At 37.3% G+C, this 72,089-nt stretch overlaps 2 protein-coding genes across 2 annotated transcripts in view; one reads left to right on the top strand and one right to left on the bottom strand.

The window, feature by feature from the left end:
• The window catches only part of LOC116213622 (ABC transporter B family member 19), a 7,640-nt gene extending 2,885 nt beyond the window's left edge, over positions 1-4,755 (bottom strand). The window contains exons 1-9 of the mRNA XM_031548639.1: positions 4,238-4,755; positions 4,074-4,128; positions 3,604-3,779; positions 2,653-2,853; positions 2,173-2,432; positions 1,691-2,007; positions 1,354-1,577; positions 438-1,257; positions 92-333 (exon numbers count right to left, since the gene is read on the bottom strand). Coding sequence (XP_031404499.1) covers positions 92-333; positions 438-1,257; positions 1,354-1,577; positions 1,691-2,007; positions 2,173-2,432; positions 2,653-2,853; positions 3,604-3,779; positions 4,074-4,128; positions 4,238-4,507 — 2,565 coding nt within the window. The 5' untranslated portion in view covers positions 4,508-4,755. The remainder of the gene's footprint in view (positions 1-91; positions 334-437; positions 1,258-1,353; positions 1,578-1,690; positions 2,008-2,172; positions 2,433-2,652; positions 2,854-3,603; positions 3,780-4,073; positions 4,129-4,237) is intronic.
• Positions 4,756-26,215: 21,460 nt separating this feature from the next.
• LOC116213436 (thyroid adenoma-associated protein homolog) lies at positions 26,216-33,870 on the top strand. Its single transcript, XM_031548374.1, has 4 exons — positions 26,216-29,619; positions 30,068-30,306; positions 30,412-30,972; positions 31,378-33,870. The coding sequence occupies exons 1-4, from the start codon at positions 26,386-26,388 to the stop codon at positions 33,674-33,676; spliced, it is 6,333 nt and encodes a 2,110-aa protein (XP_031404234.1). The 5' UTR covers positions 26,216-26,385; the 3' UTR covers positions 33,677-33,870.
• The last annotated feature ends 38,219 nt before the right edge of the window (positions 33,871-72,089 follow it).

The raw sequence follows: 72,089 nt of genomic DNA, 5'->3' as shown, positions 1-72,089 counted from the left end.
TCCAATAAAAGAAGCCTATGTTAAAGGGTCATCAAATGAAAGATCTTGAATGCATGGTAGAGTAATTTATTGAAGTGGGGGAGTAGCATACCTGGGCAAAGTTGGCAAGAACAAGGAGAGGGAAGGTGCCAAGGATGAGAAGGGAGACCCTCCACTCAATGACAAAGGCAACAATGAAGGAAGTGAGAAGAGAGGTCATGTTCTGCAGTATCACCGAGATTCGGTCGGCAATGGCCGACTTCACATCCGCCGCGTCCGTGGCTAGACGAGCTGCCACCAGGCTCGAGTTGTGCTCCTCCTCGTCAAACCATCCCACTTCATTACTCAGTATGGCTGCAAAAGACGATATCGGGAAAAATAAACTGATAGTCTTGAAAGAGCCAAGTACCACAACGTAAAACTCGAATTAGACACGTGAAAAGAGAATGTTATCGTACCTGCTAGCATCATCCTCCTCACTCTAGTGGTGAGATTCTCCCCCATGATGCTGAAGAAGTAATGTTGAATCAAGTAGGCAACAACAGCATAGAGCCCTGCCCCGATGTAGATGAAAACGTACTCCTTTGTTTTTCTCTCCATGGAAGCGTAGTTTCGGTAGTAGAACACCTCAATCATATTGCTCATCACGATAGCAAAGGTGGGACCAATGAATCCTGAGAGCACAGAACCCACAGCTCCCATGATAGAGTAGGGCCATTCAGGGGCGTTTAGCTTGATAAGCCTGAAAAAGTAACCATCGGGTGCTGGATTCTTCCGATCGGTCTCAGCATTAGAGATCATCTCAAGTCGCCCATCAGCCCCAGTGCTGTATGAGTAGCTCAAGTTCCTCAGGCTACCAGACCTCAGGCTCAGGGATTTTGTGGATAAAGAATGGCTCAATCTTGATGATCGTGACCTTCGGGTTGAGGGGTTCGAGAAATCTCTGTTACCAATCATTTCTTGGAATCTAATTAGAGAAGCATAAGCCCCAGCCTTGGCAATTAGTTCATCGTGAGTTCCTGTCTCCACAACTTGGCCCTGCTGTATGACTGCAATTGAATCAACATTCCGAATGGTGGAGAGGCGGTGCGCTACCACCACAGTTGTCCTTCCGACCATCAAACGGTCAAGAGCCTCTTGAACTATGCTCTCAGACCCTGCATCTAGAGCGCTCGTTGCCTCATCAAGGAGGAGGATCTTCGGGTTCTTCAGCATCGCCCTTGCAATGGCAATCCTCTGTTTCTGACCTCCTGAGAGCTGGACTCCTCGTTCTCCGACCTAAAAATTCAATTCACAGAATCACCCAACATGAGAATACACTTTACTCCAGAAATTTCACTCTTCAACAACCAATTATGATTTCGTGTAACTGACCTGAGTGTTGTAGCCATTTGGGAGCAAGGTAATGAAACTATGGGCATTGGCTGCAGAGGCAGCTGCTTCTACTTCAGCTAACGTTGCATCGGGCTTCCCATAGAGTATGTTCTCGAGAATTGTTGTTGCAAAGAGTGCTGGCTCTTGATTCACGAGCCCGATCTGATCTCTTAGCCATCTGAGCTGAAGAGTCTTAATGTCCACATCATCCAGCAAAATTTGCCCTGTTCACCGGATCAAATATTTTACAATTAGGGCACTGTTTTTGGGGCTTGAAAAGAAGATAGATGGGAACTGAAAAAACTTTTGAAGCCAAAGAATGATCTTCGTGGATTACCTTGACTAGGATCGTAGAATCTCTCGATCAGAGACACAACCGTGCTTTTTCCTGAACCGCTTCCACCAACGACAGCAACAGTCTTTCCAGCAGGGAAGAAGATTGAGAAATTCCGGAAAATAATTACATCGGGTCTTGATGGGTAGCTAAATGTTACATCCTTAAACTCTATGTTCCCATTGACCTCGGAGAGGCATTTCCCATCCAAGGAATCCTGAGTTATTGTGGGCTTCTGTTTTATAATCTCCATCAGTTTATACCCAGCAGCTTTACCTTTGCTAAATGCCCCAAGATTAGAAAACGATTGACCCAAACTCCTGCAACAACCGTCCAAGTTACGAACACGAACAGGAGTCAAACATGGGTTAAGATAATCAAGAATCCGCTCCAAGTGGATTTTCCAAGAGAATGGGAAAATGGAGAATTCTCCTGGAGGAATGAACCTTAGATGAATAAACTTCAGATTTAGTTCAAGATCTTACATGCCGCCAACAATGGCGGAGAAAATAGCAGTGAATGCTTTGCCTCCATCAGTCTGTCCGTTCCTTATGAAAACACCAGCATACCAGAAAACAAGAGCCCATGACATGCATGCAATCCCATATGTACATCCCAGCCCCAGGCCCTTGGCCATGCCAGCCTTGTACCCAAGCTTAAGCGTGTTCTGGATTGCATCAGAATAGGAATTCAGAGCCTTGCTCTCTCCGACATATGAGTAAACTGTCCGAACTTGTGCAATTGCCTGTGGAATCACCAAATTAGCAGCAGCAAGTTATTGTCAAGCTTATTAGTCATTTTATCAGACTTTCAAAACACAGTAGTCTACTGAAACATTATTCGAATCTCAAAGCTCGATCTAAAATTAAACTAAGCATTGCCCTGGAGGTAATCTAACAGAAGCTGTACTCTTAGCAAAAGATTCTTCTGCCGCTATGTTATAGATAAGGAAGCTTCATTTTCACCTGTTCCGCAATTATTCCTGCGTTGGCATAAGATTCCCGGCTTTTTGACGTTAGGCCAGTGAGTGTATAAGCATAAAGGCCGCCAGCAAAAGCAATGCCCGGAATCACAGCCACACTGAGCAATGCCAACCTCCATGCTGCTACAAATCCAACAACTAGTCCCGCGAGAAAGGTTGAGAGATAGTGAATGAAATTTCCAACCTGTTGAAATGAACATAAAAGAAACAGCTAAGTTGTATGTTTAAGCATTGTCAGGTAAGGTGCGTAGTCAAAAAGTCCAAGATCCAGAAATAACGGGACCCAGCCAAAACAGAAAGTTTTAATTACAATTTGCCCCAAAAGTTTTCTCTCTGTCCCATTCTGGTCCCGGCAGTTTCAAACTAGTCTTGCCACAGCTTAGCTCGCCATGATCACAAGAAAGTCGGCCTGGTGGCAGAGATGTCAAAACTATTACACATCCACAAGATACAACTCGTTGGATGAAAACCTCGGAAAGATATCACCGGATCTGTCGATCCCAACAGGTTAAGCTACCCTTGATGTCAACGAATCTACTTATGCTTCGGCCCAAAGCTTTACTCTACAGGCAGGGCAGAAGTAGCTAAATTTACGGACTTGCGATTGATTCTTGTTCAAAATTTGGACCTCTTACCAGGCTAGAGTGGTGGCAAGACGGAGACAAAGAGAATGGGAAATGTAGCCAGGGGCCAAAATGAAGCAGAGAGCGAAGTTGAAGGGGCAAACCGAAATCAATCCGGACAGGCAGTCAGTCTATCACGACATACGTGGTCTCATTAAAGAAATGCCAACGACCACCAGAATAGGATTTCGCCCGCATGTCATCCCACTCTGAGATTCCACATTTTGCCCCGCACAGTAAATTGAACAAAGAACAGAACCTAGAAGAAGACGAGGAACAAGAAATGAAACAGAGAGACAGAGAGACTGGACCTTCTCGCTGATGGCGTCCTGTACGAGGAGGGTGTCCGTGGAGACGCTGAAGACGACATCACCCGTCCGGGCGTCGGTGTCGAAGAACCCGACGTCCTGCTTCAGCACCGCCTCCAAGTACTTCTTCCTCAGGGTGCTCGCCTGCCTCTCCCCGGTGTACATCCAACAAGCAATCTCTGCGTGTGTCCCCAACAAAAAACAATCAGTCCAAATCCTTAAACTTTAGCCCAAGAACACGACCGGGTCCATACAAAAGCACGAATTCAATGTACTTCTCGACCGGGGACCATCGAAAAATGCCACAACCACAAAAAAGATAATATTTTAAGTGGCCATGGATCCATCTGATAAAGCTCGGAGCTTTCGTTGTCCCATCATGAGTACGTGCAACAGAACGGACCGTTGTGCGAATAAATGAAGAGCATTAATTGATGGAATGAATGAATGAACGAGTGAATGTATAAGCTCACCCGCATAGGAAGATAAGCACACGATGAGCCCGAGATACACGAAGTACAGAGCATACTGCAAACCATTAGCAGACATAAAGCAAAGAGCAGTGTTAGTGAAAGATCTGAGATCTGATGTGGGTCGGGGGGAGGGAATACATCGATGGATGGATCAGTGAGTGGACCTTGGAGACTTCATCGGTCATCTTCTTCAAATCAGACTGGTTCTTGCCGAACCCATTGACCATCTCACCGAACAGGAGGAAGAAGACGGGCATGGAGGAGCCGTGGATGATGGCTCCAATGCTGCCGGAGATCATTAGCAGCCAGTCGAACTTGTCCGCGAAGGAGAAGAGCTGGTAGAAGGGCAGGCTCTGCTCCTTCTTCTTCTCTGCCTCAGGCAAGGGCGCCGCCTTGTTACTGCTGCCGCCGTTGGGCTCTGTAGGCTCTGCCATTTCTGTCAGCTCTTGAGCTCTGCTTTTGCAGCTGGGGATCGAGAGGGAGGGGGGAGGAGTGAGGGGAAGAGGCTATGGTGATTCAAGAATGGGGATCGTTAGTCGGTGTTCTGCCCATTGTTATGGAAAGATCTGAGCTTGAGAATTACTATCAGTATCAGCTCTGAGAGAGAAGAGAAGAAGAACCCCAAAAAAAAAAAAAGGCTGAGCAAGTGAGCGTTAGCACGGAGAAAGAGAGAGAGAGAGAGAGAGAGAGGGGGGGGGGGGGGGGGGGGGGGGGGGGGGAAGGAAGAAGGAGAAGAAAGACCAGGCGGTCAAGAAAGTGGAGGAAGGAAATGAGTTTGAAGGGAGAATGGTGTGAGCCACTTTAATAGAGACAGAGAGACAGTGTGTGTGAGTGAGAGAGAAGAGAGGGAGGGCTTAAAAAGTTAACCAGGGAAGTTATTTTTTATTGCTTATTACAATTAGAAAGCATTTGGCATGACATAATCCACGAAGATTACCAGGAATATGATTCTTAAGTCTTCTGGATTCATTAAATTACCATATTTGTTTGAAGCGGATCAGTGATAATTTGAATGTCCAAAGTAATTCATTTTTTCACTCAACTAGTAATATACGTATTTTTTCAACTGGAGGTGACTATATAAATTATCAGTAATATAACATTATTGGTCCATATCAAATATGATAATGTAACATTACTAGTAATTTTAAAAGTGAAAATCTATCTAACTGGGAATATAATATATCAGAAATTTTAAATGGTAATACACCAAATACCTCCTTAGATTAAGATCGATTTTCATTTGGGTGTTAGTTTAGTCATGGTCATGGGTTATTGTAATTATCAACCTGTGCATTTTTTTTTTATAAGTCTGAGTCCGCCCGCATTTTTCTTTATAAGTCTGAGTCCGCCCACATTGGGTGTAATTGTTCAAGTGCAATCTTACTTCGTAATTCTTTTTAATTATGATAATAAAAATGCTAAATTCTTTTAAAAACTGCCCCTAATAATCCTCTTTAACACTCACATCAGATATATTAAATAATCGTTCTGTGTTTATTCACAAAAAAAAAAACCATTTGATGTATAGATGACAACGACCCCCCCCCCCCCCCCCCCCCCCTCTCTTTTGCTTGAAATGTATAAATGACAACCCGTACTATTGTGGGAGAGATATTTAAATAAAGAGGGAAAATAGTAATACTCTTATGGTAAATGAGAGGATGTCAAAATTGGGGAAATGGATATATCCAGGTTGAGGGGAATCTAGTAACTGGGCTCTGAGTGTCCTAGTTGGGGCTTTTATTGAGTTCTGAGCCATTGGAATTTTCTATTAATTTTTATCATGTTGTTTTTTTTCTGCTTATTTATTAAATTATTCATTATTTTCTGCAGGTATACTTAATTTCTTTTTATTTACTATTTGTTTTGCATGTTGGGATTTCGAAAATAAATGTTTAAAAAGCGAGAGAGAGAGAGAGAATGGGGGCAGGCTAGGTTGACACTGCCTGTGTTCTTTCGTTTTCAAGTGAATGACTAATGGGATATCAACAAATAGGTCACTTTTTGGGAAAATTATCTCATTCGAGCAAGAAATTTTTTAGACGTAAATAAATGCTTTTAGATATGTGTATAATTCTTTTTAAATAAGTGATTTTTCTGTAATTTACATGGTAAATTTGTATGGAGAAGAACTTTGCAAAGAACTAATAGGCATGCCGGAGTTCATCTAATGACATCGGCACTAGTCATTTTGAGAGATCAACATGATTGAAACAAGATCCGAGTAGGTCCTGTGTTGAGCCAATAGGATTGTTTGAAACAACACTAGGCCCGGCTTGGAGTTGCATTAGCAGATAGTGTTAGTCAATTTCAAGCTTTGATCGTATACGGTGCGAGCTGCGAGGATTCAAATACTACTTCCCAATGAAATTCTAACGAAGGCAACGATTTAATAACCATATTGGTGGATATGAGAGATGAAAAAATACGTTCTATTCGTCTGTCCACATTCCACAATATTCCAAACTTCTTTGTTTATTTATGAGAATCCCGTTGAAGGAATGGAAATGATATAAGGACTACGGATGAAGTAGCAGTTCCCTAGCTAGTAATAGGAAAGAGTAAAAGTTTGCTAAAATGAGGGAAAAAAATGGATGACTTGAAAGAGGTTGTATGATTGCTTGGATTGTCATGCCAAGCCATATTCATGAACAGTTTATCTCTTTTGGATTGATATCAAGAAAAAGGGTTTTGCTTGAAGAGACGTATCTTTCTCTATGATTTCTTCTTCAAGAATTGATTGCTTTTTTTTTTTTTGCATGATTCTGTACCCCACTCTTATACTTCCTTTTATAGGTTTTCATTTTAATTTCTTTTATTATCATCTGCCAATTCAATATCAAGTAATTGATCAAGCGCTTCTTGTCTATAAGAATGACATGAGGATGATATAAATAAATGAATACGAGTCTACTATGAATGATCCGGTCAAATCACTTAAAAGTCATACATTACAGAGAAAATAGATATATTTCTACCTGATTCTATCCGATATAAGTCATATTTGTTATTAGCAAAATTTACCAACTTCTTTTATGTGATTGAGTCCTGGGGTTATTCGAACCACTTTGTTACTTGAAATGACATATATGCTTTGGGGGACATGTTAAAAGGCCCTTTAGGTTCAAGAATGATAACAGTGATTATTATCTATGATGGAAGCTACATAGTGTTAAGCAATTATTTGCATCTGACTCCACACCTCACTATGGTGATGATACTAAACACTAATTCTTACTGTGTATAGGAAAACATATGCGCCTCTTATATGTTCAATTTTTCAAATGCAACCTTTTCCTTTAATTTCCCAGTTCTATTTAAAAGATTTTAAGCACCCTTAGACAATCATTGCCCAGATTTAACGTTATAGTCTACGTTTTTCTTGCTTTACTCTCGATCTTTGCAGTAATAATAGATAAACATAAGAAAGTAATAATGTTAAATTTGATAAAATTACAATTCATGTCACTTTGATAGTTAGGAGGATTTTAACAAAGCATTCATCTGGCTAATTGCATGAGTGACTAGAATGTGATGTAGATGTGATGTGATTGTGGTTATGGCTAACAGTAAAAGTAAAGAAATCTTTGGGGGTGCTGTGGAAAGTTCCAAATTTTTTCCACTTTTTTCAAGCAGAAGCAACATCTGATTAATTGAGTTTTTTCTTTTGTGAGCAATTCAAATGGTTGTTATAGAAATTTCCTTTTATTTTCTTCTTTTTAAGGATTAATTTACTCTGTTAGTTTAACTCCAACTTCTTTTAATTAGTTTCGTTTAAAATCAATACTCACTTTTTTCAATAATTTTGTTTCCGTATTTTTTTCATCAGCAACAATTCTCATTTTTTTTTTGCTGAATAGCAACAATTCTCCTTGACCAAGGATGAAAATGACTTTTTTTTAGAGTTATTTTTGTCAAATCTACCGTAATTCAAAATGTTGATCATTTTGTTTCTTAATAATCCGCCATTCCTGCTGCCAATTTTCTTAAATTCCTCAACCGTATACTCTTTAAAAATGTACTATATTTATCCCATCGGAAGAAACTTATTATTTTTATTTTCCGGAAACAAAATTTTCCTGGCATTTAGCTTTGCTAAATGCCTCTTGAGAATTAATTGCCCGTAGTAGGTCTTCTTTTATTGGAGTTCCCTTTTTTCTTCTGAAAAGGAAAACGCAAATAAGCTTTTTCTACGTAGCTATTGCATTTTTTTTTAAAAAAAAATCCGTCTTACATTTTTTTTATATTTCCAGGAAAGAGAAAACGGGGGACAAATCTTCTGCAACAAAAATAGATTGGAATCTAATCCAACGTGAAAAATGTATTGTCCGGAAAAAGAAATGTCTCGCACTGTCTTAACTCCTCTTCTAACGGTCCAAAGTGGGGATCCCCTTCCGCCCCGTTCCGTACAGTAAACGCAATAACTTATTAATTATTCACTTCACGTCATAAGTTCCTCATTTATCCTTCATAGCAACCAGGAAAAAAAAATTATAAATTCCTCTGTGTCACCATTGCTTCCCAATACGTGATCCCTGCATTCTATGTGTAAGTGTTTTTCCTATCACATATGGAGTATTTGTGATCAGAAATGCACCATGAACAAATCGAATGAAAACCTCTGCCCGTGTCCGACTCTACAAGCGCTATCTGAGTTTGGTTTGGGCCGAGTTCCCAAAAAAGAACCGTAATGTACGTACGTGCCTCAGGACTAATGGCTTTTTTTTATGTATAAAATGGTTTTGGATATGATAGATAAAACAATTTCTGATTCAAAAATTATGTATGCTATACATGTAACTTTTATTGCTTACAACGACGAGTATAGGCCCAAACGGGAATTGATAGGAGAGGAAAAATATAGGGACACGGGAAGCACCAACGATGAGAGCCGAGGATGGTGTCACTGCAACAATTCCATTTCTCCTATGCATTTACACTTAAATTGTTAAGTTTATCAAAAGAGAAATTAAAGAAAAGTCGTACTTGTAATTCCTTTATTTTGTCACAGCGAAAATTCATGTGTCTAGTACAATAAATTAAAAATTCTAATATTTAATAAAGAGCATAGATAGTCTCGTTGAGTATCGAACTTGAAATCTCTTAATTATCAAACATAAATGTGTGCCACTCCGCTACACTATCTTCTTATTGCAATTCTTCTTCTTCTTTTTATCATGCAGATTTGCTAAAATAATAATATTTGAAAGAGAAGATTTTTCTTTAGAGAAAATCTTAAATTTGAAAGCGGAAGAATTACATAAACTTTCCGTACATGAATCATTCCTAATGAAAGGAAAATGATCAGCAGAAATATTTCACTTCTAGCTAGCAAAACCTTATTTATAAATTTATTTATGCTGCGTTTGATTTCAAAGTAGGATTTTAAAATCAGATTTTGATTTTGAAAAAGAGTGGTATAAATGGGGCCCACCCTTTGACTTTGTATGAGTTATTTTGTTTTGTTATTGAAAAAGAATGGTATAAATGGGACTCACTCTTTGACTTTGTATGAGTTATTTTGTTTTGTTGTTGGTAAAATTAGGTTAAAGTTGTGATTTTAAAATCATATTTGCAAACCAAACAAGCCATTAGTGCATTCTCAGGATTTTAATATGAAATGAATGTACAAATTCTTGATGTACAAAAGTAGACTTACCGTCCCCATATGTATGTAAACGAGCAAAAAATCTTAAACGATACTATCTTATGATGATATAATGAGACGGAATCAATATAATTAAAAATAATTATAGTAATTACTCACAATTTGATTGGTACTTTTTCTATATTTATGATAATTTTATTGCTACTTTTGCACATCACAATGTTTCCTCACACCACAGTATTCCTAATGTCATATGTCGAAATAGATCACCAAAAAAAAGTTCTTGCTTATCGGGAAACAACTGTTAATGAAGGCTCGATCGGGACATTCAGTTAATGTTCCACCTACGTTTCTCTGAACCAAAGGGTCCGCAACCAAAGTATCGGGGCCCATCAACATCTTCAAAAGAGGAAGTATGACATGGAGAGTAAGGCATAAATTCGGTCACGGGGAAATTAACAAAACAAAAACCTTTCCCTTCCTTCAATGAAATTACGAAATTCGCAATGAATTGTTGTAGGAAAGGTTTGCGCCTTTACTTTTGGAGAATTTTAAATTTTTTAGAAAATTTTTCAAAATGATAAAAAACATGTTTACCTATTACAACGTGGAGTCAATTTTCAAAGAAAATTCTCTTCTCCACTTCTCTAATTTATATGGGATTTGAAGAAGGTTTTTTTTTTTTGGGTTTTCTGCACTTCTCCACTCTTGAAGAGGAGAAGTAGAAAACACGGGGCTTTGATGCCATATCATCTTTGTTTTCTATAATTGCATTATTTATTTTCTCTTTTCTTAATTTATTTGATTGTTTACGTCGTAATTTGTAAAATTAATTTTATCTTAGTTGATTTTACAATAGTAATATAATATAACAAACCACAAGCAATTGTACATAATATATATTTATTAGTAATAATAATAATAATTAGGGAAAATAATGTCATATTTCCCAACATTTACATGTTATCTTAGTTTTATCCCAATTTCGATTTTTTTTTCTGAGGTATCATAATGTTAATGGTTTAGTTTCAAATCTATATCGCCGTAAAAGTCTCGTCCATTTTTTATGAAAATACTGACATGACGCGTTAATTATTTCATGGAACTGACGTGGAGAGTGTGTGGATCCATATATAAAGGAAAAATTACACCATATATCCCAACATTTTTGTTGTTTCTCAATTTTATTCAAATTTTTTTATGCTTTCTCAATTTTATCCCAACATTTTGATAGTTTCTCAATTTTATTCCAATCTTTTACTGTTTTCTAAATATTATCCCGACAAATGGGATAAATTTGAGAAATTATGAAAAATATTGGGATAAAATTGAGAAAAAAAAACAAATTGGTTGGGATAAAATAGAGAAATTATAAAAAGGTTGTGATACACAATGTTATTTTTCCTTTGTATTGGGACCCACATACTCTCCAAGTCAGCACCGTCAAACAATTAACGCGCCACATTAGCATTTCCGTTAAAAATGGACAGAATGTTTACGGCGGGATAGATTTGACACCAAAACATTAATGTTAGGATACCTCAGAAAAAAAAATCGATGTTGGGATAAAATTAAGATAAATGTAAATGTTTGGATATATGGTGCAATTTTTCCTAATAATAATAATAATTATTATTATTATTATTTATAAAATTAATTATTGTCGTTGTTATTATTATTATTATTATTTATAAAATTAATTATTATTATTACTATTATTATTTATAAAAAAAGTTGGGATACATTCTGTACAACATTTTTTACTATAGCATATAATCTAATAAAAAATTTATATGAATTAAGTTTATATATATATATATATATCATATTTTCACTTAGTAAACATGTTTTCCAAGTTTCGAGCTCCACTTGAGGTCATTCCAACTTTATATTTGTAAACATGATTTTTCAACTTTCTGTTGAGAAATAAATTCAGAAAAGGAGAAGAAAAGTGGAGTTGAAAATATATTGTGCTTGGTTTTAGAGTTGAGTTTTGGTTTTAATTGATTTGTATTAATTGATTTGTAATAATTGTGTTGTTGAATTATGAAAAAAAAAATGTGAAAAAGTAATGAATAATTAAGAAAAAGGTAATGATTGTGTTGTTGAATTGTGGAAAAAGTAATGAATAGTTAAGAGAATTTAGTATTGAAAATTGAATTGAATGGTTAAAAAAATGAAGAAAAATGAAAAAGTAATAATTGTGTTGTTGAATTGAAGATAAGTGGAGTAGAGTTAACAAATTTTTTGAAATCAAAGAGGGAGTTTTCTGAAAGTACAGAGGCCTATATGGATGCACTGTCTATACCAAAACAACAAAACCTCAGTTGACCTATATATAAAGGCTTTTCACGTACGTTAGCACGCAATAAGAATTCGCGATGAACCTTTCTACCATTCCTATTGCATAAGAGTCGATATATCATTATAATTTTACATGATGCAATGTAAGGGAGTAACCTTAATAAGTTAGATTGACAATTTAACTATGAAATATAAAAACATTATCGTTGAACCGGAAAGAAAATAAAATAATAAATGAAAATTTTGCTAAAAAGGCCAACATTGCTTGAGCAAATATCTACAGTATATGATAATTTAGCTTCTTATACAAATAGGGTCGGTCTGTATAGAAGTTCCATGAACTAATTCGATCGGAACTTAATCAGCTCACTAATGTTAACTTTTCTTATTCGCCTACAAATCATTTTCCATAAAATAATTTTCGATAAGAGCAGACATCAAGATTATTTCTTCTACAAGCATTATTCCAATTTATAAACTCATAGGGTAATTTCATAAAAAAGAAAATATTAGGGCAATATATACTATTAATTGACTTGAGATGCTTGCAATATGCTCAAAATGCGAAATATAGCTTATAATTTAAGTGGCAGTGATCCATGTAAGTTAATAGTAACCAAGGAACTCCTCAAGCGCGAGCTCACGGTCTAGATCTTGTGCAGCGCCTATGACTTCCCTTATTTTAGATCAGCTTCTAGACGCGGGTGTGCTCTTTCAACGACCCACGAGTTAAGCTCGATGTAAAGGTTGACGTGGTTGCTATTTTCACAGCTAAAATCGTGGTGGCAATGGAGACATTAGTCGGGGATATGGAGCCAAAGAGTTCCTAGTTCAAAAACTTATTTTAGACACTTGAAAAACATATAATTTTGGAAGACAACTCGAATACGGATAAATAAAGTCATTTTTTAACCTACTATCATATTCTGCTGCCGTCAGAATTTTTTTTTTTTGGGAGAGCAAATAGATGGTAATTTGTGCAATAATATGCATGTATTTAATGAAGTTATCCTCATGCAAGACCTCGATTTTACTCTGATGTATTTTCATGTGACACTCTATTATTGATCAAATGTACAGAAGAATTACACTATAGCTGATTGAAATCATCTTATTGGTTATAACAAGCGATATCGTATTAATTATTTTATTTATTTATTTTTAGTAATTTAACAGTCGTATATGAAATATCCGGATCTCCAATGGGTCCAACATCAATTATTAACCTTATAAGGCTAAATCGATAAGACAAATTGGCCGCACACAAAAAGTGGACTTTGATGTTAATAAGGGACTATATGGCGAGGAAACCTCCCATGTTAGAACACTATCATGTGCGAGGTACCGAATTATATGAAGAAACCTGTTTGGTCCTTTTATCGTCTTTTGAAACTATGCTTTAAGTCATCTGTAACATCCATGTCTATGCTGAAACATCCATATATAGGAACTTATGTCTATGAATAGGAATAAGCCTCCAAAAACATTCCACCAACCGGTTTCTATGTCACATCTACTCAACTATCTCATGTCTCGATTACCAAACGGGGGAAACATACACATATAGAGGTTTAATCTGGGGACGGTCGATATCGAGCGCGAGGTGCATTGTAATAATAATCATTGTCTAGCTAATTCTTTCCTTGTTATACGAACCCGAATTAAACATCTATGTTATGCTTTTCTAATTATCTAGTACTTAGACTACAGCCTATCTTTTATCTTATTACGGTAAAAGTATATCGAGTCCATACGAATGCAACTATAAATAAAGTACTGATGAAGATTGGTATAAACTAGAGCAGAAACATATATCTATGCAGTATCATCGTCTTATTAAAATTTCATTTTGGGCATGTTTATGCGGGGCATAGATGATGGTTTGATAGCCAAAAGGATATTTTAACAGGTAGATTCAGAATATAGAAGTAGCCTATTTTTTTTTTATCAATATAAGGCCCACTGCACGTGCAATATTAAATGTGCTTCTTCATCTTCTATAGTCGGCCTAATTTTTAAAATTGGAGGGGGAAAGATGTTTCGCTATATATATATATATATATATATATTTCTATATAATCAATGATATATCATCTTCTGTATATATACACCTGATAGGAGTTGAAGTTTCTGTTGCTAATAGATTTTTTTTTGTTTTTTGCAATCATATTTTGAACCTTTTATGTTCTAGAGTTTTCCCACATAATAATTTAGTGGGATTCATGATCCATTCTTGGGGAGCTGGTGGATTAGCCGAGATACTCACAGGGACGGATTTAGGAGTTTAATTTTAAGGGGAGTGAAACTCAATAATGAAAAGTACAGAAACAATAACATTGTAGAGTGAAGGGGTGAAATGATATAATTTTATGAAAAATAACAAATTTGGCATAATATATGAACAATTTTATAATTTCTTTCCGACTAATAAAGGGCGGCCTGCCCCACCAGCCAAAAAAAAATCTCAGCACCGGCTGATTATGAAGTTAAAGAAAAAAAACTTTTAGAAAGAGGTAGATAAATGAAAAAGGAATATAGATTTAACCCTAATATCTATATATATATATATATAACAGCCCTACTAATGAAAATAAAATTCTGAATCTATTGTTGTCAAGTTTGTGTTGTCTTCAAGCTGCAATACCACTGCAGTTAAATAAAACATTTTAATTGAAAAAGACGACGTCAGAATGCTTCTCTCTCTTCCCCCCTGAAGAGCCCCTTTTTGGGTTATTTTTTTATTATGTACCTGACATGCATGCTCTTTTTTTTTTTTCGTTATACATCATGATATTTCAAAACTTATTTAAGTCCTCATTAATTCAATTTGAATCCGATCGACCTACTAAGTAGTAAAGTTCTTCCAGCGTAAATTTTCTTTCATTCACAATACTCGAATATGAGATTTTACTTAAATGGAAATAAGTGCAAAATCACTTGAATCAACTCATGATGAGAAATTTTCTACTCTTTAAAAATTGGAAATCGAAATTTGTCGGCTGAAATATTGAAAACTGAATTAATGTAATGACCTGTTGAACTTTGTATATATTTGAGTTTTTGTGAGTATAGCATTGCAAATATATATAAAAAAAATGGAAACCGACATTATAAAAATCGAATATTATTTATAAAATTCTGATTTTTTTTTAAAATTTTGGTTTGAAACAGGAACATCAAGTTTATGCAATTTTTCATTGTGGGGTTAAAGAACCATAAATTATTACAAATGTCGTGCAAAGCCTTTATGTCCCTTAAATTTTCATAAAAATTTAAATGCAAAATGAAAACGAACTATTTGTACTAAAAGTTATTTCTCGAGTTATTAACAAACATATAATGGTCTTTCTATTTGAAATGCAGCACGGTAAATTGATAATCATGAAAATTAAATAAGGAGCTTACTTTTTTCTCTCTCCTCACTGGGAATTCGGTTCTTGTAGATGTATTAGAATCGGCCCAAGCGGCCCCTAAATCATCCCTATGTCGAAAGTGGTTGAGGACAGGCCCAGAATGTATTATTTCAAAAATTTCCCTTTTCCATTTTTTGGTAAAATATATATATATATATATTCAATAAAAAAATTATAGGAGATATTACTCTAGTAATCATGGGAGATCGAGTATTAAAGATTATTCTCTCTCCCAACGAGTGTTATTCCCATGTCTTTAACTTGTGTTTTTCTCCATACGAATATTGAAATTGTTAAACACTCAACTACACATTGTATTGATAATTTTAACCTTTTCCTTTGCAAACACATTTTTTCCTCTTTGTTATTCTTTCCTTTTTTTGGCGCTTGATTATCATGATGCTTCTTTTAAGGAAAAATTGTTCACATTAACAAATTTCTTCTAATTTCTGTCTAGAAAATAATATGAGCTAACAGAAAAGTATATAATACAAAACAATATAAGCCGCGAATTTGTTATCTATATATATATATATATGAGAAAAAAGAAAAAGGTTATAATATGTATCAATTCTATGCAAATAATTGTTAAATGGTCATGACTTTCAGGATTCCTGGAGCAAAAGATCAACTGATAATGAACAAATGGATTCAATTTGGAAATCAATATATTTTTTGATGAATGGCGTAAAGCAACGTCTAAAATATTACACTCGACCAGATTAAGATATTGAGAATATGAATTAGGTGCACTCATTTCTAAGCTTTATCATATTAATATTTGATTGATAAAACTATATGAAGAGCTAAATAAACAAATCCTCGTCGAATCATTGAAAATGATCTGTCCATCCATAAAGGTTCCGGTTTATCAGCATATTCTCTCTTTTTTTGTGTGAATTCTGATATCCGGAATTCCAATAGGCAACTATAGGGCCCCGACTAATCTAATCGAGTCATGTTGACCCATTAAGGGGTAAAGCTTTCTCATCGTAAATTTTCTCCATTTACAAAACTCAAACTCGAGACCTTACTAGAGAAGAACAAGAGTCGAACTGTTTGAACCAATTCACGTTAGTACGGGTTCTCTCTTTACACAAAATACAAGCCATGAAATGGAAGTAGCAAGGAAATTTCTGCATGTCCAGCGAGCAACAAACCCTAGCCCTGGACCATGAATTACAATAATCCAACATGATTCTGATATGTTCAAAGTCACAATGTCATTGTCTCTTAGAAGGAGGAAATGGTCTGCCAGCCCATCGACATTAAGCTGTACTTTCTGCTCTCTTTGGCTCTGAATATAAGTATTGTTGCAAGTTAGCAATATGATGAAAAAGGGGCTATATTAAAAAAATTTAAGAAAAAGGAATACCATCAATTACCCTACAATTTCTATTGAGAAATCAAGTCACTGAAGTTCAACCTTTAATGACCTGTGCTTTGATGATAGATGTTGCTTATTCGGTCGATTAGTACCAAAATATGGATCGCGATTTCTTTGGCCTAGAGCGGACTATTAACAAAAGAGACTGATTGATTGAATTTTGTCTTTGAAATATTTGAGCGATTGGTCTGGATCATTGAGAAACCTGGCTAGCCAATTCGAATTATTATTACGTATGAAACGAAAACATTGAATTGATTAATCCTAAGTGAAGTGGTCCTTTGGTTATGTTGTAGCGGCTTTTGGGGACAGTAGATCTGCCATGCATGATGAACTAGTAGAAGGTCTCACTAGGCTTGGACTCTACATGTATATGATATTACCCTTAGCCATGTGACATATACTTTGTAGCCATTTGGGAATTCTGGGCTGTCTTCTAAATTTTTTAACTAAAAACTTCTTCATATGTATCCTCAGTGGATCAGGTCAAGTGGCCCAAAATTTTTTAAACACTGTACGTGCCATTGTCATTTATTTATATATTTATAGTTATTATACTTTGATTCCATATATAATATATATATATGTGTGTGTGTTATTATCAGAATATCCATAGAAGAACTATTGTTTTTATATATACTGGTAAGTTTGAAATTTACAGGTGACTGATAAATCATGGTTTTCTGATTCACAAACACAAAATGTTTTGAACGATGACATCTAATCGAACTGCACATATCAATTATCAAACCGCCCGATCTATTATCAAGTTACATTAAGTGAATGTCATGGAGATAGACGTGGGGAAGAATATATATGCGCGACTCATAGGTTAAGAAATAATGGTGTCGGAAAATAAAAATTTACGATAAACAATGAGATTGAACAATTTTTGATCCCTCTGATGGACCTGAATTAATTGACTACGCAATATGGTTGAGATTTCTGACAAATTGAAATATGAGATAGTCTAACATATTGGTATTACATACCACCACTTTTATTAATATAAAACAAGATGAACCACATTTATAGGTACCATCAACTATATATACATGGTAAAATTTCCATCCAAATATGCAAAATAATTTTCTTTTTTTCCCAAATAAAAAAATAATTATCAAGTTCGAGTCTTGAAAATGAAGAAAATTCCTGCTGAGATTGTTTTATCTTATAGTGGGTCGATCCAACTCGACTGAATTAGTCTGGTCCAATCGGACTTTTGAATATCATGATTTACGCTAAAAAAGAAAAGAAAAATAATTTTCTTTTTCTTATTACCTCTTTTTTTTTTACCACAATTAAGAAGAGATGTACCTATAAAAAAAATTCCAAGAAATGTAATAGAATATAATTTTCGGACCACACTACATCATGAATCAAACCCCGGGTCTACGAATTGATCGGAAACTTTTAAAAAGTAAAACATCGAAGGGGAAAAAAAATTTAATCGGTGTCTCTAGATATTAATTAGCACATTCCACCTAACCCACAATCATCTCTTGCTGATCGGCGGGAACGTATATTCGTCATCATTCCTACTTTTCCGGCAGTCAACATGACATGATTATCACAACATACCCCTTAAGTACGTCGTACTACATATTATCATGCCAACACATAAAATGGGTCCAATTAATGATAAGACCGTTTAAGCCAATATGGAAAATGATTTTGGCATACTTCGTTAAAGTGGTTTCGACAATAATCTTTCCAATAAGCATTGATATATAGGAGGCTCTCATTACAACATAGATATAGGTTTAGAGGCACAAGAATTGGCCTATTTTATATGCCATGTTAGGGTCTCGTTTTTCCGATAATATAACTACTATTTGTTATTTTTCGAAACAAGCTAATGATCTTATGTGTCGAAGAAATCAATTCAGGACGGTATCACGGCTCATCATATGGGTGGAAGAGAGAAGTTACCTTTTCCCTCATGTATGGGGACACCTTGATGCTAAGTTTCATGAGCTATCATGAGCTTGCCCTTTCAGCTTATACTTCATGCTAGGTCAATTATGTTATATTTGCAACTTTGTATCAAGTGCATGAAGTCCATTTATTATTATATCAGCTTAATTCCTTGGGACGTTCTTTCATGGAATAGTAATTTGGGATTGAGATGAAAATTTAATTTGAAGTAAATTGTCAGAGAGAATGTCTGAGATATTGAATTTTGTTAAGTCTGATGATATGAGAAAGAAACTGATAAATTGATTCTCTCTCTCTCTCTCTCTCTCTCTCTCTCAGTTTTTTTTTATTTTATTTGATGAAAGATAATTTGATTCTTTTCTGTAAAGGAAATATGTATACCTGCAAGTTAATGAGACATGATATGACACTGAGGTCCGGATCAACCGTTTGTCATTAAGAACTAGATCAACCGGTTCTCTTTGGGAACTACGATCTGCTTGGATAATTTTCTGTAACACTTAATCAACATATGTATACTGCATAAGTCATCATAAATTATGCAGTGGCTGAGATCTTATAAGTAGTCTGTAAACTGAATTAAAACACTGCCCCAGTTAAAGAGGTCTCCAAAGGACCTTTTAAGGATTCCAGTGTACCCTTAATTTTTTTAGACGATATTCAAAAGTTCAATTGACCTTCAACTAATTCAGTCGAGACATGTCAATCTATTAAGTGATAAAACTTTTTCAGCATGAATTTTCTTATTTCACAAAACTCAAATTAGAGACCTTATTTAAAGAAAATAAGTGTAAGATCGTTTGAACAAACTCATCTTAATTAATTTAATTTTAATTTGAATATATATATATATATATATATGTGTGTGTGTATGTGTGTGTGTGTGTGAGAGAAAATACGATTGCAGAATCTTAGGGTTGGCAGAGAATCATTGACAGAAGAAAATCAAACAGATAGAATGGTCCAAAGAATATGTTAAGGTGTCCAGCGACTGTTACTTTAACCAAAAGGCTGAAAACCTGAAACGGGGGCCCAAAAATTAAAAAATAGGAAAAAGGAAAACCTAGGCCTATATGCCCAGCATATAAATAATAATCTGATTCTGAGTAAAATCCGACATGACATTTGACTTCTCTCCCAAAACATATTCAACAGAAAGAAAAAAGTACAAAACATCAAAATCGCCAAGGAGAGATGAACGAGAGGGAGAGAGGGGCAGGGCCGGATTTCAAGTGGTGGGAGACGTCCCTTACTCGAAAAAGTTTCAAATTTCTGTTAGATTTGGTCGATTATATATATATATATATTTATATATTTATTATAATCATCCTATTTTATCCCTCTTGATATTGCGGTATAAATTCCCTTTAATTTTTCTCCTCTTTAGACAAAGTTCCCGTATCCGTTATTGGAGAGAGGTTCCGATGTTTTAAGTTAATAACTACAAACAGGGATGGATCGAAGATTTTGGTTCGAGGGGAGGGCAAATGGGAAAATAACTTTGCCGAATTGGGGAGTGAATATAAATAATTTCACTAAAAATAAAAGAAAAAACTTATGTTATTCATATAATGTCAAAATGTTAGGGGGTGATTGCCACTCTCAACCCCTCTCGATCCATCTTGATTACAAACACCATTAAATATTACTTATGGCTTTATGATAATTTCATGGTACTGATGAGACTCGGTACCAGCACCCAAGCATTGTTGGATCGCACCGGAGAGAAAATAGAGAGAAGAGAGCAAGAAGGTGCGGGTGCAGTGGCCCCGTTACTATAGCAACTCTCTCTCCATCACTTTCATTTTATGCCAGGATATAATTAAGAAAAACAATATATATGTAATGAAAAATCACATGAAAGAAATGCCCCAATTACCTAAACTTCTCTTGGCAAGCCAGTTTCTATGAGTATGAGAGGTGTTCTCAAAGATTCAAAAGGTTTTATTGTTAGTCTGTTTTCATCTTCTTTTGGCCTTAAAGATTCAGGCCTGGCTGAGTTGCTCCACTTTCATTGGTTCCTCTCTCATCCTCGAGTCGGATTCCATGTTTACTCTGTCATGGGTTACTCAACTACTAGTTCACCATGAAAATATCAAAGCATACTCATGGACATTCAGCAATCTGCTTTGCACTTCACTTTGGTTGGTACCAACACTTTTCTATAAAATCCAATAAATTTGTGGATTGTTAAACCAAATCGGTTGTTGATAGGCCTTTTTCTAGCTACCTCCTTTGCTCATGTTCTTGTTTATGTTTGTAGGGATTTGTCTCAAATCTATTTGTAAATCTTTAGTGATCTTCTCTTTGTATCTCAAATAATAATAATAATAATAAAAAAAAAGAAACCCAATTACTTTGATTGATTCAGATTTGAATCAAATCAGTCCAATTAAGAGTAAAACATTTTTAATTTTAGATTTTTTTTTTCATTTGCAAACTCTATTATGAAATCTTACTTAAGGGCCAAAAATATATTCCGAACTGCCTGAACCAATAACAAGACATTCGTGAATGCCCCCAACTTTAGTGATAATTAGATAAGTGCTCTACATATAGTGATTGTTTCTGGCACACTTTGTCATGCATGCAAATAATTTTCAGCTGACGTGGAAGTGATTCAATCATCAATGTACAATTATGCTTTTTCCGTTGATGGTTAAGTAACTATGTACTTTGTGGATGAATAGTAACTATGTACTTAGTTGATAATCCTGCATACGTATATATAATACACAGTTGTAAGAAAAATAATTATCTCATGCATGTATCAGAAAAATAAGAACTTTCAGCATAAACTAGGAGAATTGCCCCGTGCATGCACGGGATGTGTCATTACTTATATGCATATTGCTGTTCATGTATTTATATTACAGTTTTTGATATATCTATATAGGAAATTAAAGTTCATCGCAAAAGGTTTAGCTAAAACTTGTATTTTTCTATATTAATTCCTTTTGGCCTACATAAATCTTTGTTGTCCAATGCTATATATATAAGTACATCGCAACTCGTAAATAGCAGTCAATATATATTTGCATTGAAAAATATTTAGAAACTAACGAATCATTAGAGTTTTTGAGAGGAAAATAATAGATAATAACTTTATTAGATTGGATTAATGCATATACAAAATTATATTTTTTTAATCTCAGTAATTCACTAATGAACTTTTTAACATATTAGTATATTTAGATTTGCTTCGTTTGATATAACTAATTATGTAGAGTTTAACGTGAAGAGCTTAATCCTAATAATAAGAAACAACTGGATTTGCTTTAATTGATAATAAAAAATTATGAAATGCCCTGCATATATAAGAGACAACCACAATATTTTATGTAGCCAGTCAATTTATTTTTTAATTACACCTGACCAAATTCTAAAATGTTATCAGTTAAAATTCAGTAATGAAAGAGCCTGAATTCTCCACTTGGACAATTGATTTTACATTTTCCATCGGTCTTCCCCCACATACTTGAGTTACCGCTGATTTCTTATTTATTATATATAGTGTACTTTACCTAGATGATTGAAGTCTAACCCTCTTTTAGGAGGAAAACATAATTGAATTTTGTATCTTTTGTTGTCTTAGAATTTGCTTTCTCTTAAATCGTTGCTTTCTGTACTTGTACGAATAGTATGAATGTGCTAATAATAGGGTTTGGTTTCTCCTTTGGAGTCTCTTTATTAATTAATTGGTTGCACCGATGAAAGTTATAACAAAATAAAATAGAAAATCAGTTGAGAATTAGCAACCGAATTAATGATGAAAATAATATCAAAAGTAAAAGACAAAAGTTTTTCTTAAGATGTGAAAATAACACCCGTAAAGAGTAGTGAGTACCTCAATGAACAAATAAAAGTTGGACGGAATTTTTACGAAATATTTCCATTTTCCATTTTCTTTTCAGAATTATATAAGTCATTCATTTTGTAATAATTATAATAATAACATAATTTAATTTTTTTAATCATTAAAAAATAAATAAGATAGCAAAATGACGCATTAAACTTTTTAAAAAAATTCTCTATTTTGGTTTTTGCTTAATAAAACAAAACATAGTAAATGAGAAACTTGCTTTATTTATTCTAAAAATTGCATAATACATATAATATAATAAATTAAATTATTAAAATAAAATGAGATAAAGTAGAGTTGCAAGAGTATAAAATAAAATAATAGAAACTCTCCCTATAAATGTCCAAAACTTTATAAGTTTACTATTATTAGATCATTGCACTAATTGCCCCGCATTTAATTTGATATTAGAGATTAAGGCTTCATGTTCGCTCTGGCTATTGCATTACTTCGAGGATATAATCTCTTATTTATCCTCACAAAATGTTTCCGGGGCCAAAAGTATCTTGGGATGAGGGAGATGATTTGTAAGGTTGAGAATAGTAACGATAAGGTCCTACAGCTCAGAACCTATGGAAGTAGTGGTAAATTCTCGATTCTTCACAAAGATCATGGACAATTGTAGAGCATGAAAGATTTAGAGGACTTGGCACAACAATCAATTTTCGGAAGAAAAGCATCTAATATGCGGTGTTTGGCTTTGGATTAGTGGTGTAATCCAACATTGTACATACTATGCTTTAGTTAATGAGATGCAACACCACGTCTAAAAAAATGATAAAATGCACTTATCTCCCTTGAGGTTTAAGAAGATGACACTTAATTCCATTTGTTAAGAAAATATGTACTTAGAGCAAGTCCAATGGGAGGCTCTCACTTAGGTGCCACTTCGGGCCTCACAAGGTGCCACATCCGCATCACGTCAAAAAGACGTTCATCCACACTCATGAAGGTACTCACTTGAAAATGCATTTCGATGGTTGTCAATAGAGCCCACACACTATTTAAATTATATATATGATTAAATATGTATTTAATAGTATAAATATTTTGATATTAATAATAATTAGTTAAATTAAGTCATTAATGAAATTAATCACATTATTTTAAATAAATAAATTTATTTAATTAAAATTAATGAAAAAATTACATTAATAAAATAAAATAATTTAATTAGTTAAAATTCAGAGATCTACTTTAAAAATATTTTATTTTATCATTTTAATTATATTAATTTATATTTAATCATTTAAATTAATATTTTGCCTTTCAAAACTCTTTTTTCTATTTTTTCATCTAATGACATTATTTATAATTACATTTTTATGAAATTAATTACATTATTATTTTTTCAATAAATTATTTTTTTTGTTTTTTTTAAAATTAAAAACAAGGTCAAAGAGCCGTTGACTTAAGGCCGAAGTGGCCTGCTCCCATTCGTTAGGCATTCACTCGGGGGAATGCCTCCGTATAATTGCTCGAGGGAGTACCTTCAAGTGGAGGTGCTCCAACGGGGGCCGGCGTTAGGGGAGAGTGCCCCGACTGCCACGTGGTCAGAAGGAACCCCCTTGGCCCCTGATAGACTTGCCCTTAGTCCCATTTAACTTATTTAACCAAATTATTATTTTTTGGAAAAAAAATACTAAATGAGGTCATAACATTTGGGTTTATTCTTTTATGGCCATACATTTATTCTTTTTTTACTGAATAAGGTTCACATTACATAAAATTTTGATTTTTGAAATATTTTCTTTATTTTGAAACATAAAAAATTGAAAATATAAAAAAACGAGTTAAAAATTGCGAACAGAGAGAACTAAAGAGAAGAAGGGGTGGTTGAGGCATCACCGGATGCCGTTGCCCAAGGCGATGTCAACGTAGGATGCCAGAGGCATCATCTTGCACGATGGTGGCTGAAAATGAGCCATCAAGGATGGAAACGGTACAATAAAAAGATTCATATCCACAGATAAGCGTACTGCCTTTTGAACTATGAAATGATTATGGGATGGTGGTGCCCCGTCGATGACTACTAATGAAGCAAAGCTGCCGGAGGCCTTTTTCCTATCTCTTCGTTTGCCTTCTTTTTCATTCACTTTGTTTGATTTTCTAATTTTTTGTTTTACAAAAAATATTGTCAAAGTAAGAAAGAATTTATACGAACTTTTTATGTAACACGATGACCTTATTAGGTAAAATAATAAATGCATGGTCTTAAGAAAAAGATTCACAAGTTACAGCCCAAGTTTATATTTTCTTACTGAAAGTAATGGTTGATCAAAAAAGTTAAAATGGGGTTAAATGCTTATTTTTTAAACAAATGAGTTTGTGCTATTTATCCAAATCTCAAGGGAGGTGAGTGCATTTTACCAATATATATATATATATGTTTGACAAAGTATGGGCTTGGGATGGGTTAACGGCCTAGCTCCTAACTTTTGCCTCTATAAATGATGAAGAAGACGGGCCCAAAATTGATTCTTTGATATTTTTCTTGATGTTAATTATTTGATGATAGGATTTGGCTTAAGAAATGGGAAACTAAGGGAGGCCTATTGACCCAGTAAATATAAATAAAAAGTTATATAAAGGAGTAAAAAAAATTTCTAATAAGAATAAAATCTGGGAACTTTTTGATTCCTAAATAAGGGTATGTAATAATGTGTACCACTCGAGAAATCATTTTGTATATGTTGTTATTCTTTCGCATCTCTCTGTTAAAATCGAAACATTTCTTTTCTTCAATTTATTGGTTAAATCAAGGGTAAGATAAAGAGAGTTCTTTATATTGAGCGTTAAGAATCACACTGGAGGTTGGAGAAAGTATACATAACTCCCTATCCGAATCCTTTTCCTTGAAATCCCTCGATCCAAACAAATTATATGTTCGTGTTTTCGTTAATAATTCTAGATCACGTGCTTTAAAAATAGGCTTTTTTTTTAAAAAAAAATCTTTTTGATGAATCAGTAGGCCTCTTTCTAAGGTTAAATATGCAATGCATGTGCTTTATGGCCGTCCCAAAGCAAAAAATCGACTGATGGAATTTCATAAATCATACGACCTTTAGTGGCCGCCCATATTGATGAGTAATGACTGTGGAAATGGTAAAAAGCTTCAGCTGATGAATTTTTATCATATACCTTACCTGGACCTCGATAGAGTATTTTATACGTGCTTCCATATTGCGTAAGCATTACGGTACAATAGACTTATAGGAATACATCTATTACTCTACAATCACTAGCATCGGTGCGTTTAGACATCATAAAAAAAATGAGAATGAGAAGAGATATAATGATTTAAGTTTTATCTAAAACAGAAATGCTATAAAGAAATGGATAAAGTGCAGTCGTGCATACCTTTGTTTGATAATGTAAAGATTCCAGTTTGATTCACGAGGTGGAATTACCCATATTTCTTCATTAGATTTTTAATTTTCTTATACCAAATCCATGAATCTCCTTCGTAATGAAAAAAAAAAAAGCAACGATAATAATTTTTGTGTGCTCTCTTTGCTTGTGGGCCACCCCATATGGGAATGACTCATATTAATGGGCCGATTGAGGCCCAACAAAAGAATTAGGGCTTTGAAAGTTCGTCTTCTTCCCCGCGTTACTCTTTCCGAACTGTGCCCTAATATGATCTGCGAGTGCACCAACCAGCCGACCAGTGGACCACAAAGCCGCCATTTTTAACATCATTAAACCTCCCCAAAACCTCACCTTTCCTTCAAAATCCTGTCCTTCTCCATCCACAATCACGTTCGATTTGATGCCCTGAGCTCATACCCGCCAACATGTCTGCGAAATGGCGCGCTCTTCAGCATCGCCATCGCTACACTTACAGCTCGGTCGTCTTCCCCGACTCCTATGCAGAAGCCCTAGGCAAATGCCCGGACACCAAGTTTTATTCAGAATTGAGGGAACTCACCAGGCTTAATTCAACTTACTCACAAGTCGACCACGTGAAGAGAGTGGCAAATTCTTTTTCCGAGCTCCTGCTGAACGGCGGGTTTTCTTTGGATTCCGATGCAGTGCGTCTCTACCTGGAGATCATGTTCCTTGAGAACTCGCAGCCTTTGCACAGGACCCTGATTTCTGCTCTCGCGAGGGCCCGGAATTTCCATTCCTTGATTGGTGATTGTTTCAAGGCACTATGTGAAGAGTACGGAAGCGGGGATTGTAGTGGTTGTAATAAAGGGAGGCGATTCGCAGTTTCACGTGCTGCATTGTCTATCATGGGCATGCCTAAATTAGGATTCTTGATTGAGGTAATAGACCATTGTGCGGTTTTAGTTGCTTGGGATGCGGCTAATGGACTAAATGGGGTGGTTTCGGAAGAGAATGTTTCAGTCAGGGCTTCAACGCTTGTGATGGAGCAGTGCCAGGAGGCGTTATCTTGCTTGTATTACTTGGTCCAGAAGTTTCCTTCGAGGTTTATAGATTCGAGCAGTGGGACTCAGAACATAATTGGGGCAATCTTCGATGTTGTACTGACAATACTGAGGATGTCATCTTTTTCCCGGGATTGTTTCGTAGCAGCAGGGGTGAGTTTTTGTGCGACCCTGCAGGTTTCTCTCAGCCCGCAAGAGCTTGGGTCGTTTATCATGGATGGTATGTTTAGTAAAGCCACTGGTTTTTCTAGCACTAATTGTGAGCGAGAACTAGGGGAAGTTGTCCTGAAAGTTCAGTATAAAGGAGAACTGTTGAAAGATATCCTCGATTTATCTGTTCTGAGTCGCCTTTGCTTAATTAGAGGGATACTCACTGCTGTCTCGAGGAATGTACTTAATATGCCCTTTTATGGTTATGAGAAAGCACTTAGTACGATTCTCTATGACAGTATTTTACCAGAGCTATGCAACTACTGCGAGAACCCGACTGATAGCCATTTCAACTTTCATGCGTTGACCGTAATGCAAATTTGTTTGCAGCAGATTAAGACCTCAATGCTTGCAAATATGACTGTTGGGTTAGAAGGTTACATTCCAATTGGAGAGGAAATGGGCACCAGAATTCTAAGAATAATATGGAACAACTTGGAAGATCCGCTTAGTCAAACAGTCAAACAAGTTCATTTGATATTTGATCTCTTCTTGGACATTCAGTCAAATCTCCATTGGAGCAAATGCAGTGATAAGTTAAAGTCATTTCTAAGGAAGATTGCATCAGACCTTCTACACTTAGGGGCCCATTGCAAGGGGAGGTATGTCCCATTAGCTTTTTTGACAAAGAGATTAGGAGCGAGAACTATGCTAGAGATGAGCCCGGACCTAGTATTTCAGACAATACAGGCATACATTGATGATGATGTTTGTTGCGCTGCCACGTCATTCTTTAAGTGTTTCATCGAGTGTCTGCGAGATGAGTACTGGAAGAGTGATGGAATTGAGGGAGGTTACATGCTTTATAGACAGCATTGTTTGCCCCCTTTACTCAGAGGCCTTGCCTCTGGAGTCTCGAAGCTCCGGACAAATTTGAATACTTATGCTTTGCCCGTGCTGCTAGAAATTGACATGGAAAGTATATTTCCTATGCTTAGTTTTGTGTCAGTTGAGCCAATTGAATACGAAAATGGGATCTTTCATGCAGAGCTCAATGGGATATGTATGGACTTGAAACTTGAGCAGAAAGTTGCAGCATTGTTGTCTTTGCTTAAGGTGTCACGAACACTAGCATTGATTGAGGGAGACATTGATTGCTTTGAAAATCGTTATGCTCTTATTTGCATAAAGGGTATAAAGGCGAAAGTTCCTGTTGAATGGCTTGCACTGGCACTAACTCATGTTGATGAGTCGCTTCGTGTAGATACTGCTGAGTTTCTCTTCCTGAATCCGAAAACCTCCAGCCTACCGTCCCATTTAGAGCTGACTCTGATGAAGGAAGCTATTCCATTGAACATGAGGTCTTCTTCCACGGCTTTTCAGATGAAATGGGGAAGCCTATTTCGCAAGTTCTTCTTTCGTGTCCGTACGTCATTGGAGAGGCAATTGAAGCAGCGATCATGGAAGCCTCTTATAGCTGGCGCCAAAGAATGCCCTTCAAGTAAGATTGACGAAATAGTGGTCAGGAGAGCAGATGATCTCTTTCGCTTCATGAGGTGGCTGAGCTGCTTTCTGTTCCTCTCTTGCTATCCTTCTGCGCCCTATAAAAGGAAGATGATGGCCATGGAGCTCATACAGATAATGATTGATGTTTGGCCTATTGTGCCTCCTTCCACTCGAGAAAATGGTGATCATCAAGGCAGTTCTATTAGTCCTTACAATGAAGGAATCACTTCACCCGACTCAACCTTCCTATTGGTCGGGTCAGTTATTGATAGCTGGGACAGGCTCAGAGAGAGCTCCTTTTCCATATTGCTCCACTTCCCGACCCCACTTCCCGGGCTCTCAAGTGAAGAAATGATTGAGAAATTGATCAATTGGGCCAAGCGGCTTGTCTGCAGTCCACGCGTGAGGGAGAGTGATGCTGGGGCACTGACCCTACGGCTCATCTTCCGAAAATATGTAGTCGAGCTCGGATGGTCAATCAATGCATCAGTAAATGTTGCGTGCCAAAGAGGAAGATCGGTGCACAATCCAGTGGTGCATTACTTGCAGTCACTAGTCGATTGGTTGGAGGTTTCTGTGGTTGAGGGAGAGAAGGATCTTTCTCAAACATGCCAAAAGAGCTTTGTTCATGGCGTGCTTCTCACTCTAAGGTACACCTTTGAGGAATTGGACTGGAATTCCAAGCATGGGTTGCTTAACATTTCAGATATGAGACTTTTGCTGGAGAAACTTCTCAATCTTGTGTTGAGGGTGACTTCTCTAGCACTGTGGGTTGTTTCAGCTGATGCATGGTTTCTGCCTGAAGACGATGACGTCGAAGATATGATTGGTGAAGAAAGTTTGGTGTTGGATGTCTCAGAACAAGAGACAGTGAGTGGTTCGATAAATGCATCGGAGATCGGAGATAGTTCAAGGATGGGGAAGAATGTCAGAATGTCAGAGCAGATCGTGATGGTTGGTTGCTGGCTTGCCATGAAAGAGGTACTCTTACTTTCTCAGTCCAATTCTTAGTCCTATCTGCATTGATATGATCTTTTTTGGTTCCTATAACCATGGGTTGATCATGGATACCTAACTGTGACTAGTAAACTCCATGAAGCATAGTCATAACAAATATATAGTGGTACAGTTTGTGGAAATTTATTTCTATTGGACAATTGTAGAATGTCAGATCACGTTTTAGGGTCAAAGATAAAGATTCTGTGGCTTGATAAGTTACTCGAGCAAGTCAGATAGCAGAGTTTTCTCTATGGATTTTTATTGGTGGTTCTAGCATTGAAGGAGCTGCTTCTAAATTTCAGCTCACAATATATTTCAAGAAGTTTATGTAATTAGATATGGATTGTTGCTGAATCTCTCTCCCTCTCTCTCCCTCTCTCTCCCCCTCTCCCCCTCTCTCCCCCTCTCTCCCCCTCTCTCTCTCTTCCAGGTGAGTCTTCTTCTTGGCACAATTATCCGGAAAGTTCCTTTGCCGAGCAGCACTGCCTCAGATTCTTTGGAAACTGGTAAATTCATTTCTGATGCAGTACTTGATCTGAAACAACTCGAAAGTATGGGCCACCACTTCTTGGAAGTCCTGCTAAAGATGAAGCATAATGGTGCAATCGATAAGACGCGAGCTGGGTTTACTGCGCTATGCAATCGTTTGCTCTGTTCTGATGATCCAAGGTATTTTATTTCTCCAATCTGCTATAATGAATAACTTATTTTCCCTTTTTAACATCTGACAACATATATATGTTTTTTACTTTTGTTCTTGCTACATTCTATCAGACTCTGTAAACTCCCTGAATCATGGATGGACCAATTAATGGATCGAACCATTGCGAAAGGGCAAGTAGTTGATGATTTGCTGCGGAGAAGCGCGGGAATTCCTGCTGCATTCATTGCTCTCTTCCTCTCAGAGCCTGTGGGGACCCCAAAGAAGCTCCTTCCACGGGCCCTAAGGTGGCTTATTGATGTTGCGAATCGGACGCTTAGAGGGTCAAACCCAGCCAAAGGCCCTAATGGCCACTCATTCTCTAATGTCGCCCTTGATGTGGATCCTGCCGAAAAGATCTCAAAGATTCGGGATGAGGGCGTTATTCCAACAGTTCATGCTTTCAATGTTCTTAGAACTGCTTTTAATGACACAAATCTAGCTGCTGATACTTCTGGGTTTGCTGCTGAGGCCTTGATTTCCTCTATTCGGGCATTCTCTTCTCCATATTGGGAGGTCAGGAACAGTGCTTGCCTTGCATACACTGCTCTCGTTCGGAGGATGATTGGGTTCCTAAATGTGCACAAGCGAGAATCTGCAAGGCGTGCTTTAACGGGTCTTGAGTTTTTTCATAGGTACTGGTTTTTTATGAGTAAATTGTTGTTCTTCCCTTCATTGTTGCATCTTTATTTCTGACGCAACTTTCCATATAACCAAACAAGCTGAAATGGTAATGTTCAGTAGTGCTTAATTGACTTGACCTTAAAATTGTGATTGGAATCAACAACTGGCTAAGTTTATTTGAAATTACAATATATGCGTCGTGCTCAAAATCAACCCAATGTCAGTTCTTTGCTCGGATTTCAGTATAATTAAAGTAAATCGTAAAAGGAGGAATAAACAAATAATTTTTGTTTTCAGATGTTCCAAACAGTATCTATTGAGGCCATCTCTGGACGGGCTGCGTATTTCGTTTCCTTGTGTAGTGTGTTTATGTGTTCATTAACTGTTGATGGAAAAAACCTCTTCTTTGTTTGAAGGTACCCATCACTACATTCCTTTTTATTCAATGAACTTAAAGTGGCAACGGAGTCTCTCAGGGATGAATCCTCTAGAAATGTGGAATCCAACCTCGCAAAACTTGTACATCCGAGCTTGTGCCCAGTGCTGATCCTTCTGTCTCGTCTCAAGCCCTCCTCTCTTGCAAGCGAGATTGGGGATGAGCTGGATCCATTTCACTTCATGCCTTTCATCAGACGTTGCTCCACCCAGTCCAATATGAGGATACGCATCCTTGCCTCTCGGGCCTTGACAGGTCTTGTGTCCAATGAGAAGTTGCCGGTACTTCTCCAAAACATTGGCACGGAGCTGTGTCAGTTAGACTCGTCGGGCAGGTCTCGGCCCATCTCTCTGAACTTAGTCCATGGTGTTGTGCTGCAGTTGGGTGCACTTCTAGACACGAACTTGAGAAACCTTGGAGATTCGGGGAAGAAGGATCAGATATTAGGAGATTTGATAGGAGTTCTTATGAAGTGTTCATGGATCGGGAGTCCTGGAGGATGCATGTGTCCTGTTCTCAATGCTTCTTTCTTAAAGGCTCTTGATCACATGTTGAGTATTTCCCCAACTTGCCGTCTTGGTGAAAACTTCTTCACCATTCGCAATCTTCTCTTAGATCTTTCTGCAGAATCCTTAGACATAGATTGCTCATTTGGGACACGACAGTATGATCCAACTCTCTCAGAACTCCGAGAACAGTCGGCAGCATCGTACTTCAGCTGTTTTCTTCAAGCATCTGGTGAATTAGCTTATGAGAATCCATTGAACTCGTCCATTGCTGGGACGAGGAATAGTGCATCTACTGGCCTTGAGGAGAAGCTGGTCCAGTGCCTGTCTGATTCATCATATGAAGTTCGGCTTGCCACATTGAAATGGGTATTTAAGTTCTTGCAAACGGAGGAATCCAATCGAGATACGAACAATCTCCAAGAATGGGCAAATGTCTACCTCCACAAGACTATGATGGACCAGCTAGCCATGGAGACAAATCATAGATGCCAGTATTACATCCTCAGGATCTTCTTTGCATGGAACTCGGTTCAATTCAAGAAAGAACGTTATGGTGCCGATTTTATTGGTTCGATGAATTACAATAATGTGCTTCAGCTCTGGGATAAGTTTGTTTGCCTCTATGATTGCGCGAGACACATCAAAACTCAAGAGACAATCATTTGTTGCCTTGGCATATGCATGAAGAATATTTCTGAGTTATTTACGAAATCCTTTGGTTTGGGGGACTCGGAGACACAAACCAAACTTTATGAATGCATATCTTTCTTTGCTTCCCTAATTAAGCGGCACAGCGGCTCATCTGAGCCCGTGAACATGCGCAAGGCTACGGCAGAGGCAATGATTGCATCAAGTCTCCTGGAACAGGCGGAGATTATTGGCTCTTCAGTAAGAAATTACAGGATACCCTATGAAGATTGTTCCATATCTGAGCCGATGGAAGTTATCAACACGTTTGCCCATCAAGTGCTTGGCATGTGGTTCACTTGTATAAGGCTGCTCGAGGATGAAGACGATATTATCCGACAGAAATTGGCTGAGGATGTCCAGAAGTGTTTTAGTTCCGTTGCTGGAATTGTCCCAACCCAGGTGGAAAAAGTGATCGAGTTGAGCTTCGATCATCTCACATCTGCATTTGGTCACTGGATTGAATATTTCGAGTATCTCGCCCATTGGGTACTTGAAATGGCCAATTACGAAGTCTCCCAAGGGGACCTCGTGAGGCGTGTTTTTGACAAAGAAATCGACAACCACCATGAGGAGAAGCTCCTGATATGTCAGATCTGCTGCTCTCACATGCAGAGAATCTCAGCTTCAAATTCTTGGGCAGCCCACTTTTCCGACAAGAACGGGATTGGAGAATATCTATTAAACTGGAGAAAGAAATTCTGCGATCGGTTGGTTTCATTTGCCCGGGACCATATAGGGAGGGAGGGCATAGCGGATTGGATCGGGGGAGTGGGGAACCACAAAGATGCATTCTTGCCATTGTATGGGAACATGCTCGGGTTCTATGCCCTCTCGAGCTGCCTCCTTCTAACCAATGGTTGTAATGCTGATCTGAGACTGAGACTGCAGTCTGATGCAGTCGAGCTTGGCAATGCTGTCGCCCTGTTCCTCAGAAACCCATTGATACTTAATCTTTACTCATCCATGATTAGGCTGCACGAGGACAAGGTTGGTGGCCAAACAGACCTCTCAACTGTGCCTGGAATTAAGGCCAGGGGACCGGGTTGGGACGGTTTCGATCCATATTTTCTTCTCAAGTAGTGGAGATTATTTTGACATTGCAGGATATCATTTACACTGCAGAATGATATAGGAGGGTCACCGGAAAAAAGTGATGTAGCTGTAAATTTACATTCATCTGTTGTATATTGCTTACTACAATTAATTCATGAGCATGATAACAAATCTTGCGTATTTCCTTTCTTCATTACAAGTGATTTTACAATTCTTGATTATTGTTGTAGATTCCGCGCGATGTTACATAGATACATTTGAAAATTTCTTGAGCTTGCTGCATGGCAATTGTCAGAGTGATATATTTTCATTTCTCGTCGTGATTCTGTTCGAATCGAGGCTTAGCAGTTTATCTTGTTTCATACAATTCTGGTATCCTTATTATTTTTGATCCAATAAAAAAATTGTAATATCAGTAAAATGGTAAAGAAATTATCTCTGAAAATTGAGAATAGAAAATAACCAATTACTAAAGAGCTACTGTCAAAATTCAAATGATCTGTGCAGTCGGGATTTACCCATCACGTAAACTTACAAGATATTTATGTGGATCGGTAAAGATGAATCGAACAAAATCTGTATACTTTAGTTATTAAAATCAACTCAATAGAGTTGACCTGGTGGTTAAAGGGTGTAACCACTAATGGAAAGTTCGGGTTCAAATCACGTCCCGAACGCTATGTAGGAGAATACTCTCTATAGTGCCATCTACACACGGCCTGTGATTAAACTTACCTATCCTGTGGACTTGTAGGGTATTCACGTGGACCATGGAATTAGTCGGGCGAAACTCAGACATCCTCGTTATCAAAAAAATAAAAAAAATTGAGGAATCCTACCAAATGGTTCCCTCAACAAGTAGCCTCCTCCTGCATTGAAAATTATTGAAAAACTTTTTAACAATGACTAATAATTTGCTTAGAACTAATGGGAATTAGGAAAAAAGGAATCATTATATAATAATACACTTTTCTTAAATTGTATCCCTGACTTTTCTTTTCTTAAATTGTAGCCCTGACTTTTCTGGTGGTTCATTGATAGAAAATATTTCCAGTTATAGAGAGGGACGGGGGCATTTAATTAGAAGTTGGATTTATCTCAAATATAAGTACTGCAACAGCGAAATTGGTTTAATTATTCTAATTATTTCGAGAAAATCTGCATCCCAATATGGAAATTTTCATCATCATTTGAATCATCTTGTCTAACTTTGGCCCATATTCCGTGGTCCAACGCACTATGCATTATTTATTTCCTATAATATATATGCAGTTGACAAGGGCGGCTCACACAGCTATAATCTCATTATAATAATCTAAAATTTAACAATTTATCGGATATTATGAGAATCAAATTTAATGCATTATGATACACTTTTATCTGGAATCAAGATGTTGCGATGTTGCGAATTCAATTCTTGTCAATGAGATTTCTTATATTCTGTTTATTTTCTTTCTTCTCTCTCTTTTAAGTCCACAGACCTCTCTTATAACCGACAATAAATTATCAGATATTGTGAAAACTAGATGAACTTGCTACAAGAATCCACAAAAAAGAATTGAATTCAACATTACCCATAATTACTCAGGCCACTTAAAGATTTCTGATCCACATAAAATGTGACGACGTATACAGATAAAAACTCTTTGTCATTGGTTATTCGAATCACGGGTTTACGACTTCTGTTTGTATTTTGAGATCACTCTAATGTCACGTCCTTTAGGTGAGCAGTCACATTTTGCGTCATGTCACGTTATGATTTCCTCTTAATAATTATCTCTCCTTAGTTATTGTTTTGTTTTTTTGACAATATCGAGTCGAATTTTTGCAACTAGAATGAGGATATATATGTGCGTGTGTGGTGAGAAAATTGGAGTCTAATTAATTAAGATGCTTTTTTTTTTTGTGAAAATTGAAGAATTTATACGTGTGCAAATTGAAGTCTAACTAAAACATCCGAAAAGCCAGAATCATTAGGCCCTTTTTACTGTGGGAAATCAAAACCTGGGTTGGGTTGGTGAGAAGCAAACAGGCCACGCCTAATTAGCTTTATTTTCCATATCATAATCATACATTTAAGTCCCCCATCAACTCGTACACCAAATCCTTTAACTTTTCTGTCACCCTTCGGAAACTAGATGGAAACCCCTCCTTCATTAGTCATCACAGAAGTCGATATTATAACTCACTATCACGTTTTCCTGTTGGATCGTCAATTCGATAAGGATTCCCAACACCATTTCTGATCATTAGTCATCATCCGAAAATCAAAATTAGAACTCACTATCGCGTTTTCCAGCCGAATCAATTTCAAAAAGGTTCACAGCAGGATTGACGGTTGTCTAGCAACGTCATGTACATATGCTATTTCGTGGGCCAAACTCTCATTTTTAACTCTAATGTTATGACTAGAATGCTACTAATTATATATTTTCACTATTTCATTAAATTATTATTATTTTTCCCTATCTCGAGTTCGTTCTTTTGGATTTTAAGGTACTATATGAAGTGTTTGAAAAAGCTCCATTAATTGGTTATTGGGTTCGGTGGACATCCTGAAGATGACAAAAAGGTTAGCTCAGATTTCTTTTTTTTATTTTTTTATTTTGGGTAAAAGGGAAAATATTTGTCTACAAAAGATGCATAAAGAACAAAAAAGATCGATAAAATGTGGAAAAGGAAAGAAGAAAGTTTGTTGAAAAATTGCTTAAACGAGCTTCCTGCTTAAACCACCAATAGCACATGTGGATGGCCATCAAATGTTTAATGCCTTTGGCCCCCCTCCTAAACTTGGTCCTCACTCCCCCAAGTAAAGCGAAGTCCTCTTCAGCCTTTTCAAAACTTCTTGCATTTTCCATTAAAATGACGTGGTACATGAACTAAGTAGAAAATACGATGTCCATGAACTTAGTCGTATATTACTGCACTTACTTGTCGATTGGATACAAATTCATACGATCTAAAATGCAGGTTGAGAACAAGCATACCACTGCAGTAAAACTCATTTCTCAATCTAATAAAATTTAATCGCTTTAACCATGAGAATATGATTTAATAGCATATTCAATTCTCGAGAACATACTTTACTTGGAGTAGGGTTTCGAATCCATTAAAAGTAATAAGTGTCCAGAATCAAACCGATGCCATAATGAAATTCGTCCCCAGCCAACAGCACTTAATTAAACATTAGAAGTGAAAAGGACTAATTTTCTCCTTCTAATGGTCTCTCGTATTTGAAAAGATGCCCATGTGGGCCCCCGAGTTTTTGGAATTGGCCAACTGCTGTCATTCCACGAATTTAACTTTTATAAGTATTTCATTTACTTTCAAACTTTAAGAATTTCCAGAGAGCATCCGTACCACATGTTTTGATTGATATCAAATTTAGAATATAATAAAAAGACCACAATTTGCTCATACCTCAACTAAATTGCTTGGATAGTAGGTAATTTGATCGAGATCCATAAAATTTTCACGGTGCTTATAAACGACTGAGTTTATCTCTAACACAAAAGTTCGAGTTTGTAGGTTGGAGAACTCAATCTTATAAAAATCCATTCAATTCCTCTTATCTTTTTCAAGTGAGATTCTAAATCTCAACACTCGTCCTTATGTGACAACGCATAGTCCAGCATGTGTCGCATAGACTTAAACACTTGCCCTCAATAACTGACCACGAGTCGGACATTCACTTCCGTGCTTAGGCAATGAGTGACAAAAACTAACCACGAGTTCTTATCTCGAGTATGATTAACATGAAGCGCACTTTTGGCTGCCCTCGACAAAAAGACATAGTGTGATGTGAGCTCATATGATCATGACGTAGAAACATAATCCGCTCCCATACCATATAAAATTTTACTGGGTCTATAAATGATTGGACCCATTTCATTGCAGAGAGCTTGAGCTAATAATTGACTTGAAGATATCATAGATTCACTTTTCAACTTATCCGTATATTGTAACATTTTAATTAATCTCTTTCTCATCTGCGAGGAATTGCTGTGGAGTACTACCGCTGGAAGCATATCCATTATCAATCTCTTTTTTAATTGGAGAGTCGGTATTCCGGATGCTTGACAAGAATTGGAATATTTCATGGTGCGGTTCGGTTTGGAAATTGAACTGTCCCCTGTCCGAACCGAACCATTTGACAGTCAAAGACCGAACTATTTTGAATCGATTATTTTGGTTTGGTTCGAAATGGTTTGGATCGTTTCTCTAGTTCGTTCGGTTTTTTTTGTTCTTTTTTAATACCTCTAGGGTCGAATGTGAGTCGAAGAGAAGAGAAAAAGAATATATATTTTTTTATGCTTAAACGGTTTGGTTTGGTTAACCATAGCTAACCAGCTGGAGACGGTTCGGCAACTAACGGAACCGTTCATGCCCTGTCGAACCGAACTGAAAATGAACCAATCCGAGTGGCTCGGTTCGAAAATGGTTTGGTTTGGTTTGGTTATCTGGTTCGGTTTTTGGCTCTTTTTGAACAGCCCCATGGAATATATATACATGGAAAAATTACTAAGAAAAAAACATCGGCTTATAAGTTTGTTCCACGAATCAAAAACTTTATCCTTTAGTTGAATATGGGCCGTATTGTCACCTATGAAAATTTGACGTGTAATTTTACGCAACGGTGTGGACTCACTACATCACATCTGAGAGTGTTGAAGATAAAGTTTGCCCTGTGGTCAATTGCTGAGTAGGATTTAAGGGTACATAGCAGAGGGGGCAACTGGAAAAGCCTCCACATTGTCATGTAGGGGCTGGTACCAAGAGGTGGAAAAATTAATAAGAAAACCATGAACTCTTAGATTAAACAAACTATAATCAATAAAAGCAGATTTTTTTTGTTAGACATGAGGCCTAATTACTTATAAGAGAGTTAAGTTTTTTACTGCAGCTATCAATGTCAAGAAGATGTGGCAACTGGGACATAAGGTTTTGGGATTCAACAGCAACATTACAACAAACAAATGGCTCAGAATCTGTAATGCAACTCTACTGAGACAGCCTCTCAATAATAAGGTTATTATTATTATTATTATTATTATTATTATTATTACTATTATTATTATTACTACTACTATTACTATTACTACTACTACTACTATTACGTAATAATGATAGGCAATATGGATTTTTCTAACATAAATCCTTCGGCTATATTTGATTGCTCGACTACGATGGGATATAAAGCAATTCTGGAATAGAATAACATTGAAAATCCCGGGGATATCAAATATCTCAACTAAGTATTTGATACAAGTCAAGGCATAAGATTGAAATTTGAAATGGATATGACAAAGTACTCATAAACTATTTTTATTAATTTCTCAAAATAAAGTAATGTACGAAAATTGAAAAATAGGAACATGCATTGAACTATGGAGAAGGAAAGGGCCGGTGGTTGCCCAAAGCTAATGACCTCGGGCAAGGTTGTTAGCAATCTCAGGGATCAATGGCACCCTTGACCTGGCGATGGTGACCTTCTCTCTTTTCCTCAAAGAGAGAGAAAAATAGAGAAGGGGAGAAGGGAGTAGTGGCTACCGACATTGAGGCCAGCGAAGACAATTATGGAGTAGTGGAGGCCAATTTCGAGCCACCATCACTCTCTTCTCCTTCCTCTTTCTCTTTGAGAGAGGAGAGGGGAGGACAATTATGGAGTGGTAACTGGCCACCACCACCTCGTTCAAGTCATAGGTGACACTTGAGGCCGTCGACAACTTAACAAGAGCAAGGTTGGTTGCGTCGAGCCACCATTGTTCTATTTGATAGAAATTTTTGCAAAATTGAAACAAAATAAGGGCAATAAATCGGTAAAATATCTACTGACCCTATAACCAATTGGGCTAATTTTCAATTCAAAAGTCTAAACTGATAGGTTGTGGTACCCAAATCTCTTATAAATACACTAGATTCTTTTTAACTTTTCTATGTGGGATCTAAACTCTTAACACCCGCTCACACGTGACAAATTGTAGTTCATCACGTGCCACGTTTCCTTAAAGACCCGCCTTCAACAATTGACCACGAGCTGGGTATCCTCTTCTGTACTCAAGCGAGGAGGGACAAGCTAAATTGACCACGAGTTCCACACTTGAGCTTGACGAACATGAGACGCGCTCTTGGTTGTCTCGAAATTGGACCGGGGTAAACTTGAGCCACCATGGGCACACTTTGGCTGTCCTCACAAAGAGACATTAGATTTGGCGTGGAGTGAGCCACACAAGCGAGTGAAAGTATTACATGCTTTGATACCATATAAAACGTCCACTAGGCCTATAAGTGATTGAGCCCATCTCCAATCCAAAAGATCGAGCTGAAAGATTATAGTACCCAAATCTCTTGTAAATTCATTGAATTATTCTTATATTTTCCATGGGGTTAAATTTTCATTGAACTTATACGGGTTTAGGTCTATTTCTACTTAAAAGTCAAAACTGTCAAGTGGTGGTACTCAAGCTCCACATAAACTCATGATTTTCTCCTTGATTTTTCAATGTGGGATTAACACTCTCAACAAAGTCAGTACATATGAAATATTGTCCTAATTCGCCAAAACCCACCCCTTCGTCAGGATTAACTCCTTAATAATTATATTTAGATGAATTCTTATCTCAAGTTCCTATCATGTTGTCAATAAAAATTTGATTTAGGATTTCAAAAACCCAATCATCCCCTTTATCTAGGCGACCAAACATGACCTGACAAGGTGTTTGGTTCACGAGATAGGAATTGAGGGGTTTAGAATTAATTGGGAATTGATATCGGGGTGGATTAGAATTGAGATTGTGGTTTGAAGTTTTTGTTTGTTTGGACCTCAAAATGCACAAGAAATACTTTAAACTCGAAGATCAAAATGCTAAAATACCCCTACAGGAAAAATTAATATCAAATATTAATATTTTAAAAATAAATAATTTGAAAGAGGAAAAGGAAGAAGCTCGCAATTGCGACCCGGGGCTCGCAGTCCCAACAGGACCCAAAATCTAGAGCTCATGAATAGTCGAGGGCATAAATGTAAGTTGGTCTTCTTTTCCTTATTAGAGCCACAAAACTGATGAGGAATGGGGGATTTACTGATCCAAGCCAAATAAAATTTCCTTTTTTTGTTACAAAAAGAGAGTTATAAGAAAATAGAAAATCTAATAAAGAAGCACGGCGAGTCCCACCGAATTTGAAACCTGTAGACTATTAAACGTTATTGCGTGAGGAATTAAGGGGAAGACTGGTTTACTAAGTGAAACTAAACGAGAGAACAACTACTCTTTGGAATTGGACAGGAATTCCAACTCCTATTCGGCCCAACCAAAGACGCCATAGTCTAGAATAAATCATAAAACTTATCATGAATGCATTAATTTGAAAATAATCAAAATGGTAACAATTTATTGTCAAATCTTGTTATAATTTTATAAATTGTTAGATTATTTAGTACATTTTATCATGTGCTCTAACTTATTTGGATCGCGGATTATGCATGATTATAAAGGCTGAGTTATGAAGTGTTATTATACAAATTTATATAATAGTCCTTCAAAATACACTCCACAATAATAATGGCATGGGTTAAAAAAAATCTTAGATAAAAAAATAAAAGGTAAAATGAAATGATCTCTTTTGAGATTTGACGAAATGGCACATGGCCCCATTTATTGTAAAAATATGAGTAAATAGGCTATTTGGTCCATGACTTTCGCAAGTTACGTCAATCGGGTCCCTAACTTATTTTTTGCATCAATTTGGTCCTTGAGTTTGTCGATTTGCATCAATTTGGTCATTGTACAACAACTGCATCCTCCACTAAAGGAAATTACATCAATTACATCCTCCGCTAAAAGAAATTGCATCAATTAAATTATCGCTACATCAATTGGATCTTTTTTTTTATGCAAAATACATAAAGAGCTTCTTTTGGTACATCAATTAGGGCCCTCGGTCATCACAGTATATTGCATTGTTTGAATCATTTCTTTTTTTTTTTTTTTAAATTTTCCTTTATTCCTTTCTAACAGAAAAAATTTTAAAAAATGAAAAAATCAGTGGGGGAGCCCCCACTGGAGCTCTCCCTCGTTTCAAGGTCCCCTTCAACGACCTCGCCTAGGGAGGAGGTCCCAGGAGGGGAAGCCCTCACCGAAGCTCCCCCTCAAAAAATATTTTGTTTTTTTAGAAAGACGACAAAAACGATGTCGTTTTGAGAGATGAACCCAAAACGACGTCATTTCGTCGTTTAAAAAAAATTGAAGGGAGACCCCATCGGAGCTTGCCATCTATTCCCCATGTTTTTCGAAATAAAGGAAAACATAGTAAATAGAGGGAGGAGCTCTGGTGGGTCCACCCCCCGACCGCCCTAGCGAGGTCGTCGAACGGTACTGGACCCTCCGGTGACCTCCCCTCAAGGCGAGGTCGCCGATGGGGGAGCCCTCACCGAAGCTCCCCCATTGTTTTAATTATTATTTTTTTTAAATTTTAATTTTCTATTATAAAAAGGAAAAAGGATGTTGAAAAAATAAAAAAGGCAAGGATATAAGTGATGTAACATGCTCCTTAATTAACATTGTCAGACTAATTTTGATGGAAGAATCTAATTGGTGTACCATAAAGGACCCAACTTATTTAGTGGATGATGTAATTGATGTAATTTCTTTATGTGAATGTGTAATTAATGGAAAAGTGGAGGATCAAATTGATGCAAATTGACAGACTGAAGGACCAAATTGATGCAAAAAGTAAGTCAGGGATATGATTGACGTAACCTGCGACAGTCAATGACCAAATTGCCTATTTACTCTAAAAATATGCACTTAACTCCATTTGACTTATTTGACCAAACCGTAAATTTTTTTTATGACAATACCAATTTGAGCCATAATTTTAGATTTTTTATTCTTAAGGCCATACTTTTATTTTTTTTATTGAATAAAGGCACCACATTATATAAAATTTTTGCATAGTCCTTTCTCATAATATGTTCTTTAATTTTAGAATATAAAATTTAAAAAATCATTTTTTTAAAGGAAGCTACTTAAAGGGAGAGGAGAAAGGTCTCCACTAACATTGCTTAGGATGGTGGTCACTAACGGCAGTTCATCACTATCTCATAACCATTTGATAAGGTTATACAGTTTAAAAAGTGAGACAGTTACCTTTGAATACGATTTTTCATTGTATGCTTGCCATCCTTGGAGTCTAAACCTCCCCATCCATATGAGGTCTCTTGCATCCTTCAAAGAGAGGTACGTAGCGATCTAACATCGCACGTTTCTCTCTGTTCAAAACTTTCAGTTTCTTTTTATTTTTCAAATAAAAAATTCTTTTAAAATAAGAAAGGCCATATAAGAATATTTTATGTAATTAGGCCTCCTCCAGTTAAAAATGGGGTATAGTCTTAAAAAGAAAAAAAACAAAAATTATGATTCCAGTTGGTATTTTCCAAGAAAATATGATTTGGTCAAATTAATCGATAATTGGTGTTGAGTGTCATCTCTCTAAATTAGGGAGGTTATTACATTTTATCCGTGTCACTTTATTAGTTATTTAGGATTTTTTTTATTGTACTATGTTTTAGCCTCCTTTGTAATCGAAAACAATAATGCTGGTAGATAAAAGTGGATAAAAAATAGTCGACTATAGTAGGCTAGCTTTGTTTGGCAGCGCGTTTTGCAAAAGCAATTTTATATTTGTGTTTCATAAGAAAATTATATTATTATGCATATGTAATTCTTCTGATTAGAAATGGTTCTCTTCATAAAAGAAAAAAAAAAGAGATTAGAAATGGTTCTAATAGAAAGATTCATGGGATGCGACGGCAATGGTGAGCTCGATCGAGGCGGTGGCGGCAGGTGATTTGTTTCAAAGGTTGTGTTCCAAAAAAGGAAGAAGCTTCCATTTAATCAGCACTTAGAAATTCGTTTGTATATTTAACTAATGCAGTCTATATATATATATATATACACACACACTTTATCAATGAAGCTGGTGCATATATTTAATGCAATATTATGCATGTAGAAACTGATTTTCTACATGCAATATTTAAGAGTGGCGAGTACCCTGTTTAATCCAAACAAAATAAAAACTGTTAGTATTCATGTTAATTTTATCTTTGTAAAATTAAAATTTTAAAAATTAACTTAAATATACAAAATTACAACTTATAAAGGAATATCTCAAACAAGATATATATAAAATTATTTTCTAGATTCTGTCCTGCACATCTCATTTCCTCTTCTCGAATATTCTCCATGTCCATGGATTTTAGACTTCATTAGCAAAATATAAGGCTTTAGAGAGCAGACCTAATCGGTGGTTGATGGGGAGAAGACGATAGAGGAGGCTTACCGACTCTCTTGAAGCATCAAGCGGGCGAAAAGAGTCTGCAATTCGATGGGAAGCTGGGGGGAATTCGAGTGGGATGAAGGAAAGTGCCCCCACAAGAAGGCTGGCTTTACAAGAGTAATTTTTTTTTAATTTGTTTAATTTTTAGTGTTATTAAATCTTTTATCATTTATAAATATGATAAAATTTGAAACGGTACATGTTAAAATTAATAATCAATTATATGAAAGAAGAATAGAGTATTTTGGAAGGAAAGGAACAGCCAATCCAATAAGCCAATGAGAAAGGAAAGGAAAAGGAAAAAAATTGTGTATTTTGTACATAATAGTTGGTTATTCCTAATTAGGTATAATTACTTTAGAAAATTAATGTTATGTGCAAAAGAAGATCTTACTTCACAATGATGTGATAAAAAAGAACTAATAATAATACTATAATTAAAGACAATTATACTAATTACTCAAATGATTAATATTCATCTCTCCTTTTTTTTAATATGATTAGTATTTCTTCCGGCACGTGAAGAAGTAGGATTATCGAAAAATTTGTCAAAAGTATCTTTGCAGATTATGGGAGTCGCATGTGCAAAGCATGTTTCCAAGTGCGGTTTACCATATATTTCTATCCGACACAATCCCCAAAATTCTTTAGCTCGGATATACTGAGATTGAGTTGTGCATCACCGGCAGAGTTTGATTTCCACAGCGAAGAATTATATATACATATCCATCTTTGACTTATAACTGATTTCTATCACCTTTTTTTTTCCGATGGATAATCACGTTTGTTTAGAATAGGAGCAATTTCGAATTTTCTCTCTTGGTTGTCAGAATTTCCTTCATTTAGTTTTAAAATTTCCGTTATATGTGAAAAAATGGGAGTAAGTTATGATAATTATATATTTTAAATATTTTTTTTACAAATTAAATAATATATTTTAAATTTTAAATCACCTAATAAAATAACATAGATGGAATTTCTTTATCTTTTTTATTTTATTCAAAAGATTATGTAAAATATAATATATTAAAATAAATCATTAAGATGAAGTAAAACTGAAAAAAATTGCAAGACTACGAAAAACTTTCGCATTCTCCCCCACCTTATTCAAAGGTATGCAAGTTATATGTTTTTATAAATAGATGTGCACATTCAAATGGAATATAAATCACTTGATTTCGATAAGTTCATTAAGCCGATGCAGTAATGTGATTTCGCTAATATCATCTGAGCAAAATACATCGTCAATAATTAGTTGTACGAAATCTAGTTAATTTATCTTAGGTTCTTTTCCGGATGCAATGATTCTAATCGTATCTAGCTAGGCACACGGGTCAACTGAATCTATACATATGAATAACCTATTTTTATTTTGGTTTCCTACATTTATCTATTAGTGTTTTCCACGTTTATTTTATAGATCGAAACTAAAACAAGTCGAAATTAATTTATATGGGAAAAATATTATGATTAAGAGACTCAAATTTAAATTCCAATAGAATGTTACATCCATGAGTATGAAAAGGCTAAATTTAGTGGAAAGGTGCACTAGTCATGAACAATATTTTTGAATTGTGTAACAATTGGCATCGTGTTTAAAGACGTGTTCCCTATTAGCTAATTATTATGAAAGAATTCAATGAGCAAATTAGTTAATAATATTTTAAAGGTTCTAACACGTTCGGTGCAAAAAAAGAGAAAAAAGAGAGAGAGAGAGAGACAGAATTTTCTAGGGATAAACAAACGGCGAATTAATATTATATATGCAGTGGGGATGGGATAAAGGGCGGGTTTGGCAAAGGTTCTATCATATTCACGTTTTTAGGTCAAAAGGAAACTATGTATTAATTTTTTGGGTTTCTTCTTTATTTTGATTTTTTAGATCACATATATTCTCAATTTGATTGAAACTAATCTCATTTTGGTATTATATGGTCTTAGTACGAGATGCTTCCAGTGAATTTAAACCCCTGCATTGCTCTTAAACTTGCCCATCAAGAATTCAGTTTTAATGTTGAGTCGCATCTCACGGTTGTATTATTTTTAATTTTTTTATCAGCATGTTCTTTGATATCTGGATGCCCAATAAGTTTCGACTAATTCAGTTGAGTCGGATCGGCTTACTACTTAATATAAAAGATTACAAGACTGCACAATATACTAGTGCAGTATTAGTAGATTTGATCATTAAGTGTAGTAGAATTGATCATTAAGTGTAGTAGAATTGATCATTAACTATGTGTGTCAAATTAAACCACATAATAAATAGATTAATTATTTAAATGAGAAAATTCCGCAATTAATCCCAGAATGACCAGCAATACATCACAATCAGCCCGATTGGTGATTGGGTTATTATAGAATCACCAGCTAAGCAGGCTTTTTAATAGGGCTGCAGAGCCTATGGGTGGGTTACAACGTAAAACTGTACGTTGATTCAAACCAAAAATACTATGACCAACCAGGGTTAATTCCAACAGTTCGGCGATTTGTCCCTTAAATAAGATCTCGAATTTGAGTATTGCTATTGGAGAAAATCCACACTGGAAGAATTTTGTGTGATTGGTAACAAGGTAGAGTTATGATTTTGTTTGGTTTTAAATTTTTAAAAATTAACAATTGACCCATAATTTTTTTTATTTTTTCAAAAACTGCCCAACCCCCTCTCATTCTACTCAACTCCGTCTCTCTCTTCACTCTCTCTACTGCTCTTCATTCCATCACCACGAAGATGAACCAGCTGATGGCCATCAAGAGACTGAGCTCCAGAGGAGTTCGAGGGTGAAGCTCAACTTCACAGTTCCCTCGGAGCCTGGATTGAGGCCCTGCATGCTCCACTTCATGTGCAACTCCTACTTTGGCTGCGACTAGGAGTACAAGTTCTCTCTCGATGTTGGGGAGACCATGGACGTTGATGAAGCCAACAACGATGACAATGGACGGGAGGATGGCCTGGGCTGCCGCTCCTGATGAGGTTGTCCCAGTGATTGAGGGTCCAATAGAGGAGGCGAAAGGAGATCTTGGCTCTCCCGATTTTAGGGTTTCGTCAAATTGAAATTTGAGGTGAAATTTGGTTTGATTTCTTGGTGAAGGTTCGTCAAATGTAAATCTTAGACTCATCGTGACTCGAGAACCATTACCATGAGTTGTAATTGGCTTGTCATGGGTGGGACGGCCATGGAAGTGAAGTGATCAATTAGAGAAGAGAGAAAAAGGGCATGAAGATGAAGAAGATGATGAATAGTGCTCGGTGGGGTAAAATTCAAAATTTTAAAAAATTTGGGTGTTTGGGAAAATTTTGAAAAGTTTGTAGTGGAATTAAGTGGAGTAGAATTAAAACATAATTCTAAAACCAAACAGACCTTACTCCCAAGATATTACTATCGAACAATCTAACTTAAAAATGATTGTAAGGGAGGAAGAGGGCTTGGTGTCGTGGTATTGGTCATGGACTTGGAACTATAAGGTTTCGAGTTCGACCCTCGTTAGTGCGACTTTCGTGCCCATTTATTTAGCTTTCGCTATTGTTATATTAGGGCATATAGACCTTCCTTATAAGAATTTTGATTAGATTTTATATGAAGTGCTTCTGTTCTTCGATGCTATCATTTTTGGTGTTATACGATAAAAACATTCAATTTGGGATATGATTTGAGAGGTTGAGTCCGACGACGTTTCAAATTCCATCTGAACTTAGAGCCTTATTATGGTTCGATTAGGTCAACTTTCTGGGAATTCTACTAGTTAAACATTGTAACTCACAGTTCTTACTATGCATATATATTCTCATGAATTAAAGAATATTTCTCGAACGAAAGAATTGCCCTTGTAGACAATTTTTTTTTATTGATACGAGTACACTAGCTTATTTTTTGTTATTGAGAGTTGGTTTGGGGGTGTGGGAGGAAAGGTTAGATAAGTTTCTTTTAGTGGTTTTTAGAAGAAAAGTATTTAGTAAATTATTTCACATCCATGGTTTAGCTTTTTTTTCGGTGTATACCCCAAAAACTCAATGGGCCACGATTAATTCAGTTCAAGCTGATTCGGGCCACTATAAGGGTCCCAACATGAATTTTCTCCATTTACATTACTCGAATTTTAGAACTTATTTAACAGGAACAAGCTCCGAATTATTTGTACCAACTCATGTTTGTATAATTTAATTAATTTTAATGTTTAAAAACGTGATTTTCTCTCACAATTATGAAATTTATACGCATTATGAAATTAGTATTTATTTGCAATTATATTTTAGCACTCTCACAAAAATAACAACGCTCCCAAGTCAAGCCTTCGACCAATCCTATCTAAGGGTAGACTTGTCTCTGGCCACAAACTAGATGAGTCTTGTGCATCTTAGTATCCGGAAGTCCAGTGGGCCTTTACTAATTCAGTTCAAGTCGGATAAGCTCATTAATGGGTCAAGCTCTTCGACTGTGGATTTATAAGATTTGAACCTGAAAAATTATTTAAGGGGAATAATCATCGAACTAGTAAAACAAGCTAGGTTGGTCCAGACAAGCCTTTTCACTGGCATCATTTCGTGTTCTACTTTACATATACCAATTTCCCATAAGCCTAGTACATTAAAATAGAAATCTTAAATATCTAATAAATGGGCATAGGTAGTCTACTAGCTATCGACCTTGAGATTTCTTGGTCACCAGGTGAGATGTGCGCTCTTTGCGTTATACATTTTCTTGATATCATGGATTACATTTTACTTGTATATATATGTCTCGAATGAAAAATTCCTTCTGAAATAAATATTTATTTCCATTTTTTGTTTTGGCCACAAATGGATTCTTAAGAGATAATAGACGATCGCAATAAATTCACATTGGTATATGACTTTCAATTAAATTCTAATCCAACAATAATGGAGCCCATCCAATTTGTCCTCCAACTTTACTTAAATTCCTAATTAGTAGTAAATTATCTTCACATATTTGTTTTTTTTGCATTATTAATCTATTCCAATATTGCAGTAAATTGAAATGGCCAATAAGATCATCAATATTCTCTCTATAAATACAGGTTTCTCTAGGGTTAGTTACTGTATCTCTCTCTGATCATTCTCACTTGGCAAACAGTGAAAAGGTGATCACACGTCACTGTCCTCTTGAAGAACAAGAAGTTGGTCCTTTGTTCAAAGGAGAAGGCGAACAATGAAGAAGGTTGTGCTGGTGAGAAGAGAAGCGACCGATTCATCATCGTCGCCCTCCTCCTCCTCCGCCGCGACCAACGTGAGATATGCAGAGTGCCAGAGGAATTACGCGGCAAGCACAGGGGGGCACATCGTTGATGGTTGCAGGGCTTTTGTGGCGAGTTCTTCTGGGGCAAACTCATTTGCTTGTGCTTCGTGCGGATGCCACCGGAACTTCCACAGGAAGGTGGTGGAGCAGTAGTCGGTCGAGTGCGTGCTCTTTGTCGTATAGATTGAGATATGAAGTTTGATTAGGTTTTCTTTCTTTGGGTGATAAATTAGGCAGATGATTGGGATGAAGATGATTGCTTGAGGAATTTGTTACATATATCAATCAAATTCTTGATCTTTGTGTTGGTTTTTCCTTCTTTTTTCTTTTTTTGCTGTGATTTCATTTTTTTGGTTTCTTATGCTGAGGTTTGTCTCCTGGGAAAGGATGGGATAATGTATCATATTGGTACCAAGAAAATTTGGGGTTTGGTCTATTTGGTATATATGACTAATTAAGTTGAAGTTTCTTCTTATTATATACTGTTGCAAATTATTATATATGCGAAGCTTATGATCAAGAAGAAATATGCAAAAACTGGCGGATTCAGCAATGGGAGATCAATATTGCGATCAAGAATCCGAAACGACGAACTTCTTGGTTATGTTGATGCTATGTCAAGGAAGCTGGATCCCGTTGAACTCCATGATTAAATAATTCTTTTTCATACTTGGATTCCCTCGACTTATGATGAAGTAAAAGCAGAGAAGAAGTTATTTGTCGCAATCTATGACGAAGGTTTCAGAAACCGGAAAGAGGACCTCTAAAATTGAATTAGTTCCTGGCGAAAGTGTTAATTAAGGTGTGATTAATCTGTCAATGTATGTACTCCATGATTGGGATCCATTGTATACATCAAAAGGATGTTTTTCTTTTGATCGATGCGCTTAATCATCATAAAGTTTCCCTTGTAATACCTTGTATCGTGTACATTTGACATTTTATAGTTCATAAATAACATAATCATCTTCCTGAAACTTAGAGACAGTCAACTGAGAAGTCCTTGACTAAAATCCATACATTAATCATCTTTTGCTCACAAGTAAACGTGAACTGTTTGATTAAACATTCTGCCAAAAAAAGCTACTTGATTAATGTAACATATATATATATATATATATAATTTGCAGACTCTAGAAGCGTTTGAGTAAAAGCAAAAGATTTTGAGTTAATTGAAGTGAGGCTCACTGTTTGATCAAAACCCACTTTAAAGCCTGAGCCTATATAGAGGCCCACAGAGATCTAATCATGCTGGTTGTTATGTTAAAGACATCTTCTTTAGTGTGTTCTTACAAAAGGTAATTAAAGCTTAAATTAAAACAAACATTAGACTGTATATGCTGATTTGGTTGGTCAATATATCATCAGTGCCATCAATTAATTCTAAAAAGAAAACAATTGATCAGACAAAGATCTATTAGATTAGACCATACTTTTGAAAACATGTAATGTGCTAATGTCCCTCATATTTGTGTCAAATTAAAAGAACTAATGGTCATTTCGGGCTTGATGTCTTATTTGAGCATAAAAAGGGAGACATTGTTAAGTGGCATTTTCTTCCTATTAATTTCCTTATGGATCCATTCATGGGGTTGGGTAATGGTTGTTCTCCAAAGGAACCAACTTCGGACTTCTCCAAGATACTTTCATGTGAAATTGTACATGCAAAAATTTGATCATGTTAGGCAGTAAAGTGTTGGGAGAACAAACATTCAGGTATATGTCGACTTTATGTAATGTATATATACATATATCTTCACAAAAATATCAAGAACATCGTTAGCTTGGAGAAATTTGTGGAGGCTAACAAAAAAAATTCTTATCGAACTTATAATCTCGTAACTCATATAGTGTGTTTCATCAGGATTCTGACCAATTCCTGTTGTTGTCTTAACATGTTCGGCTCCAACTTCAATCTAGGCCAGCTTCATTGCATTGATTAATTTTTAACCCGTAGCTAGGTATTAGAATTGAGCAAGACCAACCAAACTGCCTCTATGGTTCGACTAGGTAATCAAGCCTTCCCATCATGTGCATCTCAGGCCAATCTAATCATCGAGGATCAGCCCTATATATCTTACCACCAAAGTTACAAGCCATTTCTTTGGTTGGTTCCCTCATGCGGCCATCAAGAAGGCAGTTTAGCTCTTCGAATATCCCATTGAGTATGCAGGGATGGAATGGAATGGGATGAGACGGGCTCTATATTGTGAAATGCAATGGTATTGAGTGAAAATTTATGTTTTTAATATTAACCATTATAAGATGAAAAAAATATAATTATAACATTAGAACTATTTACCAAGATGTCATTTTATAACCATTCTTATATTATAAATTAAAAGAATATATATGATACTTACACAAAAATAGAATGAAACTAGAATGACTATTCCTTATTTTTTCGAAGGAATGTTCATTTTATCAAACTGAAGAAAAATTATTATAACGAGGGAATGTCCTATCTAATTTATAGAAGTGACACTAAATAAGAAGATCTAGTGAAAGGAATGCTTGTGTTTGGTTTTCGAGTTGGATCGGATTTTGTGTAATAATTGCAAATATTGACAAATATATAGATGTGTGAAAAAATATATATGTATGTATGTATAGATGTGAAAGTAGATGAAAAATTTATTATTAAAAAATTGATTATAAAAATAGTTAGGAAAAAGTATGAGTGATTAATTGTTATTAAATGAAGAAAATGATAAAATAATAATAATTGCAGTGTTGAATTTGTGGAAGAAAAGAGTTGGGTTGGATAGAATAAATTTTTTTACTACACTATAGCTAGTCACTCCATTAATACCGTATAGAGTTGTATCTTAATCTCTTGTATCAAACCATACAAAAATTACAGCAGCCCCCCCCCCCCCCCCCCCCCCCCCCCCCCCCCAATTTTCACTCACAGTGACGTTTAAATAATATCCCATGACTATTATTATATATGTAAATGTTACGAAAATTATTAGGTACACTTTTTAGGAGGGTTTAACATTTTAATTTTAATTTTTAATTATAAATGAGATCCATGGATCTAATATATATATATATATATATATAGCTAATAACATGGCACAATTTTATTACGAGAATTAAACATGAACCTTTAGGTTGATTTATTTACCATTTTCACGTTATCCACATGGCATAATCCGGGGTCTTATCTTACGTGCTTTCTTTCTATATTTATTTTTTCCTCAATTTTTTTCCTTTTATTGAACTTTATTTTCTCATTTGTTTGCAATAAATTATTGTCATGTTTTAACTACCCTACAATTGATTAATTTTTTTTTTTCTCATCTCCTGGTTGTTTCTCATATTTACTTTTGGGATTCTAATCATGTGTGCCTTCCTGATGAATTAGATAAGAAGTAGCTCCTTACTAAATAATGATACGTATTAAAAAAATCGACATAAATGAAGCACTGCCATAAAAAGAAAAGATAAATTTAAATTTTGCCAAGAAACCTCAAAAGACCACCATAAACATTTGCTACTTTATGGCTTTCTACTAATGTCAAAACTGCAAAAAAAATTTACTTAACTTAGATTAAAAAAAAAGATAGATCTCTTCAGTCGGGTCCTTTACCAGTTGTGAAAATTGATAATTGAAAAAAAAAATCAAAGGAATAGCAATGATGAAAAGTAAAAGGGAAAATAATTACCCTCAAAAAGTAAAAGATGAAAAGAAATCACTTATTATTAGTTGAATAATTTGATTAATTATTAGAGGTTTGAAAATGCCAAATGAAGATCTCAACGAGGAATAAGAAATTGAGAATTGCATAACCTAAAAAATTAAAGCACAATCTTTTGCCAGCTACATTCTTCTGAGTTTATAACCTAAAAAAGCACATGCTTTTGAAAATTTTCCAAATCTAGCACGAATTTTAAAAATTTTATGTAAAAACACAACATTTCAAAACTGATCCAAATCTAGCATGCTATTGCCATCCATCCATTAATCGTCTGAAATGCTTACGAAGCTTTTAATTTTGGTCCAACTGGCCAGCCTTTGCCACATAGACTCCACTCACTCCTATTGGCGGGCCCAACCATAATCTTCCCCTTCCCCACTTAAAATAATAATAATAATAACTCGACTGTGCCACAATTTTTCCCTCCAAAATCTCTTCCCTCTTCCCTCATCCTCACACATAATTTAGGCAACAAACATAGCTCAACCTTGAATTGATTAGGGTGGAATTGAGTTGCACTTCTCTTGCTTCCTTCAATTGAACGCTCGTAAAATGAAATTGCTTCCTCAATTTGGATAAGGAAATCGAGGTAGGACCGCAAGCATTAGCCAAGAAGGTGACATGAAATGTCAACGGGTGAGTCTTTTGCAACAACTAATAGTTCTAGAGCTAATAAGGAATGCTATCACAAGATAAAAGTTGTGTTATTGACTTCGTGGAGTGAGAATTGTCATGGAAGAAGGATTTTTCATTGTAAACATTGGAAGGCACCACTGTTTGTGTTTTAATTATGATTAACTCTGATATGCTACACTATATGTTGATGGAAGATTCAAAATTGTAGGAAAATGATTGTAAATACTTCGAATGGTATGATTCCGAAAACTCAAAGCATATAAAGCACATATTGTGGATTGAGAAAAATTCTGTAAAAAGGATTTTTCGTTGCAAATATTGAAAGGTACCACTATTTGTGTTTTAACTATGATTAACTCGGATATGCTACACTATATGCTGATGGAAGATTCAAAGTTGTAGGAAAATGATTGTAAATACTTCGAATGAAGACTCTAAGCATATGAAGCACACATTAAAGGTCCTAATAAAAGAAAAAGGAATCTCTTGCTGTGGAGCTCAACCAATGCAAAGGGAAGAATGAACTTCTTCTCTGAAAACTGTCAACAAGTAAAGATAAAGTGACCACATTGGAATGGAAGAATGAAATGATGCGGAAGGACTTAAATGAGATGAGATTGAAGGTCGAAAATGCAAATTTCATTGGAAATTTTGTTCTCCAAGATAATAGCAACAATATGGCTCATAATGATTTGTCTATCATTGTAATAATGATGCAAGTGTTTGTAGGTGTCATAGATGTCAAACCAATTATGTTACTAGGTACATTACTAATTAGTAATGAAGTTACATGTTCTTCATTTTATGCATTGAATAATCCACTATCTTTCATCTAATAATATTGCTCCTTTTAGTAATCAGAAAAGCCATCACAAAATAAGCATCTAACCATCACAAAGTAATCACAAAAGCCATCATAATATATATTGATGTTCATAATTCATCACAATCCATCCATCAAGTTATGCCACAGTTAACATAACTGAAATGACAAATATCATTATAATAACTTACTTGCCAAGTCTAATGCCATATCTACCACTATATACCATGAGATCAACTATCACTATTAACAAAATGCCTTAAATATATAGACATTACTATGGGTGTAATCGAGTCGAGTCGAGCACAAACACAAGATGCTCGAGCTCGGCTTGTTCGCGAAATCTTATGCAAGAGCTCGGGCTCGAGTTTGGTCGAGCTTGGCTCGTAGGCTTGTCGAGTAGCTCGACCTTGAGCTTGGTAGGCTCGGTTCAATTTTGAGCTCGGGAAGCTCGGGCTGGATAGCTCGAAAGGCTCAACCTTGATTTGGGCTCAGCTCGGTTCAGCGGAACCATGATAATCTAAAGAGAAACCAATCACATTCAAAATTCATAATACCGTCAATAGATTTATAGAGCACAGAAACCAAGTCTTCATAATCAAGTTTTAATTCAAAATATATAATGCCACCTAAATCTATAAAGCATAATACAAGATTATTCGCAGCATAAATTCATAACACAATTGGTCCATTGCCATCTAAAATCCATAACATAACATAATCTATAGCACGATTGTATAACACAATCACAAACTACCTAAATCCAAAACAATAACACAAATCATAACAAAACACTAGTGCCCTTCTTCCTTCTACTGCGTTTTCTTTTACTGCTGTTTCTTATTCATTCATCCTTTAGCCAATCAAAGTTGGAAAAAATTATATTAGTCTTGAAAAGTATGTAGATCCTTAAAACTCACAGAAAAGCAAATAGAGAACTGAGTTGCTATTAATAATTGAACCTAAGTTAGACGGCATTAAATAGGACTCTGGAGTATAGCAATAGAAAAGTAAGTTCAGCCTACAAATCTTCAAAACAAAAAGAGTCGAAAGCACAACCTACAGGTTTTAAAAACTTAGCAAATTCAACCAAACGCATCAAAAAGAAAAAAATGCACAACCTTTGCAAATCCTCAAAAGAGTCAAAACTCAACAAATTCAATAAAACTCGGCCAAAAGAAAAAATACACAGTACTAACAGATCCTCAAACACTCGGCAAATTCTGAAAAAACTCAGCAAAAAAAAAAGCCCTTGCAACTATTCAAAACTCAGCAAATTTAGCAGAATTCAACAAAAATAGAAAACACAGCCCTTATAGATCCTCAAAACTCGACCAAAAGAAAAAAAAATAAACGAGAGATAAGGTACTCACGTAACTCACCACCATTATGAAATGAAGATTTTCATCGGTTTCTTCTCTGCGTATAAACCCAAAAGTGAAAGTACATTAAACTAGATGTAACTCACACCATACCAAAAAAAGAAAAAAAAGAATGACATATTACTTACCTTTGCTCTTCTTCTTTACTTTATGGAGATTATTGCACCAATCGCCATCACCAAAGCAACGTTTGCACTGTTTTAGGAGATAACGAGGAACAATATGGATCAATCACTCTAGAACCTAGGCTGAATGTGGCTTCTAAAGTCACTGTGGTGATAGGAATAACAAATATATCACAAGCCATCCTAGAAAGAATGCGATATTACTTTGTCGATTTCCCTTTCCACCAATTTAAAGCATCAAATGCAAGGGGCTCCAACATGAATGAAGCATCCATCTTTAAGATAACTATCCAGAACTGACTTTTGAGATGGCCCACTCCGCCGACCTCAAATAGGTCATATAATCATCCTAACTCGAAACAGTGTTCTGAATCGATGAAGTAATATCAAGACCCTATGTTGAAAATTCAAATCCTTCAAATGCACATGCACTATAGTACTCCTTCTCATACTTCCCATAAAGCTTAGATAAAATATTTCGAACTTTCACTATGTTATCACGAGTTTCACGTTTTGAATACATTTGAGAATAGGCAAATTGAAGAAGCCTCATTTTGCACCTTGGATCTGAAATGGATGTTATCGCCATCAACAAATTACACTCAACCAATATTTGTCAAATTTCAGTTTCATTTTTGTGGCCATTGCATGAATGAAGTCATTTTCTTCTTGTGACTTCTTATCCAATATCATCTTCACCTTATACGCTTCGTATAGATAAAGATTAGAAGTTGGATAATCACTCGTAGAAATGACCTTCATTTCCATATTGAAGACTTCCAGAACTTGACAAATTTTCTCCACCTTATTCCAAACTTCCTCACTTGGATAACAATCATTATTGGGTTCCCAATATTGAAATCTCGGAAATGTCTTCTTCAACTTCGTTGCAATAAATAACATCTCAAACATGGAGTTCCAACTCATCTTGCACTCCAAGACAAGTCTCTTATCGGGCAACTGAAGCTGTTGGACAATCTTTGAGAAAGTTCGAAGTCTATTGTCACTTTGATTAATATAATTGACTCTCCCGTGAATGTCTTCGGTCACATACTTGATCTCTGAAAGGCCGTCTTTAACCACCATCAGTTTCAAGATATGTGCACAACACTGCACATGAAACAGCTTCCCCCTATACAATAACTTATTCCTTTTAGAGAAACTGTCATTCAAAATCCGAATTGTGACCTCATTGCTTTTAGTGTTATCCACTTGTCAGCACCCCATTTTGGCTCACCTTTCCAAACGATGATATCAGCAATGATCCAAGCCACAACCTGAGCAGAATACAGAAAAACGACTTAACAGAGCAGAAAATCACTATTCATCCTCAAGTCGGCAAAATCGGGCAAATGACACATGCATATGACAGAAGGACTCCAGGGGTCACCAAAGGGTAATAGAGTGACTAGAGAGCTCAGCAATATCCAAAACCGGCATTTTCAGTATATCACACGGACAGTTCTATATTCCGATAGTTCGCTCGATCATCGGAAGACAGCCAATATTGGACCCCAAAAATCCACTCCAATGCCAAACAGATGAAAAGTGTCCCCAAAGGCATTTTGCAAATCATCTGCTCTATACAGCACAACTTTCTGTATACAGACAACTTTTCAGTGGAAGTCCAAAAATGCCGGTTTCTCGAAGAAAAGTTAATTCCAAATATCAGATGCGGCCATGCCCCTCAATCATACAGAGCACGAGCAATGCTTCATATTGTCTTTTAGAAGCCATACAAACACCCTGAATGACTTCCGAATGACAAAACGGGCATACCCTTCTTCGGAAGAGCGTAACCGGAGACTGGTCTGATGGAATTACGGCAAACGAAGTTCACACTACATTGCCCTGAAAACTCCAGCGGACATTCGCAATTGGGCAAAACAGACAGCAAAACCCTTCACGGTTTCCCGAGTAACCTCCGAGGGGCACAAAAGGCCATTTTCAGTGAAAATCCATATCCGGAGGTCCTCTTTGGGGAAACTTGACGTCGGATGCTTACCTTACACAATGCTAGCCTTCTCAAGGCTCAATGTGGAATTATCGGAATGAATCACACAACTCATCTAGACCCCTCGAGCAGTGCTTTAAGGGTCTCAGATGCACTTTTCATATCCTTAGAGGCCCAATCTCAGCAAACAGAGATCGCAGTAATCTCCGGATCGCCCAAGAAACTCAGAAAGCAATCTGAGAAATCCAGTTTCGGCCTCTTAGGACATCTCCGGCTCCATATTTGTATTTACCGGCTTAAGGGACAAGGGCCCACGTAATTTGACAATTTATGTCAAAATGACCGACGTGGGATGCAGATACAAGATATGCTGTCAGAAGTGGGTAACCTCGCTCTGAATGCATAAAAGGAGCAAAACCGGCTTCCAAGCCTCATACAGACATTTGGCAATTTCTCACGGAAAATACCAATCTCGGACTCATTAAATCCATTTCCTCGCGTATATCGATAATTCGACGTTCAATTCAAACCACGAACTTCGAATGCGCGATCAATCGAGGCCCGAGTTTTTTCCCGGTTTCTCCTCTTCGGTCGTGGGACCCACGGGCTATTCAAGATGAGTCACCCTTTACTCTAGAAGCTTCTTCTTCTTCTTCAATGCAAGAAGCCAACTTGCACTCTTGCTTGAAAATATCCAAGAGTTTGAAGACAACACTCAAGCCTCCATCAATGCTCATCAATGCTCATCAATGTCTTATCTCTTCTTCATTAATGCAATGGAAGAGGATGAGGCTTGATATTTTCTAAGCATGGGGGTTAAGAGCACTTGCTTTTGCTAATTGTGTCATTAGCTTTGCCTATAAATGGCCCAAAAGTGATTAAGATAATCACTTCTCCTCTTACACACTCTCTCCAACCTTTCTCTTTCAAGAAATCCTCTCAAACTCCATAGCCAAGAACACTCAAGAACCAGAAAACTTCAGCACTTAGAAGGAAGAGAAAAGAAAACCGAAAAGATCAAAAGAGAGCCTTGAGTTCTTAAGTCGGAAGCCGATGTTCATCATCCCGACTTAAGCTCAAAATTTCTCAAACTTCATATCCCACTCATTTTGGACCCATGGAGTTCATTGGTGAAATTGGTTTTTCCATTTTAAGTCTTTAAATTATTGTTTCAGGTCAAATAGTGTATTTCGGGTGAAATCGCTACTCTCGGGTGAATAGTGACCCGCCAGCGCCAGCCGCGCGCACGCCCGCGCGCACGCCCACGCACGCCCGCGCGCCTGCCCGCGCCCCGCGCACGCCGCGCGCCTCCCGTGCATTCCAGCCGCACTCCCCGTGCACCTAGCTCCCCGAACGTGCATCCTTTGCACCCGAGCATCCTTCCAAGCGTTCAACCGAGTCACCCGACTCTCGAACACTTCCCCGACTCTTTCCTCGTATCCCGAGGCTAGGTAAATCACTCTTGACTTAGAGGAGTTAGGGCTTTTTATATTTTTGCATGGCTATGGAGTATTATGGTATTTTATGCATACTTAACTTGCAAGACTTAACTTTTATGCAATTTTATGTTATATTATGCATGTGTATTACCTTATAACTTGCTAGCATGTCGGAAAAAGGTTTGGATTGTTGTTTGGAAGACCATCCCGACCCGGAAATGGCAAGTGAGCTCACGGCCAAGTCTCTAAATGGGATGGCCGAGACTTGAGTTGCTCTTTTCGGGTTAAGATTGGTCTCCTTAGCCCGATCCAAGTTATTTTCCGAGTTTATTTTGTTGTTCTTGCATGCATGAAGCCGGTATTATTTTATCGATTCCTCAAATAACATGTTTGTGAATGTTTGTATGTTTAAATGAGTTAATCAAATCATGGTAATACCGGCTTTTGTCAAAACATGTTATTCATGATGTTTGATGTTTGAGCATGCGAAAAATGATTAAACCAAGACAAGGAAATTCTTTGTGATTTGAATCGAGCCATGAGAGTATTCGGCCATCTTTGACAAGGTGAAGCCGAGGGCTTCTTGGCCCTTTTTGGATCAAGAATGATTTCCTTATTTCGAGTTTAATTCATTTCTCGGATTGTACGAAATTGTAATTTCGATATTTCCACGATTCCCATGTTAAAACATCGATTACATGTCTTTTCAAAACAAAACATGCATGGATTCGGGTATTGTTGACTCATTCGGGTCCATTCGGTTACGAGGGTAGTTTCGGTCATTGGACCAAATATCCTCGATCCTTACGGATTCGTGTTGGTCGTCGAATCACGAATCGTTTTCACAATTAAAGTATTCGGCAATAACCTTAAGCATTAATTCCACGAACGGGTTAATCGGGACGTTCACACGGTTAATTCATTCAATTTAAACAACTTTGCACGAATTGGACATTAATTTGTAACTCGTGTCGACGAATTACAAAACGGTGTTAATGCCCTTTTCAAAACCCTCATACTTTCAAATCCTTATTGTGTTGTTCTCCTTTTCTGAAAACAAATTTTCAAATCAAGGGCAAGAACATCATTTCGTGATTCGCCGACATCCTAGCGCAGTTTAAGATGTCAGTTGGGTATTCTGTATCAAAATACAGTTATCGGACTAATCATTTCACTCGACTTAACCAAATCCTAGAAAATGGTTAGGCGGAACTCTAGGTTCCAAATCTAGAGTCAAAATACAAGTTTGGATCAATTCAGTGGTAATTCAGTGTCACAACACCGAATCACTATAAAAGCAATCTACACACATGATATTCGATTCTCTTTTCCAAATTTCCAACAAAAGCAGAATACTAAAACATTGGCACGTGTTTGATTGCTTAGCATATGGCATTTGCTTGCAAAAACACTTTTGGATTAATAAACTTGTTCATCCACGTACATTCGGTAAATACAAAACACCTTGTCTGTTATTAACATGTTGCGTGTTATCTTTCCGCACTTGTTTGCCATACGGGTCGAGCTTGATCCCTAGGCCGAATAATATTAGGGTTCAACACCCTAATCATCGAGCACAGGGTTCAACGCCCTAATCAACACTCACAGGGTCCAACGCCCTATTCAGTGAGAGCGTCCATTGAATTTCAGTTCTTCGGTCTTTTTCCCTAAACTCACGGTGATTTAGAGTGGAATAATAACCGAACGCGAGTCGACTGGAATTCAGCCATTTGTAATTTGTATTTATTGTTTTCGAGAGCATTGTAAGGATTTTATTTTGTACATTTATTCTGTAAGAATTCCAGTCGGTGAGCGAACGGTCCGAGAGTCGAATTAATCGAATCGGTTTAATGCTTGCCCAGATACAAGTAAATCCAAGAACTCGCGGTTCTGGTTCACGCAGGGATTCAACCTCCATGGTTCGATGAACTGTAACGCAAGATTGTGAACCAATTCCCTGACACACGGGTTTACTTCTCTCTCAGCTTCTCCACCGACATCGTTTAATTCATCGAAGTTACGGTGTCAAAACGTGTGAGCCGAGTGCAGCCTAATTCATGCGGTAAATAAAACAAAAATGCAAGCCTAGCAAACCAGAGTACCGAAAGGGCGTGCAAGATATAGGCCCGCACGTAACATGAACCCCCGAACACGGATTTTCCGGTTCCGCACAGATCAATGCCTTAACGACAAACTAGGTGTTCCATACCCCTAGACTCGGGTAACTTATCCGCCCTCGACCTACGGGTCGTAAAATGATAAGTGGCGACTCCTTCTCTCACGCGCGTCCGTCACGCGTCCCTACGGGAAGGTGGACACTCCCAAGCCGCGCGATCCAAAAGTGCGCAATGCGGGCCCCGACGAGAGTCCACATTCGGGTCCGTACACCACTGAAAGTGTATCCATCTTATTTTCTATCCTATACTCCTTCAAACACTTGTATAGGGTACCTGCAATCTCTACACCACGATGAGGTGGAGGTAAGTGAACAAAGTTGAGAATGCGCTTTTACAACTTCCAGTTAGCATCAACAAAATGTCTAGTGAGCACCATATATTTTGGTTGGTTGACTTCCACAAATCTATCATCAAGCTAATCTTGCTTACACCTTTCAAATGTGCCTTCAACTTTCCTTTTTCAACTTCATATACTTGTTCACAATCCTTTCTTATCATAATGCGCGATATTTTCTACCAATCAAGCATTCCTCGCCTCTATTAAATCCTTCCTCCACAACAATGCTAAATGGGTGATCATGCATCAAAATCCAATGAGCCACCCCCTCCTTCATTATGATCATATCAAATTTTCCATCTACAATAGCAGAACCCCAAGCAAGTACATCAACCTTCGAGTGAGACGATGGAAAATTTATCCTCCATTGTTCTGAAAGATGTCTTTCCTGGCAAGAACAATCTTCAAGGTGTTGCTTCAAATGACTTGTAGTCCCACTTACAAGTAAAGTGAAGAACTTCTTACAATGAACACAATGAGCTTTGATCTAGTTATTATGCTCTTCTTCCTTAAACTCGAGCCGCACGCTAGAAGTCTTCAAGCTTTTTCTTTTTTACAAAGTGACTCTCCTCATCACCATCACGGCCATCACCACCAACCTCTTCTTTCTCTATATTATGAACTTCAACAAGACTCTCAACTGTGTTAGCAGCAGCTTCGGGAGTTGGATTTTCTTCCATAACTTATGCGAACCTACAATTCGGGATTGCTTCTCTTGCGGCATAGAAGAAACCTCTAGTGCACTGGACATGGTAGTACTACAACGAAAAAATAAGGGCATAAAGAACTAATTAAACCAAGAATCCACACTAGTGCATCATAAGTTATATAGGATGCGATCACAAAATAGAAACATAACACACAACACATAAAAGAAATATAAAAACAGAACCCAAAATATAAAGGATAGGTGTGTAAGAATAAAGTTCATCAATTTCAATACAGGACAACCACTCAATAAGGGAGAAAGTCATCCAAATGTCATTGACCAAGCCATGATTTTGCTCAACTTAAGCTCAAAGAAGAGCTCTACCTGATAGCTCCCTACTTACTCTACCCTTTTGAGCTCAAATTTAGGGATTTTTAGAGCTTGCAACAAGTAATCAGTTCAGTTCAATAGGCAAAGATGGCTTATGGACTAGTCGAAGTATAGAAATCTACAGAATAGGACTGAACCTAAGCTAATTGGAGAAGCAGAGATAGAAAGAAGAGACAAAATTGGACTTGATATAGGGCACGAGCCACGTAAAGTGCTCTATTGCGAGTTATTGAGCAACGACACACAAGAACGACCTTCGAGGACCTTCAGGTTCAAAGAGCGGCTTGGAGTGTTGGATGGCGAGAGTTTTGTGGCTGCCTCTACGAGCGCATGTGATAGAAGAGAAGGAAAAAAAATATAAGGCACGAAATGCACGATGAAAGAGAAGATGAAGACAAAAAGACTTTTGGAGATTTTTGTTTTTCAAGGGCAGTGTGCTTGGTTTGTGGGCTCTATCATGTTGGTCGGGCAATGATAAGCCTAATGAGATTTATATGTGAAAATGCCCTAAGGTCGATAAGGCTCACAAGTCGCTCAACTAAGCACATCCAAACTCGAGGTCGGCTCGAGTTTGGCTCGACTCTAATTCAACTTGTGCTCAATAAGACTGAGCCAAACATGAGTTTTCACCGAGCCAAACTCGAATAGTTTGCGAACTGTCTCAACTCATTTATAGCCCAGAACATTATCAACCACATGGACTGTATCTACCTTCAAGCAACCACCAAAAGTCATATTGTCCTATACCATAATATCAACCACCATTATAGACAAAAAAAACTCCACCAAAAATTGGCAAAACCACCACAACCAATACTACCCCAGCTTTCTCCGTTTCTTGTTTGGGCCCTTATCTACATGTTTCTGTTGGTGCTCATAGAGTCTTTGTACCTTTGTTCTCACCATTGGCTCAGGTTGCATTTCACTTAATCCATGTTGCTGCTGAATCGCCTGGTGTTGAATCCTTTAGTGTTGAATCCCTTGGTGCTCGTATTGTTGTTTTTCTTGGACTACGCTAGTGAACTGGCCTCTATATCTGCCATTATAACTAGTTCTCATTAGTTGTTTAGGCAAGTGTAGATAAGTCACTCCATATTGACATGTAATTACCCCAACACCTTTGTAAACCTATCGCAATTCTCTATACATAAGTCATTCAATGTTTTTGCATAGAGTGATTTCCTTGAGCTTGCCTGTGCTTGGTCTGTCCCCAACTTCCTTGGGCTTACTAGTGCTTGGTCTATTTCCAATTTGTTTTGTGACATATCTTCTTACCTGTTATTCATAAATATATGATGACTTAGAAAATTTTTAAATGCAACGTTAGATTAAGTAGACAAGACACTAAGCTAACAAGAAATACAATTGGTGCTTGGACTGTGCTTCTCTATGACTCCATCACTGTGCTCCTCACTAGCTCCATGACTGTGCTCTCATGAGGCTCCCTGATTGTGCTCCCCTAAGGCTCCATGATAATTGAGATCCCAAAAAGTTTCTCATTCACTGATTGCATATCTTTTCTAGGTCTTCTTCTATTTTTAGGCTATACATCAATTATAAAGTAGTTTATTATTAGGAGTAATTGCACTGGTGATCCAGAAAGTTTTACAAATGTTATAATATGGTACCAACAGTTTTTTTTACTACTTAATGGCGCATAAACTTTCAAAATTGTTTCAGTATAGTACATACCGTCATCTCACGATTGACGCCGTCAAGGCGACGCTGACGTGACTCACTACGTGTCAGCACCTTTCCGACGTGACTGAGCTCAATCTTTCAAATTGTTATCTGTCCACTTTCTCTCCTCCCCCTCTCTCTCTCATGTCTCTCACTCTCCTCTCCCCACCCAGATCTCTCTTTTCTCTCCCTACCTACAACCCGTGAGTTGAGGAAGGAAGATCGAGGAAGGAGAAAAGAAGGTAGTAGTGTTGCCTTCGTCCTGACTACCACCAGCGGACCATCATCTTCGTCTTTCTTTTCCATTCACGGAACCTTGATTCTACTTCAGTGGTACTTCAATCAAAAGCACATGGGGCTTCGATTGAAACCTTCGGGCTTCAAATCAAACCCCCTATGCCTTGAAATCGAAAAACAGGGGCTTCAATCGAAGCTTTTGTGCTTCGATTTTGATGCCCAAATGCTCGAGTCGAAGGCCCCATTATAGTTGTGGGAAAGCGGGAGGATGAAGAAGTCGGAGCCGTGAACAACAAGCTAAAGATAAGTGTGGTGTGGACGAACTGATGATGAGCTAGCAAGAAGAAGAAAAAGGTTAGGTTAATCGGGGGTGGATAATCTCTTGGAATTGGAGTTTGGAAGGAGAGGTTGGAGAAGGAGATCGGGGAGAGAAGTCGAAGAGCAGCCCCACCTCCTTTACATCCCGAGCTCACGAGCTTAGTCATGCTCTTCTGCTTATTCTCTTTCCCTTTCTCGCTCCCTTATGTCCTTAGTTATCACGATGTGAACCCTTAAGTTACTTAAAGAAACATTTTGCACTATCATGTAATTACTGTAAAATATTTTGAACTATTAAGTTACAACTTCAAAAGAATTTGCACAATCATGTAACATTCCACCAAAAACAGATAACAATTTGAATGATTGAGCTCAGACATGTTAGAAAGGTGCTGACACATAGTGAGCCACGTCAGCGTCAGCTTGACGGCGTCAATTGCGAGATGATAATATGTACTAAACTGAAACAACTTTGAAAGATTGTGTACCATTAAGTAGCAAAAAAAACTTTTTGTACCATATTGTAACATTTGTAAAACTTTTTAGACCACCAGTGCAATTACCCCCTATTGTTATAAAAGTAACAAAGTACTTGAACCACAAAATCCCGTGCTGACCCTTGTGCTCCTTTTTAGGGCCATTTCCTAATGTTGTGATCATATTGATTGCTTCATGAGCATTTCATTCTTATTCCCTTCTTTGTATGCACATTTGGATTAAGTTCTTGCTCAATCTTGTCCTTTCTCCTATTATGTTTAGGCCTTCCTAGTTGTTTCTTAATTTTTTGTGGCAATACTTGGTCACCATCAATAGGAAGCCAATGATTTTTCCATGAATTGGTAGAAGAAGCTGTTTGTATGCCTTCATATATCTATCATTCTTCAGGAATCCATCTACAAAGTTCTCAACTTCATTACCCACCCAGTTAATGCAACTCGCAGCATGAATACATGGAATACTTATGAGATCCCATTTCCTACATGAACAACTCTTGTATGGCAGATCAACAACTTCCCTATTGCCAAATTCTTCAACCTAGAACTTGTAATTGCCACCATAAGTTGGTGTGCAGAATCTACTATCCATCTTGTTCTGTTGAACCATGTCCATGAAGACTATTCTCTCCTTCTATAATAGCCCAAGCAAATGGGAACATCTAGTTTTCCCATCACGACCAACAACACTTGAAGTCTCCCCCCCCCCCCCCCCCCCCCCCCCAACCATCTAATCCTATGGCAGGTCTGCATCCTTGTGAGAATCCATTTCTTAACCCTCTAAAACAAAAATAAAACCTCCTAAACCTAGGTTATAAATCAGGCCTATATCTATGAGAGACAAGGTCAAAACTGATGTCTATATTGACTTATTTCAGCTTAGGAAGGTATGAGGGCAACAACTTGTAATGTTCTTCCAATGTTCCCAAAATCAACTATCGAGCATGTGCCCTTGCTTTATAGCGAGTGTTTTTGCTAATTTTGATTGCAAAATCTTCATTAACTTGTCTCATCATCTCTTTGACATTCTAATTTTAGATTCACTCTAAATCTCTGCAAATAATGACTTGTTAGCCAATCGTAAGAAGCTTGGCTATTCTTTGCTGGTCTATTGCAATTGTGCTCATCATTCAAACTTTGATCGCAAATGCTTCTTTCTCCTACAACTAGTTGACATGAATCTTCCATGGGTAAGCCAAGGCACATGCAGTCTCCAACCTCTTTCTACCACTTCTCTTCCATTTTATACCTAACCCCTTAAAAATAGCATAATTCTTTACAACTTCTTTGAACTGTCTAGGAGACTCAAATCTCAAGCCTTTAATGAATTCAATATTAGCCATATCTCATTTGGGGTTAAAGACTTTAAATTTGATCCTTCTACCATTACCACCCTCATCTTCATAGCTCATAGGGGTGAGAACCTCATCATTGGAGTTAATATCACTCACGTGGTCAGTACCACCAAGAACAAGTTCCCCAACCATTCCTCCTCATGACTTACCTTGTCTTATTGTCTTATCATTCAACCATTGCGTCTTGAATATTCCCATTTTCTGCCTTCCCACTATATATTCATCATTGTCTTGCTCACTCTCTATTTCTCCATCAATCAAATCGTCAAAGTCAGTTTCTTCATCATGCATATAATCAACATCATCATCAAAATTAGCATGCTCTGCTTCATGCGGATCAATATGCCAATGTGTATCCTCTGCTTCATGTTCATAAATATGCATCGTTTCATGCTCATCTGCCTTGTTTCATCACATAAACACCTACAATGCCATGTATCACCCCTAATTGACGCAGCGGAACTAATTGCGATCTACTGATTCGCGCATGAATACCAGACAACAACCTTCTACAACCTGCTGATTCTACGAATATCAGGAAATAAGTATCAAATCAAATTAAATCCGAGATTGGGATAAAGAACATGGTAGCTCCACAACTATATTGATAATCCGAAAAAAAATTGTCCATAGGGTTGTACAAAGCTTAAATAGAATTAAAAATGCCTAAATTGCACGAAAAACATAAACTTTTCCTAAAATTACAAAAACACCCTAATAACAATAAAATGCCTATTTGAGACCCTAAACGGTGTAATTCGTCTTAAATATAAAAAAATCATAGCAAAGCTGTGAGTTTTGCTCTGGAGGCCGCTTCCCTTGACATAGGGTCGTCAGAACCTGTTTTTCTCTACGTACCGACTTGCCGCTTCTTCTACCGCATCACTAACTCAACCATTTCACATACTTCATGATTTGTATTCATCTCACATAATCCGGTCTTTAAACTTAACATTGGAATAACATACCACATACAACTCGGAGGCTTGTAGTCTAGCTCACCAAGCAAAGTCTTAAGCTCCACCTAGGACATATTCTTAGGGTCCTATGTTGAAATGCTAACAGAAGCACACAAGTCCATCCCTCTAACCCTCCTCATCAAACCCTTTCGCTTTAAACCCCCTCCATCAAAAGTGATCATTCCGAGTCTGCTGCAAGCCTGGAATACAAAGAAAAGAGTCACCATTACCCCCAAGAAATACTCAGACGAAATTCTGATTTGCCTGTTCTCGAATAAAAAAGACATGAGCTATGTGGAAAGAGACAGAGCGTGGTCAGTTCAGGGAGCCCATCTGATGATTGAACGCTGGGACAAGGGCTTGTCGTTGGAGGAGATAAACTTTGACTCTGTATCGTTCTGGATACAGATAAGAGGTATCCCGCCTGAACTGCTATCTAAAGATAACATCAAGATGCTAGCTGAAAGAGCTGGCAGTGTCCTACAGATAGACTGGAAAGACTCCCCGACTCTCCCCAAATGGTTCGTCACTCCCAGAGCATTGGTTAAGGTGCTCGTTTCAAAGCCTCTCTGTCCAGGTCGGCTCATCAGCAGGAAAAGGGGAAAACCAACCTGGGTCTACTTCAAATACGAGCACCTCAAGACATTCTGCTACGATTGTGGGACTCTAGGGCACGACCAAGCCCACTGCCAATCTGATTCTCCAGTTACCCCCAATCTCTACGGCCCGTGGTTAAGATTCGACAGCCAATCTGACCTAACGCCACCACAGTTCTCCGCCACTCCAACGGAAACGCCGACTGCGGCCACTGACACATACTCCCCAGAGCAGGAATCGCCTCCCCGAGCCCGAAATCAAGACACAACCCCCTAGAAACAGCGAAACATTGACAGAAACAAGTCTCCAGTGACTGATGGAAGTGACAACTCACCGATTATCGATGCCGCAAGAAGAGTGTACCACCGCCGGTCGCCTGACTATTCGACCGTTGAAGATTCGGAAAAAGCTGCAGACCCCATCGACTTCCTGCTTCACCGCGGCCATGTCACGCCATACGCCTCCAGGAAAGAAATGGGATGGGATTGGCCAACTCAATTCCTCAGCACTGATACGATCTTCTCTGGCTTTATGGACCTCCAGGAAAATTATCAAGCCCGGTCTCCCTCAAGAGTCAGCCCAATCAATAGCCCAATTACGGGCCCGGTGATAATTCAGGCCTGCCCGGAAGCTAGTTGGCCCAAGGTGAAAACTCCAAGCCACTCCACTAAAGGCCCAGACCTGAAATCAAGCAGGTCCAAGGCCCAAGCACAGGCCAACCGGAAAAATAATAGTTCCGACCAAGACTTTCCCCACAGCAGCGACACGGAATTGGAGGATGTCACCATCTCCTTCACTCGGAGAAAGAGGAAAAATGATACTTCGATGGAGGAATTCCTCAACCTTACCGCCCCATACTCCAGGATCCTCAATAAAATGGCTAAGACGATCGGACATCAGGCCTACGTGGATTGGAATACAGCGCAATCTCTTGGAATTCATCCTCGGACAGAGGCGCAAATATATGATCAAGAAATGGAAGAGGAAGCAATAGCGGAAGACACAAACATGGCCGAGGAGGCGGGCCTTATCAAGCCCCCAAGTCACCCATGAGTTTACTGTCCTGGAACTGTCGGGGAATTTGGGGAGAACCGACAGTTCGAGCTCTACGGCTCCTCATCCGGAAGCATCGTCCTAGTATTATTTTCCTTTCCGAAACAAAATCTGACTCGAGCCACTGCAACAAAATTGCACGTCGGTGCAACCTTGAAGGCATATTCTCAGTCGATTCTTCGAATGCCTCAGGTGGTTTATGCTTACTTTGGAACACGGAGTTAAAGGTTAATATTCTCAAATCATCCCCATATTATATCCATGCAATCATAGAGCACCATGTCTTACCAGCTCCTTGGCTTCTCACAGCTGTGTATGGCCCTCCTTATATGCACGAAAAACCATTGTTTTAGGATGATTTAACAAATCTTACAAGTTCCATTGACTGCCCTTGGTTGATAATAGGTGATTTTAATGAAATCTGTGAAGCATCTGATAAAATTGGAGGCCGTAATTATGCATCATCCTCCCGATCTTTCCTAGACAACTTCCTTAGACAATCAGGTTGCATTGATCTTGGTTTCTCGGGCAACCCTTTCACCTGGAGAAACAAAAGAGTGGGTCTAGCCTCTATTAAGCAGAGATTAGATAGAGCAATTGCCAATGATATATGGAGGACCACTTTTCCAAAAGCAGGAGTTTCCCATCTCCCACAAATAAGATCTGATCACAACCCTATTCTACTAAAACTGTGGATGGACTCCTCGCACAAACCCAGGCCCTTTCGATTCGAGGAGGCTTGGACCCGGGATAAATCAAGTAAAGCCATTGTAAGAAATGGTTGGAATAAGTCGATTAATGGCTCAAAGGCCTTCCAACTCTCTTCTAAAATCAAAATTGTCAAAAAAGATCTTAGGAAGTGGAACAAATAAGTGTTCGGATATTGTGACACTAACATTGCAGGAATCATGGAGAAACTCAAAGTCATCCAAGGTCAGGTGTCCACTACTAAGACTAAGGAACAAGAAGAAAAGCTACTTGCAGATCTTGAAGAAAATCTCATCAGGAAGGACCTCATATGGCGGCAAAAATCAAGAGAACTCTGGTTGAAGGAGGGAGACAGAAACTCCAAATTCTTCCATCTCTCAACTATCATCAGACGAAGATCAAACAACATTGCAGCCATTAAGGACAACAATGGGGATTGGTGTCATGACTACGACGGAATAGGAAATTATTTCCTTAGGAATTTCCAGGATCTCTTCTACACCTCCCACCCATCCATACCAGAAGACTTGGAAGGCCTAATCACCCCAATCATCACAAGGACTGAAAATGAGAGCTTAATTTGCATCCCAGATGACAAGGAAATCCTTCTAGCTCTTAAGTCAATTCCAAATCTCAAAGCCCCCGGTCCAGACGGAATCCCTTCGCTGTTCTACAATTACTATGGTGAAACGGTCAGGCCACTCCTCTTCTCAGCTGTGAAGAATTTCTTCTCCTCCAACCACATCCTCAAGGAGTGGAACAACACATTTATATCCCTCATCCCGAAGTGCCATGGAGCTTCAACTTTCAAAGATTTCAGGCCCATCAGTCTTTGCAACGTGAGCTACAAAGTGATTTCGAAGATCATTGCCAATAGACTGAAGCCACTTCTCCACAAGATCATCTCCCCCAACCAAACCGCCTTCATCGAAGGGAGATGGATAAACGAGAACGGCCTTTTAGCTCAAGAGATTCTCCACACAATGAGGAAAACGAAGGCACGAAGAGGATGGATCGGGATGAAAATTGACTTTATGAAGGCTTTTGACAAACTAGAATGGACCTTCATCATCAAAATCCTTGAAAATCTAGGATTTCATTCGACCTTCATATCATGGATCCAGCAATGTATCTCAACACCTACCTTCTCCATCCTCCTCAACGGCTCACCTTACGGGCATTTCTCTGCATCCAGGGGACTAAGGCAAGGAGACCCTATTTCCCCTTATCTATTTGTCATATCTATGGAAATATTGTCCCGTCTCCTCTACAGGGCTGAAGCAAACGGCGATATAAAGGGCATCAAGATTAGTCGAGGAGGGCCACATATCACCCATCTAATGTTCGCAGACGACCTCCTGCTTCTCACAAAGTCCACTACAGCAAACATCACCGCCATAAAAAGCATTATGGACAAATTCTGCAACTGGTCGGGCCAAGAAATCAACTGCACCAAATCGGGTCTTTTCTTCTCCAAGAACGCCACAACAGACTCAAAAAGAAATGCTAAAGCCATCCTTGGTATCAGGAAACTGAAAGAAGATGCAAGATACCTAGGCAATCCACTGTTCATCAAAAGGAAACGAAAAGAATCATTCCAGTTCCTCATTGAGAAGATTAGAAATAAGCTTGCTGCATGGAAGACCAACGCACTGTCATGGGCGGGTAGGGCCACTCTGATAAAATCAGTAGTCAACAGTACTCCGATTTACACCATGTCACTATTTCGTCTCCCAAAAGCCACTTTGAACACTATTGATAAAATGACAAGGCGCTTCTGGTGGGGCAACACCAAAGAAGAGGGCAGTTTCTATGCTCCAAAAAACT

This window comes from Punica granatum, chromosome 7 (genome assembly GCF_007655135.1).
Source record: "Punica granatum isolate Tunisia-2019 chromosome 7, ASM765513v2, whole genome shotgun sequence".
Lineage (NCBI taxonomy): Eukaryota > Viridiplantae > Streptophyta > Magnoliopsida > Myrtales > Lythraceae > Punica > Punica granatum.
The sequence above is the reverse complement of the archived record's forward strand: the minus strand, read 5'-3'. Positions and strand labels throughout refer to the sequence as shown.

Bases quoted from the DNA above. Each gene is read 5' to 3' on its own strand.
- LOC116213436 (XM_031548374.1), top strand. From the start codon at position 26,386: ATGTCTGCGAAATGGCGCGCTCTTCAGCATCGCCATCGCTACACTTAC. The intron at 30,307-30,411 runs GTATTTTATTTC...ACATTCTATCAG, and splicing joins CTCTGTTCTGATGATCCAAG to ACTCTGTAAACTCCCTGAAT. The intron at 30,973-31,377 runs GTACTGGTTTTT...CTTTGTTTGAAG, and splicing joins GGTCTTGAGTTTTTTCATAG to GTACCCATCACTACATTCCT.